The sequence below is a fragment of the Triticum urartu genome, chromosome 1, assembly GCF_003073215.2.
Source record: "Triticum urartu cultivar G1812 chromosome 1, Tu2.1, whole genome shotgun sequence".
NCBI classification, from domain to species: Eukaryota; Viridiplantae; Streptophyta; class Magnoliopsida; order Poales; family Poaceae; genus Triticum; species Triticum urartu.
The window spans coordinates 579,558,699-579,630,787 of NC_053022.1; the positions used below are offsets into that span (position 1 = coordinate 579,558,699).

The 72,089-nt window shown below is 41.7% G+C and overlaps 1 protein-coding gene and 1 long non-coding RNA gene across 2 annotated transcripts; both read right to left on the reverse strand.

Moving 5' to 3' along the window:
* Positions 1-13,644: 13,644 nt before the first annotated feature.
* On the reverse strand, positions 13,645-15,822 carry LOC125533248 (F-box protein At1g55000-like). Its single transcript, XM_048696961.1, has 4 exons — positions 15,813-15,822; positions 15,628-15,710; positions 14,374-14,736; positions 13,645-13,885 (listed from the first exon to the last, which is right to left on the reverse strand). Exons 1-4 carry the CDS (start codon positions 15,820-15,822, stop codon positions 13,841-13,843), a joined length of 501 nt encoding a protein of 166 aa, XP_048552918.1. The 3' UTR covers positions 13,645-13,840.
* Positions 15,823-15,862: 40 nt separating this feature from the next.
* On the reverse strand, positions 15,863-18,914 carry LOC125532311. Its single transcript, XR_007293985.1, has 4 exons — positions 18,156-18,914; positions 17,997-18,089; positions 17,835-17,912; positions 15,863-16,631 (listed from the first exon to the last, which is right to left on the reverse strand). It is a non-coding gene; the product is annotated as an uncharacterized LOC125532311 (long non-coding RNA).
* Positions 18,915-72,089: the final 53,175 nt, after the last annotated feature.

The window sequence follows — 72,089 nt, forward strand, 5'->3', positions numbered from 1 at the left end:
CATTCTCTCCGCCGCCATGTCCGGCCCCTTCTCCGCCGCCATGTCCGGCCTCTTCCCCGCCGCCATTATCGATCATCTCTTCGTCTTGCCCCGTGTCATCATTGCCTGCCCCGTCGGCATCCTCAACATCGTCATCCTCATCTTCAGTTATCCACTGAGTATAGCCATCCATGAAACCAGTCATGAGCAGGTGCGCTTCAACACGACCATCGACATGAGGGTCAAGCCAAACTATTCCTTTGCATTTTCGACACAGACATAAAACCTCTGTCAGGTTATTTTCCTTCATGTCCTACACCGCCGACCGCAACCACCTGTCCACCATCGTTCCACTGACCATCGTCAACTCTGCACGGTAATAATAAACAAATTGATTATAAAAATGCGTGCATTCATCAAAGTCATACAAAAATTTGGCATGACCTTCCTTAAAAATAGGACATATATAGATCTAGAGTTTGCTTGGAATTCGCCGAAACGGAAATAAATCGACATTTCGGCAAAACATAGGCAACTCAAATGCACAATTTGGCGTCAACTCATGCCACACACACAATTTCCATAAAAATATCACACACACATGCATAAACATATTTCCATTTTGCAAAAGCATGAAATATTAATCACACCTCTATCTCGAGATCGAGCACACGGTGGAGATGATGATGTAGGGAGGTTAAAAGTGCACAAAGCTCTTCTTGACAAAGAAAGATCTAGTTAGGGGGCAAATAGGTCACTTAACTAAATGCTACATCTACCTAGCTAGCTAATTTGGGAGGATACAACTTCAACTAGTGGAGGGGGGAGGAAAAAGAGAAAGGAGATGAATTAATGGAGGTGGTGTAGTTATAGCTAGGAGTAATGAAGAGAGAGAAAGGTAGGTAGAAGAGGGAGAGTAATGGGGGGAGAAGTATTGAGGAAGAAGAAGAGTGAGAGAGGGAGGATGTGGGAGGTAGGGAAAAGGGAGGAGAGGAGATGGGGAGGGGGAGGGGGAAAAGGTGGTGGGTGCTGCGTCTTAGCAGTAGCGCGGGAGAGAAAGCGCGCTGCTGCTAAGAGCGTAGCAACAGCGCGCTTTCCTGTCACGCGCTACTACTAAACGGGCCAACCCTGTGCACAATTTCAAAATTAGCAGCAGCGAGGTGACAAAAAAGCGCGCTGCTACTATGGAATTAGCAGCAGCGGGCTCCCTGGCGCCGTGCTACTGGTAAACTTATGTCGTTGTGTACTGTCGGTGGATTTTTGTAGCAGCGCGGTTTAAGCGTCACGCGCTACTGCTAAGTTTGCACCAGTAGCGAGCTTTCCGTGGCCGCGCTGCTACTACTTAGCAGCAGCGCCTGTTTTTATGACGCGATGCTGCTAAGATTATGTGTATAAGGTTTTCCCTAGTAGTGATTAGGGGGTCTCCGGACAGCCGGACTATATCCTTTGGCCGGACTGTTGGACTATGAAGATACAAGATTGAAGACTTCGTCCCGTGTTAGGATGGGACTCTCCTTGGCGTGGAAGGCAAGCTTGGAAATACAGATATGTAGACCGCCTCCCTTGTAACCGACTCTGTGTAACCCTAGCCCCCTCCGGTGTCTATATAAACCGGAGGGTTTAGTCCGTAGGACGACAACAATCATACCATAGGCTAGCTGCTAGGGTTTAGCCTCTACAATCTCGTGGTAGATCAACTCTTGTAATACTCATATCATCAATATCAATCGAGCAGGACGTAGGGTATTACCTCCATCAAGAGGGCCCGAACCTGGGTAAACATCGTGTCCCTCGCCTCCTGTTACCATCCGCCTTAGACGCACAGTTCGGGACCCCCTACCCAAGATCCACCGGTTTTGACACCGACATCAATCCCTTCATGGCCACTTGCAAGAGTGAGATCTGATAGAGATAATAATAATAAGATAAATATTTTTGGTATTTTTATGATATAAATTGAAAGTAAAGATTGCAAAATAAAATAGATTGGAAACTTGTATGAGGGAAAATCGACCCGGGGGCCATATGTTTCACTAGTGGCTTCTCTCAAGATAGCATAAGTATTACGGTGGGTGAACAAATTACTGTCGAGCAATTGATAGAATTGAGCATAGTTATGAGAATATCTAGGTATGATCATGTATATAGGCATCACGTCCGTGACAAGTAGACCGACTCCTGCCTGCATCTACTACTATTACTCCACACATCGACCGCTATCCAGCATGCATCTAGAGTATTAAGTTCATAAGAACGGAGTAACGCTTTAAGCAAGATGACATGATGTAGAGGGATAAACTCATGCAATATGATATAAACCCCATCTTTTTATCCTCGATGGCAACAATACAATACGTGTCGTTTCCCCTACTGTCACTGGGATCGAGCACCGCAAGATTGAACCCAAAGCTAAGCACTTCTTCCATTGCAAGAAAGATCAATCTAGTAGGCCAAACCAAACTAATAATTCGAAGAGACTTGCAAAGATAACCAATCATACATAAAATAATTCAGAGCAGATTCAAATATTGTTCATAGATAATCTTGATCATAAACCCACAATTCACCGGATCTCGACAAACACACCGCAAAAGAAGATTACATCGAATAGATCTCCAAGAGAATCAAGTAGAACTTTGTATTGAGATCCAAAGAGGGAGAAGAAGCCATCTAGCCAATAACTATGGACCCGAAGGTCTGAGGTAAACTACTCACACATCATCGGAGAGGCTATGGTGTTGATGTAGAAGCCCCCCGTGATCAATGCCCCCTCCGGCGGAGCGCCGGAAAAGGCCCCAAGATGGGATCTCATGGGTACAGAAGGTTGCGGCGGTGGAATTAGGTTTTCGTGGTGCTCTCTGATGTTTTCAGGGTACGTAGGTATATATAGGAGGAAGAAGTAGGTCGGTGGAGCCACGAGGGGCCCACGGGGGTGAAGGGCGCGCCCAAGGGGGTTAGGCGCGCCCCCTGCCTCGTGGCTTCCTCGTTGGTTGCTTGACGTCCACTCCAAGTCCTCTGGATCACGTTTGTTCCAAAAATCACGCTCCCGAAGGTTTCATTCCGTTTGGACTCCGTTTGATATTCTTTTTCTGCGAAACACTGAAATAGGCAAAAAAACAACAATTTGGGCTGGGCCTCCGGTTAATAGGTTAGTCCCAAAAATAATATAAAAGTGTATAAATAAGGCCATTAAACATCCAAAACAAAATATATAATAGCATGGAACAATCAAAAATTATAGATACGTTGGAGACGTATCAGCGGCGCTCCGTCCTGAAAGTCCTCTCTTTTTTCTAGGTCAAAATGACCTATAAATTAGAAGATGGGCACCGGAGGTGGGCCGAGTAGGGCACAACCCACTAGGGCATGCCTGGCCCCCAGGCGCGCCCTGGTGTCTTGTGCTCACCAGGGTGGCCCCCTCCGATAGTTATTTGCTCCAGTACTTTTTATATATTCCAAAACAATTCTCCATAAATTTTCAGCTCATTTGGAGATATGCAGAATAGGTAACTCTGCTACTTCTTGAGCTTGCGCTGGTTTTTCCCTTGAAGAGGAAAGGGTGATGCAACAAAGTAGAGATAAGTATTTCCCTTAGTTTGAGAACCTAGGTATCAATCCAGTAGGAGACAACGCACAAGTCACCGAATACCTGCACAAACAAACAACAACTGCACCCTACGCGATAAACGGGTTGTCAATCCCTTCCCACTTACTTGCAAAAGTGAGATCTGATAGAGATACATAACAACAAAGTAAATATTTTTGGTATTTTTGGTTTATAGATCAAAAAGTAAAACATTGCAAAATAGTATGAAATTATATGAAAGAAAATAGAACTTGTATGATGGAAAATAGAAACTTATATGACGGAAAATAGACCCGAGGGCCATTGGTTTCACTAGAGGGTTCTCTCATGATAGCAAATAATATGGTGGGTGAACAAATTACTGCCGAGCAATTGATAGAAAAGCGCAAAGTTATGACGATATCTAAGGCAATTATCATGAATATAGGCATCACGTCTGTGTCAAGTAGACCGAAACGATTCTGCATCTACTACTATTACTCCACACATCGACCGCTATCCAGCATGCATCTAGAGTATTAAGTTCATAAAGAAAGGAGTAGCACATTAAGCAAGATGACATGATGTAGAGGAATTAACTCAAGCAATATGATGAAAACCCCATCTTTTTATCCTCGGTGGCAACAATACAATACGTGCCTTGCTGCCCCTACTGTCACGGGGAAAGGACATCGCAAGATTGAACCCAAAGCTAAGCACTTCTCCCATTGCAAGAAAAACCAATCTAGTTGGCCAAACCAAACCGATAGTTCGAAGAGAATTACAAAGATATCAAATCATGCATATAAGAATTCAGAGGAGATTCAAATAATATTCATAGATAAGCCGATCATAATTCCACAATTCATCGGATCTTGGCAAACACATCGCAAAATAGTATTACATCGAATAGATCTCCAAGAACATCGAGGAGAACATGGTATTGAGAATCAAAGAGAGATAAGAAGCCATCTAGCTACTAGCTATGGACCTGTAGGTCTGAGGTAAACTACTCATGCGTCATCGGAAGGGCAATAGAGTTGATGTAGAAGCCCTCCGTGATCGAATCCCCCTCCGGCAGGACGCCGGTATAGCAGGTTGCGGCGGTGGAAAAGTGTTTTCCTGGCTTCCTCTGGTGGTTTGGGGATATAAGTGTATATATAGCCGAAAGAATTAGGTCAGGAGGTGCACGAGGGGCCCACAAGGGTGGGGGCGCGCCCTACCCCCTAGGCGCCCTCCGTCCTTGTGGCCGTCTCGTGGCTCCTCCGACTTCATCTCCAAGTCTCCTGGTCCAAGAAAAATCATTGCGAAGGTTTTATTCCGTTTGGACTCCATTTGGTATTCCTTTTCTGCAAAACTCGAAAATGGGGGAAAAACAGGAACTCGTACTAGGCTCTAGGTTAATAGGTTAGTCCCAAAACTAATATAAAATAGCATATTAATGCATATAAAACATCCAAAATAGATAATATAATACCATGGAACAATCAAAAATTATAGATACGTTGGAGACGTACCAAGTATCCCCAAGCTTAATTCCCGCTCGTGCTCGAGTAGGTAAATGATAAAAATAGAACTTTTGATGTGGAATGCTACCTAACATATTTATCCATGTAATACTTCTTTATTGTGGAATGAATGTTCAGATCCATATGATTCAAAACAAGAGTTTAATATTGATATAAAAACAATAATACTTCAAGCATACTAACAAGGCAATTATGTTTTCTCAAAATAACATGGCCAAAGAAAGCTTATCCCTACAAAATCATATAGTCTGGCTATGCTCCATCTTCACCACACAAAATATTTAAATCATGCACAACCCTGATGACAAGCCATACAATTGTTTCATACTTTTGATGTTCTCAAACTTTTTCAACTTTCACGCAATACATGAGCGTGGGCCATGGACATAGCACTATAGGTGGAATAGAAGGTGGTTGTGGAGAAGACAAAGAGAAGGAGATAGTCTCACATCAACTAGGCGTATCAACGGGCTATGGAGATGCCCATCAATAGATATCAATGTGAGTGAGTAGGGATTGCCATGCAACGGATGCACTAGAGCTATAAGTTTATGAAAGCTCAACAAGAAACTAAGTGGGTGTGCATCCAACTCGCTTGCTCACGAAGACCTAGGGAAATTTGAGGAAGCCCATCATTGGAATATACAAGCCATGTTCTATAATGAAAAATTCGCACTAGTATATGAAAGTGATAACATAAGAGACTACTTACAACTCAATAGTTACAACTCGATACTTAGAACAAAAAATGAGTCTATATGAATGCCTCCGGCGGTGTACCGGGATGTGTAATGAATCAAGAGTGACATGTATGAAAGAATTATGAACGGTGGCTTTACCACAAATATGATGTCAACTACATGATCATGCAAAGCAGTATGAAAATGATGATGTATGTCATAATAAACGAAACGGTGGAAAGTTGCATGGCAATATATTTCGGAATGGCTATGGAAATGCCATAATAGGTAGGTATGGTGGCTGTTTTTAGGAAGGTATATGGTGGGTTTATGGTACCGGCGAAAGTTGTGCGGCACTAGAGAGGCTAGCAATGGTGGAAGGGTGAGAGTGTGTATAATCCATGGACTCAACATTAGTCATAAGTAACTCACATGCTTTATTGCAAAAATCTATTAGTTATCGAAACGAAGTACTACGCGCATGTGATAACCCACAGGTATAGGGGATCGCAATAGTTTTCGAGGGTAGAGTATTCAACCCAAATTTATTGATTCGACACAAGGGGAGCCAAAGAATATTCTCAAGTATTAGCAGCTGAGTTGTCAATTCAACCACACCTGGAAACTTAATATCTGCAGCAAAGTGTTTAGTAGCAAAGTAATATGATAGTAGTGATAACGGTAGCAAAAGGTAACGGTAGTAAAAGCAATGTTTTTGGTATTTTGTAGTGATGATCACAATAGCAACGGAAAAGTAAATAAGCGAATAATAATATATGGAAAGTGATGACCCACAAGTATAGGGGATCTATCGTAGTCCTTTCGATAAGTAAGAGTGTCGAACCCAACGAGGAGCAGAAGGAAATGATAAGCGGTTTTCAGCAAGGTATTCTCTGCAAGTATTGAAATAAGTGGTAACAGATAGTTTTGTGATAAGATAATTTGTAACGAGCAACAAGTAACAAAAGTAAATAAAGTGCACCAAGGTGGCCCAATCCTTTTTGTAGCAAAGGACAAGCCTGGATAAACTCTTATATAAGGAAAAGCGCTCCCGAGGACACATGGGAATATCGTCAAGCTAGTTTTCATCATGTTCATATGATTCGCGTTCGGTACTTTGATAATTTGACATGTGGGTGGACCGGTGCTTGGGTGTTGTTCTTACTTGAACAAGCATCCCACTTATGATTAACCTCTATTGCAAGCATCCGCAACTACAAAAGTATTAAGGTAAACCTAACCATAGCATGAAACATATGGATCCAAATCAGCCTCTTACGAAGCAACGCATAAACTAGGGTTTAAGCTTCTGTTACTCTAGCAACCCATCATCTACTTATTACTTCCCAATGCCTTCCTCTAGGCCCAAATAATGGTGAAGTGTTATGTAGTCGACGTTCACATAACACCACTAGAGGCTAGACAACATACATCTTATCAAAATATCAAACGAATACCAAATTCACATGACTACTAATAGCAAGACTTCTCCCTTGTCCTCAGGAACAAACGTAACTACTCACAAAGCAGATTCATGTTCATAATCAGAGGGGTAATAATATGCATAAAGGATCTGAACATATGATCTTCCACCAATTAAACCAACTAGCATCAACTACAAGGAGTAATTAACACTACTAGCAACCTACTAGCACCAATCCCGGACTTGGAGACAAGAATTGGATACAAGAGATGAACTAGGGTTTTGAGATGAGATGGTGCTGATGAAGATTTTGATGGAGATTGCCCTCTCCCGATGAGAGGAGCGTTGGTGATGATGATGGCGATAATTTCCCCCTCCGGGAGGGAAGTTTCCCCGGCAGAACAGCTCTGCAGGAGCTCTAGATTGGATCCGCCAAGGTTCCGCCTCGTGGCGGCGGAGTTTCGTCCCGAAAGGTTGCTGCTTATTTTTTTCTCGACGAAAGACTTCATATAGGAGAAGATGGTCATTGGAGAGCCACCAGGGGGCCCACGAGGTAGGGGCGCGCCCTAGGGGGGCGCCGGCGCGCCCCTACCTCGTGAGCAGGGTGTGGGACCCCTGGTCTTCATCTTTGGCGAGGATATTTCATTATTTATTATAAGGTGTTCCGTGGAGTTTCAGGACTTTTGGAGTTGTGCAGAATAGGTCTCTAATATTTGCTCCTTTTCCAACCCAGAATTCTAGCTGCCGGCATTCTCCCTCCTTATGTAAACCTTGTAAAATAAGAGAGAATAGCCATAAGTATTGTGACATAATGTGAAATAATAGCCCATAATGCAATAAATATCGATATAAAAGCATGATGCAAAATGGACGTATCAACTCCCCCAAGCTTAGACCTCGCTTTTCCTCAAGCGAAAGCCGATAACAATAAATATGTCCCCATGTTTAGAGGTAGAGGCATCGATAAAAATAAAATACGGACATGAGGGCATCATGATTATTCTCATAACAGCAACATACATAGATATTGTCATATGATTACTTATATTCAAGTGATGATCTATTCACAATGCAAAAGTATGAATCAGAAACCTTATTGAGAACCAACAAACTGTAACCTCAGTCATTGAAGCAATTGCGATTTATCATAACATCTGAAAGAGTCTTTGTCAGAGCTAAAAAGCAAGTTCACATACTCAACTATCATCTAGTCCTTCATAATTGCTAACATTCGCGCAATACTAGTGGTTACGGAGTTTTAGTCGGACACAGAGAAATATAGGGGCTTATAGTTTCGCCCCACAACCTTTTACCTTAAAGGTAATGTCAACAATAATAACTCATGCCCCCCTACATCCAATTAGATATATCTATCAGGATCTTTCCAGCACACTGTGGTTGCCAAAGGATAAAATGTAAAAAGGAAAGGTGAAGATCACCATGACTCTTGCATAAGGTAGAAGATAATAATAAAAGATAGGCCCTTCGCAGAGGGAAGCAGAGGTTGCCATGCGCTTTTATGGTTGGATGTACAAAATCTTAACGCGAAAGAACGTCACTTTATATTGCCCCTTGTGATATGAACCTTTATTATGCAGTCCGTCGCTTTTATTACTTCCACATCACAAGATCGTATAAAGCTTATTTCTCCCACATTAATCATACATATTTAGAGCAATTTTTATTGCTTGCACCGATGACAAATTACTTGAAGGATCTTACTCAATCCATAGGTAGATATGGTGGACTCTCATGGCAAAACTGGTTTAAGGGTATTTGGAAGCACAAGTAGTATCTCTACTTGGTGTTGAGAATTTGGCTAGCATGAGGTGGAAAGGCAAGCTCAACATGTTGGATGATCCATGACAACATACTTTATCTCAGATATAAGAAAACATAACCCATTACGTTGTCTTCCTTGTCCAACATCAATTCGTTAGCATGTCATATTTTAATGAGTGTTCCCAATCATAAAAGATGTCAATAATAGTATATTTATATGTGAAACCTCTCTTTCCTTATTACTTCCTATTAATTGCAATGATGACCAAAGCTATGTCTGCCAACTCCCAATAACTTTTAATCATCACACTCTTTCTATGTGAAGTCATTACTATCAATAAGATCAATATGAACTTTTGTTTCTTTTTATTCTTTTTCTCTTTTCTTTTATTCACCCAAGATCATAGCAAGAAAATCAAGCCCTTGACTCAACACTAATCTTTATTATATAGCTCACGGACTCGATTACATAGAGAGATCATAAAGCAAAACTTAAAAGTAGATCATGCCATAAACTTTATTCTACTAGATCAAAATACTACTAATAGAATCGAACTAAGGAAAACGGTAAAGATAGGAGTTGTGATTGTGATACAATACGATACTGGGGAACCTCCCCCAAGCTTGGCAGTTGCCAAGTGGAGTGCCCATACCAGATACTCAATTCTTCTTTGTTGGAGGAGACAGTGGTGATTTTGTTGATGGCATAGGCTTCTTCCTTAATTTGCGTTTGAGGACAGAATTTTGGTCCCTTAGGTCCTCGATCTCCTGTTTCAGGCTCAGTATCTTTTTGCATAGTTCCTGCTTGTTTTCCTGCAAGAGTCGAAAAGGGATAAACTCGATCTTAGGCTTCTTTACCCTATCTGGGAGGCTTGACTTTTTGAACTCCACATGCATGTTCCCAGGTTGAGGTAGTGGGACTTCATCTTCATCTGAGATTGTCTCCTCCTTTCCATTGGGTTCATAGTCTTCTTCTTCTTCCGTGGTCCAACCATAATGCTCCAGCTCTCCATAGACCTTAGGGTCTACAAGGTAATCAGCCACATAGCTTTCTCCTTCCGAATCCTGGGATGACATGTTGCTCTGTCTGCAATAGGACGGCTCAAAACAAAGACAAGAGATTTTTGCGTGATACAGGAGTTAAAACCTTCGGGAGAATATATAGTGAATTTTTACCGACCAAATTACGTATCAAGCAAGAAAACGGAGTCCGGAAGGCACACGAGGTGCTCACGAGGTACGGGGCGCGCCCAGGGGGGTAGGGTGCGCCCTCCACCCTCGTGGGGCCCTCCTGTCCTTCCCGGACTGCTACTTAATTTTCTATTTTTCTAAATATTCCAAAACAGAAAAATATTGCCTTAAAAATTGTTTTGGAGTCAGTTTACTTACCGTACCACATACCTATTCCTTTTCGGAGTCTGAAACGTTCTGGAAAGTGTCTCTTATGTATTCCTCTGGTGTTACGGTTTCAATAATATTGGTTTCAATATTTATGGGATTACCTGAGATATAATGTTTAATTCTTTGACAGTTTACCACCTTCGGATTTGTGCCTTCGAAGTTGTTGATTTTTATGGCATCGGAACGATAGACCTCCTCGATAACATAGGGGCCTTCCCATTTAGAGAGAAGTTTTCCTGCAAAAAAAATCTTAAACGAGAGTTGTATAGCAATACATAATCACCTACATTAAACTCGCGCTTTTGTATCCTTTTATCATGCCATCTTTTAACCTTTTCTTTAAACAACTTGGCATTTTCATAAGCTTGGGTTCTCCATTCATCAGTGAGCTAATATCAAATAACCTCTTTTCACCGGCAAGTTTGAAATCATACTTGAGCTCTTTAATAGCCCAATATGCCTTATGTTCTAGTTCGAGAGGTAAGTGACATGCTTTTCCATATACCATTTTATACGGAGACATACCCATAGGATTTTTATATGCAGTTCTATAGGCCCATAATGCATCATCAAGTTTCTTGGACCAATTCTTTCTAGACCTATTGATAGTCTTTTGCAAAATTAATTTGAGTTCTCTATTACTCAATTCTACTTGACCATTAGACTGTGGGTGATATGGAGATGCAATTCTATGATTGACGTCATATTTAGCAAGCATTTTACGGAAAGCACCATGAATAAAATGTGAACCACCATCAGTCATTAAATATCTAGGGACTCCAAACCTCGGAAAAATAACTTCCTTAAGCATTTTAATAGAAGTGTTATGATCAGCACTACTAGTTGGAATAGCTTCTACCCACTTAGTAACGTAATCAACAGCAACTAAAATATGTGTATATCCATTAGAGGCAGGAAAAGGTCTCATATAATCAAAGCCCCAAACATCAAACGGTTCAATAACAAGTGAATAATTCATAGGCATTTCTTGACGTCTACTAATATTACCAATTCTTTGACATTCATCACAAGATAGGACAAACTTACGGGCATCCTTGAAGAGAGTAGGCCAATAAAAACCGGATTGCAATACCTTATGTGCAGTTCTATCTCTCGCGTGGTGTCCTCCATAAGTTTCGGAGTGGCACTTGCGTAGGATCTGTTCCTGTTCACGCTCAGGTACACAACGTCTAATAACACCATCTACTCCTTCTTTATAAAGATGTGGGTCATCCCAAAAGTAATGTCTCAAAACATAGAAGAACTTTTTCTTTTGTTGGTATGTGAAGCTAGGTGGTATAAATTTAGCAACTATGTAATTAGCATAATCAGCATACCAAGGGGTACTACGAGAAGTACTTATGACATTTAATTGTTCATCAGGAAAGCTATCATCAATAGGTAGTGGGTCATCAAGAACATTCTCTAACCTAGATAAGTTGTCTGCAACGGGGTTCTCAGCTCCTTTTCTATCAACAATATGCAAATCAAATTCTTGTAGCAAGAGAACCCATCTAATAAGTCTAGGTTTAGCATCTTTCTTCTCCATAAGATATTTAATAGCGGCATGATCAGTGTGGATAGTTACTTTAGAATCAACAATATAAGGTCTGAACTTATCACAAGCAAATACAACTGCTAAAAGTTCTTTTTCAGTAGTAGCATAATTTCTTTGAGCATTGCCTAGAGTCTTACTAGCATAATGGATAACATTTAATTTCTTATCAACTCGTTGCCCTAGAACAGCACCTACAACATAATCGCTAGCATCACACATAATTTCAAAGGGTAAATTCCAATCAGGTGGCTGAACAATAGGTGTAGAGACTAATGCTTTCTTAAGTATTTCAAATGCTTCTACACAATCATCATCAAAGACAAATGGTATATGTTTTTGTAATAAATTAGTCAGAGGCCGAGAAATTTTCGAGAAGTCCATAATGAACCTCCTATAAAATCTGGCGTGACCACGGAAACTTTTTATACCTTTGATGTCCTTGGGACATGGCATCTTTTCAATAGCATCAACCTTAGCTTTATCAACTTCAATACCTCTTTCAGAAACTTTATGCCCCAAGACAATACCCTCATTAACCATAAAGTGTCACTTTTCCCAATTCAAGACAAGATTAGTTTCTTCACATCTCTGCAAAGCTCGATCCAGATTGCTCAAGCAATCATCAAAAGAAGATCCATAGATGGAAAAGTCGTCCATGAAAACCTCACAAATCTTTGCACAAAAGTCAGAGAATATAGCCATCATGCATCTTTGAAAGGTAGCAGGTGCATTATATAAACCAAAAGGCATACTTCTATAAGCAAAGGTACCAAAAGGGCATGTAAAAGTAGTCTTTGATTGATCTTTAGCCGACACAGGTATTTGAGAGAAACCAGAATAACCATCTAGAAAGCAGTAATGTGTATGTTTGCGTAATCTTTCTAGTATTTGATCGATAAAAGGTAAGGGATAATGATCTTTCTTAGTAGCCTTATTTAATTTGCGGAAATCAATTACCATCCTATAACCTGTAATAATTCTTTGTGGAATCAATTCATCTTTATCATTAGGAACAACAGTAAAACCTCCCTTCTTAGGGACACAATGAACAGGACTTACCCACTGACTATCAGCAACGGGATAAATTATACCTGCCTCCAGAAGTTTTAATATTTCTTTTCTTACCACTTCTTTCATTTTAGGATTCAGACATCGTTCACTACAAGAAATATGTCAACTTGTGAACCTCACTATTGGCCGCTGAAAGGTCATAGTTTTTCATTTGCGACCTTTTTGTGACCAAAAACAGAAGGTCAAAAGCTGTGGGTCATAAACTGAAATTAGCGACCTTCTCTATGAGAAGGTCATAGACGTTTACGACCAAAACATAAGGTCGTTGAACCCATGACCTTTTGTTTTGGTCACTGGGTGTCTGCCCAGGCCACGTCGGATCCGACGTTGCAATCTGACGTGGCAAAATTGTGACCAATTGAAAAGGTCGTTGAGATTCAGCCCGGTCCGATTAGGTGTATATGGGCCGAGCCCATTAATTCAGCCCATTTATTGTTTTTTTTTTGCTTTCAGGTTTGGTCAGCGACATGGGCCAAGCCCAATAAAATTTTATGTTTTGGGCCACAGCCTTTTGTTGTCCACATTTTTTGGGGCCTCGCCTTTTTCCAGCCCACTTGCCAGTTTTTTTGTTTCTTTTCCACTTTAAAGTAGGCCCCACTAGTCAAATGAGAACCAAATTATCAGGTTTGCTGTTTGGGTACCACATGTCAGTTCTATATTTGTGCAAATAGATAATTTGATTCAAAAAGAGCCAATAAGGCACAATATTTCATACAACAGCCAAGCATAGTACAATTCTGGTATTTAGCTATAGAATACAACTAAATATACACATAGCTAGCTTCACAGATAACTATCTCCAGTGAACTAAAATGCATTGTTCGGTGTAGTTTTTCTTCGGGATTCTTCTTCCTAGAGCTCCTGTACACCCAACTTTTGAAGAATGAAAGCCAGCATCTGCAAACAATAAATTATGAAAAGTTAGACGCATAATCAAGTGAATCCGTGAATATAAAATTCTCATAACGATGAAAATTTGCTGCAGAACTTTAGATTTAACATGAAACCATGCATATAACATTCTCATAACAGTGAAAACTGAGATATATTTTGCAAATGATTAAGTACCAGCACAGTGCAAGTTAACACAACAGATGAGCAGTACAACGGGTAAGGGAGCAGCAAGACACAAGCCGCATGCATTACAGGCAGTCAAACAGTTCAGGGAACAGCAAACATGCATGCATGCAATTGAAGTACGTACTAGTAGTACAGCACAATGCCAGGTTGGAGCAAATCATGCTTAAGCAAACAATGGCAGCAGCATGGCATAACCAAATAATAATGTGAGCAAACAACTGGATATGAGTCGGACTTGATCACAACAAAGAATGTGCTACAATACTTGAGCTTCAGACAGGGAGGAAGGATTAGACAGATGATACCTGGACAGAATACTTGAGTGCGATGCCCGAGACAGTGACCCCGCGACAGAGGGCGCGCGAGAGCGCAAATCGGGCGAGGGAGGCAGCGCGCCAGAAGGCCCTGGTGGCCGGGTCGCTGAGGACGTGGCGCACGCCCCAGGGTGCGCGGAAGGTGGCCTCTAGCACGGCGCGGTCGGAGGCGACGGTGCTCAAGAGGCGGCAGGCGCAGGCCGCCCGCGCGACATCCACGGGCGGGAGCCGGTGCAGGGTCGTCACAGATACCAGGTCCTCAACATTCCAACAGCAGCAATCCGGTGCCTTCTTCTCCTGCTCACTCTTTTTCTCCTGGGCTTGCTCCTTCTCCTGGGTGTGCTCATTCTTCTCCTACAACAGCAGCAACAGCATGTTAATGACAACAACTAATGACAACAATAGTTTGAGAACAGCAGCAGGTCAATTAGAACAACATCAACTCCCGAGAATGCTTTAATTTAGTCCATTTCTTTGATCAAGAACTTATCCTAAGGACGACGTGCTATCAAACTTTGGAAAATACAGTATGAATATGACAGCAATAGCAGCAAGTCCTACACTAAACTAAGCAATCATGATTTCTAACAACATCAATCATCATCAGCAAGTCCTAACTTAACAGCAGCAAAGAGAAGATAAGAGAGGAAAATAGAAGAAAAGAGATGAGAAGTTTTTGTTAATGAAAAAGAATTACTCATCTTTTCAAATGAATCAAATGAGTAGCTCTACACTGGAGCTCCACCACATCCTCTCGGGTGTAGGATCTCATAGACAGCATAGTCACCACCAGTAGATAGATGCATAAAGAAAACTGAATAAATATAACAGAATACTTCATGGAGAAGTTGGATAAGATGCATCAAGCAAGCAACTAATTTAGTAAGCAGTGCTCCAAGGTATTCCACATGTCAGGTGCAGCATGCAAGCCAGCATGGAGAAAAATCTGCATCTTCTCATTGTCAGCTACGACAAAGGGTGCAAACAGGAAACACGCTGAAACTTGACTGTTAAGAAAACCATTGATCAAGTCGTCAAATCGATTCTCTAGTTCAACAAGTAGTTATATGAGGCATCAAGATTTCTATATATCAAGAAGACCACTTAATGAACAGAATTTAGCAGAGACCATTTGGCGGATCAGCTAGCAAATATTTCAGAAACAGAGCAAAACAACTTTCTAATTTTGGCATCAAGACAAGTACTATTGTAGCCACGAAGCATGAGGAGGTGGTACTCCAGCACCTCAAATAGCAGCCAAATGGCGGTGGCGCCCGCGAGCACCCCGACAGAGATCTTCTTGTTCCTCCACAGGAAGAGGTCAGCAGCTGCAAAGCATAGCACATAGCACATAAACATTAATGGGATTCGTTTCTGACATTTTTGTTCTATCAAATAAGCAACGTTACTCACTAACTTTTGTTTCGGACAAATAACCATCAGTTGTTGCGCCCTAAAAACAAGAGGGACCACCCTACAAAAACAAGAGGAAACACTGGTGATACAAGTAGCATAAGCATAATACAACACCATATATTTGACGTGTGGGCATGTATATATTATATATATATATGTGTGTGTGTGTGTGTGTGTGTGTAATTAACAAAGTTGGTTCAGTTGGACATATCAAAGTGTGTAATTAACTAATTATACATCAAGGTTTGCAGGTTCAGAAGGAAGATATAAGCAATCAAGCGATGTTACAATCTATGCAGAATGTCAAAATAACTTTAGATATGAAGGACTAGGAGTTCCACGAAAGATCTAAAGTTACATAACAAGCATGTATTGACCATCCTACTAGTAGCAAGAACATAAATATAATCACTTAACAAGCAGCATGAACATGAGTAGATCAAATAACTAAGTACAATTCAGTATCCCAGCTGCCACAACATTTGAAAATATTCAGCACATTAAGACAACCAGGCAATAGTTTGTAATCCAAACCAAACCCAGACCAACCCATACATTTACAAGTCCAGCAATCAAACCCAGATAGTTGTTGATGCATGCACTAAGCACTCCTACTGTTGATGCATGCTCAGTACGAATTGCACAACAATACCATTAAGTATTGCATGCATACAATTAAATTCAGAAGCTACAGACTCTTGTGACCTGGGAATAATTAGCACTACTAATTCAGAGGCGTCAAAATCTGAGCCATGCAAAATTGCTCACTTCTGGATCTTGAAACAATCTCAAGGCAAAAAAATAACACAAAGGAGCAGTATGAACCCTGCAGGCTGCAGACCACAAACAACAACAGCACACAAATCAAATCATAGCACCGCAAGATGGTGACTCGGTCGAGCATGTCCACCTTCCTCACCTGCAACCAAATCAGAGCATAAATCAGTCAACTACACACAAGCATATCCACAAATCAAATCTGCATATCAACTGCGGAGGCAACTGAAAGGTCAAAGCAGCAATAAGGTCTTATATTGTGGGGGCGGACGGAGTACTGGATGAGAACTAATGCTTAAATGTGTACATTTTAGTTTCTGAAGTGCTCCACAAACAACTGAAATACTAGAAGGAAGCGAATACTTAATCTTGAATAAACATCAATGATAGCTATATCTATAGCAGCTTATACAGAAGCACACTGCACTTAAAATTAGGAATGGTTGCAAACTCATTTATTCTCTGGGATTCAATTTCAGGACGACTTTATGCATCCGGGAAGAGTAAATATTAGGCTCTATGCAGTCGCATAACAGAGGTTACATATTCTACAGAAAACTAAACTAGAGCCTCATATCCTACTGCATGACTACAGCCCAATTACACCACCACGCGCAATTGCATGGCCAGTACAGCACTGGAGAAACTCATGAAAAACTCCAACAAATAAGATTGATTATAATATTATCAATGCTGCTTCACTGAAACTGAGAAGCAGAAACTAGAGTACAAAATAGTAACCAAAACAGTTACGTATATCCCTAAGTATTGTTATATGTTAAAAACTGTCAAACAGGACCTGTTAGGCTATTCCATTGTTTTCCAATTGGTTTCAACAAAGTGTTGTGATGTATGTGTCTTAACATAACTCCTAAGAAATGTTCACAACCTGAATTAACTACAATTTTTCTCATTGAAGTGAACACAGCTGCAGTTTAATCAACAACCCCATACTTTACGATAGAATGTTTCTTTTGAATCCATAGCTTAAAGGCGGGGCGGGGCTGAGAATCATCATGCTAAAACTGATACAACCACATTATATCCTTCTAACGTTCCTAGTTCACTCAGAAAACACTTCACCAACAGCATATAATTGCATTCTGAAAACACAATTCATTCAAAAGGACACAAATCAGTATGCACAAGCGTTGGACCTTCAAATAAGCAGACTTATGCACAAGTGTGGCATAAGTGCATAACAGGATATGTATATATATGTAGAGAGAGAGAGAGAGAGAGAGAGAGAGAGAGATCACCTTGGCAACAACAGATGGTGGGCATCCTCGCCGAATCGGAGCAGCTTGTCCCTGGCCTCCCCACGGGATGGTACCAAACTGCACACACACCAAGCAAGAGAGCACGCATCAGATCATATGAGAAAATGAACAAAAAATAGAGAAGAGGAGGAGAGGGGTCACCTTGGCAACAGATAAACAAACTTTGGTCCTTTGGCTCTGTCCTCGCCAGATTGAAGCATCTTGTCCTTTGGCCCTCTCCACACACCAAGCAAACTGCAGAAAAACACACATCAGATGAGGAAAGGAGGAAAAAAAGAGAAGGGGGGGAGGGATTCATACCATTGTCGGGGTCTTGGAGGAGTGAGGCCTGCGCTGCACCTCCGGCGTGTGGCAACTTCGTCCGCCAAGGCCGCCCGCTGGCTAGGGTTTCGGCCGGGCGCGAGGAGGGGTGTATGTGGAGGCTGGACGTGGCAGGGGACTAGGGGGTTGAAGGAGGAGGGCGCGGAGGCGGTGGTGTCGGAGGAGGAGGAGGATTCCTCTGCCGGTGCGTGGCCGCCGCAGCCACGCTCAAGTGGATCTGGATCCTCCCTCGCCAGTCGCCAGGGAGAGGAGGAGAGGTTAGGGGCCGCCGGCGATGGGGTCGAGGGAGGAGGCCGCTGGGGATGGGAAGACCGCGGAAGTCGTCAGTGGGGCTGGCTGGGGAGAGGAGGTTGATGGTGGGAGAGGAGAGGAGGTCGGCGACATTTGGTGGATTAGGGAATCGAGGCCGAGGGGAGGAAGACGTAAGAGGTGCGGGTCGCCCGCCACTCGCGGCCCCCTCGCGACAACGCTGGTGTCGCCGCCACCAGTCGCCCGCCACTTGGACGAGCCCCGCGGGTCGAGGCCCGCGTCATTGGGGAGCAGCGCGAGGGGCGCGGCCCCGTAGGCGGAGAGGGAGCAAGGGACGTCGTGACGTCGTGGCTATGGCAGGGGACGGGGCGGCGGCGGAGGACGGGGCGCTTGGGTTGGATCTGGATCGGGGAGAAGGGGAAAGAGAGAGGCGGCGGAGAGGGGGGAGAGAGGCAGGCGCGGGCTGCTAGGGTTTGGATTGGTTTGCTGACAGGTGGACGGTCAGATCAGCTAGAACGGACGGTTTAGATCGGCTAAGGGGAGTGATCCGTGGGCTGCTAGTATTTTGTGAAGCAGCTATCAAAATATTTTGCAAAACGGCACAACTAAAATTTTCTCTCAAGTTAGACCACATTTTTGGATGATTGCCAATTTGCATGCATTTTTATCTTTCTAGCTATTTTTAATCATTTTTCGAATACCCGAAAAGAGCCTTTTTTGTGAAGGACCTGTCAAATATTTGCTGTAAAATTGTACCAAATCAATTTTTTAAAATACTAGGTCATGTTTAATGCACAATTGACCAAATGGTTGGGTGTCAAAAGCCTTGATCCACCTCTAGTGAAAAAGACAAATTTCTGTCATTTCAGAAGGAAGCGGGTCAAATTTGAACCGTAGCTGCCTCATAGTTTGCTCTTTATTTTTTCCAAAAATCATTTCTAGATACATAACTATCTATTTAATTAGAGAAATATCAAAAGGTTTCCAAGATTTAACAACTAGCTATGAACGATCAAGCCCGCCGTTTTGACCGCATTTTGAAACAGGCATAAAAAATTCAAAAAAAATGGAAAACCTTCGCATTGTGTCATCATATGTGACCAAGTTTTCAGGAAAAATAATAAACTTGTAATACAGCAATTTTTTCAAAAAAGTGTTCTCAGAAATGAGCTATCATGCGTGAAGATTCATGGCTTTCAAGCCAAATGATCAATCTTATGGCCACATTCATGGCATAGTTTGTTTAAATGATCTCATATTGTGCACAAGGGTGCATCTTGGAATTACAAATAATGTTGCCTAAAGGAGTTTTCATTTTCTTTGCACGGAAAATTCATTTTCCATTTTCCGAGTGCCCGAATTGAATTCTTTTTGTGAAGGACCTACCATATATTTGTTCCAAAATTGGACCAAATCATTTTTCTAAAATACTAGGCCATATTTGATTCACAATTGATCAAATGGTTGGGTGTCAAAAGCCTTGATCCACCTCTGGTGAAAAAGACAAATTCCCGCTGATTTAGTAGGAAGCGGGTCAAATTTGAACTGCAGCTGCCTCATAGTTTGCTCTTTATTTTTTCAAAAAATCATTTCTCGGTACATAACTATCTATTTAATCAGAGAAACATCAAAATATTTCCAAGATTCAACCACTAGCTAGGAACGGTCAAGCCTGCCGTTTTGATCGCATTTCAAAACGGGCATAAATTATTCAAAAAAATCAAAATAATGGAAAACCTTCGCATTGTGTCATTATATGTGACCAAGTGTCCAGGAAAAATAATAAACTTGTAATACGGCAATTATTTTTAAAAAGTGTTCTCAGAAATGAGCTATCATGCGTGAAGATTCATGGCTTTCAAGCCAAATGATCAATCTTATGGCCACATTCATGGCATAGTTTGTTTAAATGATCTCATATTGTGCACAAGGGTGCATCTTGGAATTACAAATAATGTTGCCTAAAGGAGTTTTCATTTTCTTTGCACGGAAAATTCATTTTCCATTTTCCGAGTGCCCGAATTGAATTCTTTTTGTGAAGGACCTACCATATATTTGTTCCAAAATTGGACCAAATCATTTTTCTAAAATACTAGGCCATATTTGATTCACAATTGATCAAATGGTTGGGTGTCAAAAGCCTTGATCCACCTCTGGTGAAAAAGACAAATTCCCGCTGATTTAGTAGGAAGCGGGTCAAATTTGAACTGCAGCTGCCTCATAGTTTGCTCTTTATTTTTTCAAAAAATCATTTCTTGGTACATAACTATCTATTTAATCAGAGAAACATCAAAATATTTCCAAGATTCAACCACTAGCTAGGAACGGTCAAGCCTGCCGTTTTGATCGCATTTCAAAACGGGCATAAATTATTCAAAAAAATCAAAATAATGGAAAACCTTCGCATTGTGTCATTATATGTGACCAAGTGTCCAGGAAAAATAATAAACTTGTAATACGGAAATTATTTTTAAAAAGTGTTCTCAGAAATGAGCTATCATGCGTGAAGATTCAGGGCTTTCAAGCCAAATGATCAATCTTATGGCCACATTCATGGCATAGTTTGTTCAAATGATCTCATATTATGCACAAGGGTGCATCTTAGAATTCCAAACAATGTTGCCTAAGGGACTTTTCATTTTCTTTGCACGAAAAATTCATTTTCCATTTTCCGAGTGCCCGAATTAAGTTTTTTTTGTGAAGGACCTATCATATATTTGTTGCAAAATTGGACCAAATCAATTTTCTAAAATATTAGGCCATATTTAATGAACAATTGACCAAATGGTTGGGTGCCAAAAAAATTATCCACCTCTGGAGAAAAAGACAAATTTCCGCCATTTCAGCGGGAAGCGGGTCAAATTTGAACTGCGGCTGCCTCATAGTTTGCTCTATATTTTTTCCAAAAATCATTTCTAGGTACATAAGTATCTATTTAATCAGAGAAACATCAAAATATTTCCAAGATTCAACCACTAGCTAGGAACGGTCAAGCCTGCCGTTTTGATCGCATTTCAAAACGGGCATAAATTATTCAAAAAAATCAAAATAATGGAAAACCTTCGCATTGTGTCATTATATGTGACCAAGTGTCCAGGAAAAATAATAAACTTGTAATACGGAAATTATTTTTAAAAAGTGTTCTCAGAAATGAGCTATCATGCGTGAAGATTCAGGGTTTTCAAGCCAAATGATCAATCTTATGGCCACATTCATGGCATAGTTTGTTCAAATGATCTCATATTATGCACAAGGGTGCATCTTAGAATTCCAAACAATGTTGCCTAAGGGACTTTTCATTTTCTTTGCATGAAAAATTCATTTTCCATTTTCCGAGTGCCCGAATTAAGTTTTTTTTGTGAAGGACCTATCATATATTTGTTGCAAAATTGGACCAAATCAATTTTCTAAAATATTAGGCCATATTTAATGAACAATTGACCAAATGGTTGGGTGCCAAAAAAATTATCCACCTCTGGAGAAAAAGACAAATTTCCGCCATTTCAGCGGGAAGCAGGTCAAATTTGAACTGCGGCTGCCTCATAGTTTGCTCTATATTTTTTCCAAAAATCATTTCTAGGTACATAAGTATCTATTTAATCAAAGAAACATGAAAAGTTTTGCAAGATTCAACCACTAGCTAGGAACGGTCAAGCCCGCCATTTTGACCGCATTTTGAAACGGGCATAAAAAATTCAAAAAAAAATCAAAATATTGGGAAACCTTCGCATTGTGTCATTATATGTGACCAAGTTTCCAGGAAAAATAATAAACTTGTAATACGGCAATTATTTTAAAAAATTGTTCTTAGAAATGAGCTATCACGCGTGAAGATTCATGACTTGCAAGCCAAATGATCAATCTTATGGCCACATTCATGGCATAATTTGTTCAAATGATCTCATATTGTGCACAAGGGTGCATCTTGGAATTACAAACAATTTTGCCTAAGGGAGTTTTCATTTTCTTTGCACGGAAAATCCATTTTCCATTTTTCGAGTGCCCGAAATGAGTTTTTTTTTGTGAAGGACCTACCATATATTTGTTGCAAAATTGGACCAAATCAATTTTCTAAAATACTAGGACATATTTAATGCACAATTGACAAAATGGTTGGGTGTCAAAAGTTTTTATCCACCTATGGTGAAAAAGACAAATTTCCGCCGATTCAGTAGGAAGCGAGTCAAATTTGAACTGCAGCTACCTTATTGTTTGCTCTTTATTTTTTCCAAAAATCATTTCTAGTTACATAAGTATCTATTTAATCATAAATACATGTTTTGGTGGTGATACGTCGAGGTTTGTATGTGGCCCAGGGCCCCAACTACAAAGCGCGTAAACTCGCATGCCCGCTGCGTGGTCACCGTGTGACCTTGGCGTTGACATGCGTTCTGGGGGCCTAGGCATGTCTAGTGGGTTGGACACTCCCCAGGTAGGTGCTAGGAAGAAAATTACAATAGAAAAATCTCACGAGGAGACTAACCTATGCTCAAAGACGAATTAGCAGCCAAGTGTTTGATTAGCGGTACGGGAAATGCACATGGCCAATGGGTGTGAGTTTTGGCTTAGGATGATCATGTACTAAGGAGAATGTCTGCACAAATATTTAGCTCAAAAGGAGGATCCTACGTGGTACTTTCTTTGCAAAGTACCACGCTGGACAAAAATATGAATGTTGAAGCTCAGCTCAAAATAATGAATGGATTGAGCTAAAATTTGGTGGAGGATGGTTATTTGGGCATAGGAAAACATTGTAGAAAATTGATACCATTTGGACATGCCAAAGTAGTATTTCCTTCACAATGCTCTTCTATGGACAGAAACTTGGAAAAACTAGTGAGAGAGATTGAATGAATGAAATGAGCTCAAAATTGGTGTATGTAAGTTACATAGGTATGTTCATGCGCTGGGAAATTTTCAGATCATTTGGGTAAGCCTAGCTAGTACTTACTTCACAAAGCTTCTCTCGAGGTAGAAACTTTGGAAATTTCCTGAGAAAGATTTACTAGGAAAATTGAGCCGAATATTATCATGTGGCAATGATTTGGGTATGAAAGAGTGCCCAAAAAGTTTGAGGGTAACAGGAGGGGTCTAGATAACACTTTCTTTGCAACGTGCCAATCTGGCCATAAAATATAAATTGAACCTGGGCTCACATAGATGATTTGACTGAGCTGCAATTTAGAGGAGGGTGATAATTTGGGCATATGAAGGAACTGTATAAATTTCATGTCATTTGGATATATAAAAAAGGTACTTCCTTCACAAAACTTCTAGGTGGACAAAAACTTTGGAAATTTGCCGAGGAAGATTTGCTAGGCAAATGGAGCTGAATTTTGTCATGCGGTAATGATTTGGATAGGAAAGAGTGCCCAAAAATTCCGAGGGCAATCAAGAATATATAAATAGCACTTCCTTCATAAAGTGCTCTTGTGAACAGAATAGGAAAATGAATATTGTTGAATTAGTTTTGAACTAGGCAAGGAAGGATTTTTACATATTTGACGAAGATATGACCCAAAGAATTTATGAGATTTTTTTGGGAATTTTGGGAATGACAGAAATATAGGCAAAAATTGACACATGGACATGACACATAGGCAAAACTGATGAGGTGGCGCCAAGTCATACCAATCCACCACAATTTACAAGGTTATGACCATCTATATTGGTCATGATCAGCTAGAAATAAGGCAACGGACTAGTGATGTCTGGTTTATGACCATTTCGTGTAAGCAAATTACGACCTTTCTGACCAAAATGGTCGCAATGGTTTAGGGTTTGGAGCCCCCCGAACAGCTTTTGACCAATTGGTCTCAAATGGTCATAGATCTATGACCAATTCTTCCAGGGTCACTGACAGAAGGTCACCAGTTGACATATTTCTTGTAGTGGTTGAGGATCACGAACTGGTTTGGCATCTGCTTGCAAATTTATTTTATGTTGACATAGAGTGGGACTAATGCCTTAAGATCATCAAGAGTATATCCAATAGCAGCACGGTGCTTCTTCAGAGTTTTCAATAATCTTTCTTCTTCATGCTCTGAAAGGTTAGCACTAATAATAACAGTATATATCTTCTTTTCATCAAGATAAGCATATTTAAGATTATCAGGCAATAGTTTAAGCTCAAACACGGGATCACCCTTAGGTGGAGGAGGATCCCCTAGGATTTCAACAGGCAAATTGTGTTTCAGCATAGGTTCCTGTTTAAAGAATACTTCATCTATTTCCCTTCTTTCATTCATAAACATATCATTCTCATGGTCTAGTAAATATTGTTCTAAAGGATCACTAGGAGGTACAACAATAGAAGCAAAACCAATAATTTCATCCTTACTAGGCAATTCTTCTTCACGGTGTTGTTTACTAAATTTAGAGAAATTAAATTCATGAGTCATATCATCTAGGCCAATAGTAACAACATTCTTTTCGCTGTCTATCTTGGCATTAACAGTGTTCAGGAAGGGTCTACCAAATATAATGGGACAAAAGCTATCTTGTGGGGAACTAAGAACAAGAAAATCAGCAGGATATTTAGTTTTCCCGCACAAGACTTCAATATCTCTAACAATTCCCACTGCTGAAATAGTATCTCTATTAGCAAGTTAAATTGTGACATCAATATCTTCTAACTCAGCAGGTGCAATTTCATACTTGATTTCTTTATACAAGTCATAAGGTATAACACTAGCACTAGCACCCATATCACATAAGCCATGATAACAATGTTCTCCAATTTTAACAGAAATAACAGGCACGCCTACCACAGGTCTATGTTTATCTTTAGCACAAGGTTTAGCAATTATAGCAGTTTCGCCGCAGAACTGAATAACATGCCCATCAATATTATCAGACAAGAGCTCTTTAACAATAGCAATATTAGGTTCAACTTTAACTTGCTCGGGAGGTGTATATGTTTTAATATTGCTTTTACGGACCACAGTTGAAGCTTTAGCATGATCCTTTATCCTAACAGGGAAAGGTGGTTTCTCAACATAACAAGTAGGAACAATAGGATCATCGTAAGTGACAGTCTTTTCTTCAACTTTAATAGGTGCACCTACTTTTACTTCTATGGGAGGATGATATTTAAACCACTTCTCCTTAGGGAGATCAACATAAGTAGCAAAAGATTCATAAAAAGAAGCTACTATCTCAGAATCAAGTCCATATTTAGTACTAAACTTACGGAAAATATCGGTATCCATAAAAGATTTAACACAATCAAACTTAGGTGCCATACCTGACTCCTTACCATTGTCGAGGTCCCAATCTTCAGAGTTGCGTTTAATTCTATCCAATAAATCCCATCTAAATCCAATAGTCTTCATCATAAAAGAGCCAACACAAGAAGTATCGAGCATGGTGCGATTATTTTCAGAAAGCCGAGCATAAATTTTTTGAACAATTGTTTCTCTTGGGAGCTCATGATTGGGGCATGAATACAACATTGATTTAAGCCTCCCCCAAGCTTGAGCGATGCTTTCTCCTTCATGAGGCCAAAAATTATATATATAATTGCGGTCACGATGAACAAGATGCATAGGGTAATACTTTTGATGAAATTCCAATTTCAATCTTCTATAATTCCATGATCTCGTATCATCACATAGCCTATACCATGTCAATGCGTCTCCCTTCAAAGATAAAGGGAAGACCTTCTTCTTAGCAACATCATCGGGTATACCTGCAACCTTAAATAATCCACAAACTCCATCCACATATATTAGGTGTTCATCAGGATGCTTTGTTCCATCTCCTGTAAAAGGATTAGCTAGCAGTTTTTCTATCATACTCGAAGGATACTCATAAGGAATTTCATTTTCATATTCATTTTCAATAGGTTCAGTAGGTTGAGGAGCAACTCTTTGCTCTACTGGTCGGGGTGAAGATACCCCGAACAAGCCCCTCAGGGGATTACTTTCCATAGTAACAAGTGACAGTAAATTTCAGCACACTATAAATTTTTCCTTACCAAATTCCACCAACCAAAGGCGCTTCACTCCCCGGCAACGGCGCCAGAAAAGAGTCTTGATGACCCACAAGTATAGGGGATCTATCATAGTACTTTCGATAAGTAAGAGTGTCGAACCCAATGAGGAGCAGAAGGAAATGATAAGCGGTTTTCAGCAAGGTATTCTCTGCAAGTACTGAAATAAGTGGTAACAGATAGTTTTGTGATAAGATAATTTGTAACGAGCAACAAGTAACAAAAGTAAATAAAGTGCAGCAAGGTTGCCCAATCCTTTTTGTAGCAAAGGACAAGCCTGGACAAACTCTTATATAAGGAAAAGCGCTCCCGAGGACACATGGGAATATCGTCAAGCTAGTATTCATCACGTTCATATAATTCGCGTTCGGTACTTTGATAATTTGACATGTGGGTGGACTGGTGCTTGGGTGTTGTTCTTACTTGAACAAGCATCCCACTTATGATTAACCTCTATTGCAAGCATCTGCAACTACAACAAAAGTATTAAGGTAAACCTAACCATAGCATGAAACATATGGATCCAAATCAGCCCCTTACGAAGCAACGCATAAACTAGGGTTCAAGCTTCTGTCACTCTAGCAACCCATCATCTACTTATTACTTCCCAATGCCTTCCTCTAGGCCCAAATAATGGTGAAGTGTTATGTAGTCGACGTTCACATAACACCACTAGAGGCTAGACAACATACATCTTATCAAAATATCAAACGAATACCAAATTCACATGACTACTAATAGCAAGACTTCTCCCTTGTCCTCAGGAACAAACGTAACTACTCACAAAGCAGATTCATGTTCATAATCATAGGGGTAATAATATGCATAAAGGATCTGAACATATGATCTTCCACCAATTAAACCAACTAGCATCAACTACAAGGAGTAATTAACAGTACTAGCAACCTACTAGCACCAATCCCGGACTTGGAGACAAGAGTTGGATACAAGAGATGAACTAGGGTTTTGAGATGAGATGGTGCTAATGAAGATGTTGATGGAGATTGCCCTCTCCCGATGAGAGGAGCGTTGGTGATGACGATGGCGATGATTTCCCCCTCCGGGAGGGAAGTTTCCCCGGCAGAACAGCTCTGCCGGAGCTCTAGATTGGATCCGCCAAGGTTCCGCCTCGTGGCGGTGGAGTTTCGTCCGGAAAGGTAGCTGCTTATTTTTGTCTCGACGAAAGACTTCATATAGGAGAAGATGGTCATCGGAGAGCCACCAGGGGGCCCACGAGGTAGGGGGCACGCCCTAGGGGGCGCGCCCCCCACCCTCATGAGCAGGGTGTGGGCCCCCTAGTTTTCATCTTTGGCGAGGATTTTTCATTATTTATTATAAGGTGTTCCGTGGAGTTTCAGGACTTTTGGAGTTGTGCAGAATAGGTCTCTAATATTTTCTCCTTTTCCAGCCCAGAATTCCAGCTGCCGGCATTCTCCCTCCTTATGTAAACCTTGTAAAATAAGAGAGAATAGCCATAAGTATTGTGACATAATGTGAAATAACAGCCCATAATGCAATAAATATCGATATAAAAGCATGATGCAAAATGGACGTATCAGAAAGCTCATAGGCAATGGATCAGTGATGGAGAATTATGTCGGATGTGGTTCATCATGTAACAGTCATAACCTAGGGTGACACGGAACTAGCTCCAGTTCATTGATATAATGTAGGCATGTATTCCGAATATAGTCATATGTGCTTATAGAAAAGAACTTGCATGACATCTTTTGTCCTACCCTCCCGTGGCAGCGGGGTCCTTACGGAAACTAAGGGATATTAAGGCCTCCTTTTAATAGAGAACTGGAACAAAGCATTAACACATAGTGAATACATGAACTCCTCAAAATACGGTCATCACCGGTAAGTATCCCGATTATTGTCACTTCGGGGTTAACGGATCATAACACATAATAGGTGACTATAGACTTGCAAGATAGGATAGAGAACACTCATATATTGATGAAAACATAATAGGTTCAGATCTGAAATCATGGCACTCGGGCCCTAGTGACAAGCATTAAGCATAGCAAAGTCATAGCAACATCAATCTCAGAACATAGTGGACACTAGGGATCAAACCCTAACAAAACTAACTCGATTACATGATAGATCCCATCCAACCCATCACCGTCTGGCAAGCCTACGATGGAATTACTCACGCACGGCGGTGCACATCATGAAATTGGTGATGGAGGATGGTTGATGATGACGATGGCGATGGATTCCCCTCTCCGGAGCCCCGAACGGACTCCAGATCAGCCCTCCCGAGAGGTTTTAGGGCTTGGCGGCGGCTTCGTATCGTAAAACGCGATGATTTCTTCTTCCTGATTTTTTTCTCATCGAAACTCAATATATGGAGGTGGAGTTGGAGTCGGAGATGCAACAAGGGGCCCACGAGGTAGGGGGCGCGCCCTAGAGGGGCAGGCGTGCCCCCACCCTTGTGGCAAGACGGTGAGCCCCCTGGCCTTCATCTTTGGCAGGTATTTTTCTTATTTTCTGAAAAGCGTCTGCATGAAGTTTCAGGTCATTCCGAGAACGTTTGATCCTGCACATAAATAACACCATGGTAGTTCTGCTGAAAACAGCGTCAGTCCGGGTTAGTTCCATTCAAATCATGCAAGTTAGAGTCCAAAACAAGGGCAAAAGTGTTTGGAAAAGTAGATACGTTGGAGACATATCAACTCCCCCAAGCTTAAACCTTTGCTTGTCCTCAAGCAATTCAGTTGACAAACTGAAAGTGATAAAGAAAAACTTTTACAAACTCTGTTTGCTCTTATTGTTGTAAATATGTAAAGCCAGCATTCAAGTTTTCAGCAAAGATTATAACTAGCCACATTCGCCATAACGCATAGATCTCAAGTTACTCATATTAATAGCATAATCAACTAGCGAGCCATAATAATAAAACTCGGATGACAACACTTTCTCAAAACAATCATAATATGATATAACAGGGTGGTATCTCGCTAGCCCTTTCTGTGACCGCAAAACATAAATGCAGAGCACCTTTAAAGACCAATGAGTGACTAGACATTGTAATTCATGGTAAAAGAGATCCAGTCAAGTCATACTCAATGTAAACTAACAGTAATGAATGCAAATGACACCGGTGCTCTCCAACTGGTGCTTTTTAATAAGAGGATGATGACTCAGCATAAAAGTAAATAGATAGGCCCTTCGGAGAGGGAAGCAGGGATTTGTAGAGGTGCCAGAACTCGGTTTTAAACAGAGGTGAATAATATTTTGAGCGGTATACTTCCATTGTCAACATAACAACCAAGAGATGGCGATATCTTCCATGCTACACACATTATAGGCGGTTCCCAAACAGAATGGTAAAGTTTATACTCCCCCTTCCACCACAAGCATCAATCCATGGCTTGCTCAAAACAACGAGTGCCTCCAACTAACAAGAGTCCCAGGGGGAGTTTTGTTTGCAATTATTTTGATTTAGTTTGCATAAAGCATGGGACTGGGCATCCCGGTGACCAGCCATTTATCTCATGAGTGAGGAGCGGAGTCCACTCCTCTTGAGAAAAACTCGCCTAACATGGAAGATACAGACAGCCCTAGTTGATACATGAGCTATTCAAGCATACAAAACAGGATATTTATTTGAAGGTTTAGAGTTTGGCACATACAAATTTACTTGGAACGGCAGGTAGATACCGTATATAGGTAGGCATAGTGGACTCATGTGGAATAACTTTGGGGTTTAAGGAGTTTGGATGCACAAGCAATATTCCCGCTTAGTACATGTGAAGGCTAGCAAAAGACTGGGAAGCGACCAGCTAGAGAGCGACAACAGTCATGAACATGCATTAAAATTAATCAACACTGAATGCAAGCATGAGTAGGCTATAATCCACCATGAACATAAATATCGTGAAGGCTATGTTGATTTTGTTTCAACTACATGTGTGAACATGTGCCAAGTCAAGTCACTTAAATCATTCAGAGGAGGATACCACCCTATCATACCACATCATAACCATTTTAATAGCATGTTGGCAAGCAAGGTAAACCATTATAACTCATAGCTAATCAAGCATGGCACAAGAAACTATGATCTCTAGTTGTCATTGCAACCATGTTTATTCATAATAGGCTGAATCAGGAACGATGAACTAATCATATTTACAAAAACAAAAGAGGTCGAGTTCATACCAGCTTTTCTTATCTTAGTCACTCCATCATATATCATCATAATTGCCCTTCACTTGCACGACCAAACGATGTGAATAATAATAATAGTGCACGTGCATTGGACTAAGCTGGAATCTACAAGCATTCAACAAACAGGAGAAGACAAGGCAATATGGGCTCTTTTGTCAGATCAACAATAATGCATATAAGAGCCACTTCAACAATTTAATTATGGTCTTCTCCTATCGACCCCCAAAGAAAAGAAAATAAATGAAACTATTTACACAGGAAAGCTCCCAACAAGCAAAAGAAGAACAGGAAATCTTTTTAGGTTTTCTTTTTAATTACTACTACAAGCATGGAAGTAAATTAATTAAAAACTACAACTAGTTTTTTTGGTTTTTTCTTAAGGTTTATTAAACACACAAGAAGAAAGCATAAAAAGGAAAATAACCTAGCATGGATGATACAATGAAAAAGTATGAGCACCGACGTCTAGCAATGAGTGTGTGAACATAAATGTAATGTCGGTGGGAAATACGTACTCCCCCAAGCTTAGGCTTTTGGCCTAAGTTAGTCTATGGCCACGGCTGGCCTGGCGGATATCCATAATAATAGTTGTTGGGGTCGTACTATGATGAGGAAGAGGAAGGCTCAGATTGCAACTGGCTGACAATCATCTCCGGATCCCACTGGTAATTAGACTGTCATGAAGGATCAAATTGTGGTTCCGGCTCTGGCTCCTCGGCTGGTGCAGGGTTCCGGTAGGCGTGGATAGCCGTCAACGGAATAAGGTACGTGCCTACAGTCAAATCAAACAAAGAAGGAGCAGGTAAGGTAATAGTCTCAGGATGATGTTTATTAAAGAACAATTGATATTTAAGCTCTCCTTCCCTATTCTTAACAATAAAATCATGTGCTACCATACTTTTATAATCTAGATAAACACGGGGCAGCACCTTTTCTTCCTTCTCAGCATGCCTAATAGGTATGTTAAAATGTGCAGCTAGGCATGTAGCATAGATGCCTCCAAAGATGGGGCCCTTGGTACGGTTCAGACTTAACCGTTTGGCAATAATGCTGCCCATACTAAAAGAGTTATCACCATATAAACCGTGGTGCAAAATAATAATATCAGGGATGCTCAGTTTCCACAGTTTCCGCGACCAATTATGCAACGACTAGCAAATAATGCAAAGTAGCGTCAAACAGGAAAATGTATGCTAGTGATTCGTGCATCGAAAACCTTCCTTGTTTCCCCTATAGTGATAGTGTCAATAAATCCCTCCACATCATCACGATGTGGTTCTTCTGTCTTGCCCCCAAAAGGGACTAGACAGATCCGACAAAAATCATAAAGTGACACCTCCTTATGCTCATCATATAAATGAAATTCCACCGTAGGTGGTGATTTCGTAGAATGAAAATGAAAGTTTTGCACAAAGGTATTTGTGAGCAAGAGATACTGATCGCATTGGTCGTGGAGGAAAGTGGTAAGGCCTGCAGTCTGAGCAACTCATGAAAATCTTCATAAATCCCGACTGCTCTTAAGAAATCTTCAGAAGGCCATTCACACGCCCGAACCTCCGCGGTGCGAGGCAGATTATACTTAGGCTTCGGTGCCTTCTCCTTCGAGCTTTGGCTCGATGAGCCCCTCAAAAGTCTCCTCATCATTTTCTGAAAAAATCTGAAATTTTTAGTAACTTCAAAATAAAAGTAAACCAAACTCAATAATATTGATAGCAACTACTCCTACAAGTGCCTAGGGCCTATATCATGCATCAAAACTACTTTTGACCATATAAATTTGACATGCAAGCACAAGAACAGGGTCACCTAAGCAGCAAAAATTTGCAATGAATAAAGCACTAGAACAAAAACTAATTGGACCAATGGAGGAGCCACATACCAAGGAACAATCTCCCCAAGCAGTTTTGTGAGAGGTGCTTTGAGCAAGGAGATCGAAAATGGTAGCAAAACGAGCTTGGACTTGGGTTTGAGCTGGTTATTCGTGTTTGTGGGAGGAAGATGAAGTGTGTGGGTGCAGCAATAAGTGGAGGAGGGCCACCATGGGCCCATGAGGCAGGGGGCGCGCCCTCCACCCTCGTGGCAAGGTGGTTGTCCCCCCTGGTGTGTTCTTTGTTCCATAAATCCTCAAATATTCTAGAAAAAAATCATATTTAATTTTCAGGGCATTTGGAGAAATTTTATTTTCGAGGTATTTTTATATTGCATGGATAATCAGATAACAGACAAAAAAATATTTATTTTTATTTTATTTAATATAAATAACAGAAAGTAGAAGTGGGGTGCAGAAGGTTGTGCCTTCTAGTTTCATCCATCTCATGATCATTGAAAGGAATCCACTAACAAGGTTGATCAAGTCTTGTTAACGAACTCATTCCGAATAACATGGAACCGGAGAAATTTCGAATAACACTATGTTACCTCAACGGGGATATGCACATCCCCAATAATAAGAATATCATATTTCTTCTTAACAGTAGGAAGAGGAAATTCAAAACCTCCAAATATAATCGATGGAATTTTTCCAATAGAGTTGATACTACGAACTTGAGGTTGTTTCCTCGGAAAGTGTACTGTATGCTCATTACCATTAACATGAAAAGTGACATTGCCTTTAGTGCAATCAATAACAGCCCCCTGCAGTATTCAAAAAGGGTCTCCCAAGAATAATAGACATACTATCGTCCTCAGGAATATCAAGAATAACAAAGTCCGTTAAAATAGTAACATTTGCAACTACAACAGGCACATCCTCACAAATACCGACAGGTATAGCGGTTGATTTATCAGCCATTTGCAAAGATATTTCAGTAGGTGTCAACTTATTCAATTCAAGTCGACGATATAAAGAGAGAGGCATAACACTAACACCGGCTCCAAGATCACATAAAGCAGTTTTAACATAGTTTCTTTTAATAGAGCATGGTATAGTGGGTACTCCTGGATCTCCAAGTTTCTTTGGTATTCCACCCTTAAAACTATAATTAGCAAGCATGGTGGAAATTTCAGCTTCCAGTATCTTTCTTTTATTTGTAATAATATCTTTCATGTACTTAGCATAAGGATTTGTTTTGAGCATATCAGTTAATCGCATACGCAAAAAGATAGGTCTAATCATTTCAGCAAAGCGCTCAAAATCCTCATCATCCTTTTTCTTGGATGGTTTGGGGGGAAAAGGCATGGGTTTCTGAACCCAAGGCTCTCTTTCGTTAGCATGTTTCCTAGCAACAATGTCTTTCTTATCATAACGTTGATTCTTTGATTGTGGGTTATCAAGATCAATAGCAGGTTCAATTTCTATATCATTATCATTACTAGGTTGGGCATCATTATGAACATTATCATTAACATTACCACTAGTTTCAGGTTCATTACCAGATTGAGTTTCAGCATCAGAAATAGAAATATCATTCGGATTCTCAGGTGTTTCAACAATAGGACCACTAGGAGCATGCAAAGTCCTATCATTTTTCTTTTTCTTCTTTTTAGAAGAGCTGGGTGCATCTATATTATTTCTCTGAGAATCTTGCTCAATTCTCTTAGGGTAGCCTTCAGGATACAAAGGTTCCTGAGTCATTCTACCAGTTCTAGTAGCCACTCTAACAACATTATCATTATTTTTACTATTCAATTCATTGAGCAAATCATTTTGAGCCTTAAGTACTTGTTCTACTTGAGTGGTAACCATAGAAGCATGTTTACTAATAAGTTTAAGTTCACTTTTAACATTAGCCATGTAATCACCCAAGTGTCCAAGCATATTTGAATTGTATTTCAGTTGTCTGCCAACATAAGCATTAAAATCTTCTTGCTTCGCCATAAATTTATCAAACTCATCTAAGCATGGGCTAGCAAATTTAATAAATGGGATTACAGCTTTATCATATCTATAGAGAGAATTTACCTTTACTACCTGTGTCGGGTTATCAAGACCATGAGTTTCTTCGATAGGTAAAGGATTAAGATTATATGTTTCTTCAACAGGCGGTAAATTAAGACCATGTATTTCTTCAATAGGAGGTAAATTCTTAACATCTTCAGCTTTAATACCTTTTTATTTCATAGATTTCTTTACCTCTTGCATATCTTCAGGACTGAGAAATAGAATACCCCTCTTCTTCGGAGTTGGTTTAGGAATAGGCTCAGGAATTGGCTTCGGAGGTGTCCAATTATTTTCGTTTGTCAACATATTATTCAATAGAATTTCAGCTTCATCCAGTGTTCTTTCCCTGAAAACAGAACCAGCACAATTATCCAGGTAACCTCTGGAGGCATCGATTAGTCCATTATAAAAGATATCAAGTATTTCATTTTTCTTAAGAGGATGATCAGGCAAAGCATTAAGTAATTGGAGAAGCCTCCCCCAAGCTTGTGGGAGACTCTCTTCTTCAATTTGCATAAAATTATATATATCCCTTAAAGCAGCTTGTTTCTTATGAGCAGGGAAATATTTGGAAATCATATCCTGGGGACTACGCACACAACCAGGATCAAGAGAATTAAACCATATCTTAGCATCACCCTTTAATGAGAACAGAAATATTTTAAGGATATAAAAGTGATGAGTTCTCTCATCTTTAGTGAACAGGGTAGCTATATCATTCAGTTTAGTAAGATGTGCCACAACAGTTTCAGATTCATAACCATGAAAAGGATCAGATTCAACCAAAGTAATTATATCAGGATCAACAGAGAATTCATAATCCTTATCAGTAACAAAGATAGGTGAAGTAGCCAAAGTAGGGTCAGGTTTCATTCTATCATTTAGGGATTGCTTACTCCATTTAGCTAATAATTTTTTAAGTTCAGTTCTATTTCTGCAAGCTAAAATAGCTAAAGAAGCATCTTGATCAAATACATAACCCTTAGGAATAGCAAGTGGTTCTTCATCATCACTTTCATCAGTGTCATCAGATTCAATATTTTCAATTTCTCTAGCCCTAGCAAGTTGTTCATCAAGAAAAGCACTAAGTGGCACAGTAGTATCAGGCATAGAGGTAGTTTCATCATAAGTATCATGCATAGCAGAAGTGGCATCATCAATAACATGCGACATATCAGAACGAATAGCAGAAGCAGGTGTAGTGTCACAAGCTTACTCAAAACAGAAGGTGAATCAAGTGCAGAGCTAGATGGAAGTTCCTTACCTCCCCTCGTAGTTGAGGGATAGATCTTGGTTTTTGGATCTCTCAAATTCATCATAATGATAAGCAGATATATATCCCAAGTGACTCAAAGAATAGAGCTATGCTCCCCGGCAACGGCGCCAGAAAATAGTCTTGATAACCAACAAGTATAGGGGATCGCAACAGTTTTCGAGGGTAGAGTATTCAACCCAAATTTATTGATTCGACACAAGGGGAGCCAAAGAATATTCTCAAGTATTAGCAGCTGAGTTTTCAATTCAACCACACCTGGAAACTTAATATCTGCAACAAAGTGTTTAGTAGCAAAGTAATATGATAGTAGTGATAACGGTAGCAAAAGGTAACAGTAGTAAAAGCAATGTTTTTGGTATTTTATAGTGATGATAGCAATAGCAACGAAAAAGTAAATAAGCGAAGAACAATATATGGAAAGCTCGTAGGCAATGGATAAGTGATGGAGAATTATGCCGGATGCGGTTCATCATGTAACAGTCATAACCTAGGGTGACACAGAACTAGCTCTAGTTCATTGATATAATGTAGGCATGTATTTCCGAATATAGTCATACGTGCTTATGGAAAAGAACTTGCATGGCATCTTTTGTCCTACCCTCCCCGGCAACGGCGCCAGAAAATAGTCTTGATAACCCACAAGTATAGGGGATCACAACAGTTTTCGAGGGTAGAGTATTCAAACCAAATTTATTGATTCGACACAAGGGGAGCAAAAGAATATTCTCAAGTATTAGCAGCTGAGTTGTCAATTCAACCACACCTGGAAACTTAATATCTGCAGCAAAGTGTTTAGTAGCAAAGTAATATGATAGTAGTGATAACGGTAGCAAAAGGTAACAGTAGTAAAAGCAATGTTTTTGGTATTTTGTAGTGATGATAGCAATAGCAACGGAAAAGTAAATTAGCGAAGAACAATATATGGAAAGCTCGTAGGCAATGGATCAGTGATGGAGAATTATGCCGGATGTGGTTCATCATGTAACAGTCATAACCTAGGGTGACACAGAACTAGCTCCAGTTCATTGATATAATGTAGGCATGTATTCCGAATATAGTCTTACGTGCTTATGGAAAAGAACTTGCATGACATCTTTTGTCCTACCCTCCCGTGGCAGCGGGGTCCTTACGGAAACTAAGGGATATTAAGGCCTCCTTTTAATAGAGAACCGGAACAAACTATTAACACATAGTGAATACATGAACTCCTCAAACTACGGTCATCACCGGTAAGTATCCCGATTATTGTCACTTCGGGGTTAACGGATCATTACACATAATAGGTGACTATAGACTTGCAAGATAGGATCAAGAACACTCATATATTGATGAAAACCTAATAGGTTCAGATCTGAAATCATGGCACTCGGGCCCTAGTGACAAGCATTAAGCATAGCAAAGTCATAGCAACATCAATCTCAGAACATAGTGGACACTAGGGATCAAACCCTAACAAAACTAACTCGAGTACATGATAGATCCCATCCAACCCATCACCGTCCAGCAAGCCTACGATGGAATTACTCACGCACGGCGGTGAGCATCATGAAATTGGTGATGGAGGATGGTTGATGATGACGATGGCGACGGATTCTCCTCTCCGGAGCCCCGAACGGACTCTAGATCATCCCTCCTGAGAGGTTTTAGGGCTTGGCGGCGGCTCCGTATCGTAAAACGTGATGATTTCTTCTCCCTGATTTTTTTCTCATCGAAACTCAATATATGGAGGTGGATTTGGAGTCGGAGACGCAACAAGGGGCCCACGAGGTAGGGGGGCGCGCCCTAGGGGGGCAGGTGCGCCCCCCACCCTCGTGGCAAGACGGTGGGCCCCCTGGCCTTCATCTTTGGTAGGTATTTTTCTTATTTTCTTAAAAGTGTCGCCGTGAAGTTTCAGGTCATTCCAAGAACGTTTGATCCTGCACATAAATAACACCATGGTAGTTCTGCTGAAAACAGCGTCAGTCCGTGTTAGTTCCATTCAAATCATGCAAGTTAGAGTCCGAAACATGGGCAAAAGTGTTTGGAAAAGTAGATACGTTGGAGACGTATCAACATGCTCCTAGGGGGTAGATTGGTAGGAAAATACCATCGCTCGTCCCCGACCGCCACTCATAAGGAAGACAATCAATAAATAAATCATGCTCCGACTTCATCACATAACGGTTCACCATACGTGCATGCTACGGGAATCACAAACTTTAACACAAGTATTTCTCAAATTCACAATTACTTACTAGCATGACTCTAATATCACCATCTTCATATCTCAAACAATCATAATCAAACTTCTCATAGTATTTAATGCACTTTATATAAAAGTTTTTATTATATCCATCTTGGATGCCTATCATATTAGGACTAAATTTATAACCAAAGCAAATTACCGTGATGTTTAAAGACTCTCAAAATAATATAAGTTAAGCATGAGAATTCATCAATTTCTATAAAATAAAACCACTGCCATGCGCTAAAAAGATATAAGTGAAGCACTGGAGTAAAATTACCTACCTCAAAAGATATAATTGAAGCACATAGAATATTCCAATAAATCACGATTCATGTGTGTCTCTCCAAAAAGGTGTGTACAACAAGGATGATTGTGGCAAACTAAAAAGCAAAGACTCAAATCATACAAGACGCTCCAAGCAAAACACATATCATGTGGTGAATAAAAATATAGCCTCAAGTAAAGTTACCGACAGACAAAGACAAAAGAGGGGATGCCTTCTGGGGCATCCCCAAGATTAGGCTCTTAGTTGTCCTTGAATATTACCTTGGGGTGCCTTGGGCATCCCCAAGCTTAGGCTCTTGCAACTCCTTATTCCATAGTCCATCAAATCCATACCCAAAACATGAAAACTTCACAACACAAAACTCAAAAGCTCCGTTAGTATAAGAAAATAAATCACCATTTTTGGTATTGTTGAGAAATCATTCTTTATTTATATTGGTGTAATATCTACTGTATTCCAAATTATCCATGGTTCATACCCCCCGATACTAGCCATAGAATCATCAAAATAAGCAAACAACACAAAGAAAATGGAATATGTCAAAAATAGAACAGTCTGTAGCAATCTGTAACTCTCGAATACTTCTATAACTCCAAAAATTCTGAAAACTAAGGACAACCTAAGCAATTTGTTTATTAATCTTCTGCAAAAAGAATCAGTATTTTATCATGCTTCTGTTACAAATGAAAATTAATCTCCTAGGCGCTAAAGTTTTTGTTTTTCGGCAAGATCAAATAAACTATCACCGTAAGCTATTCCAAAGGTCTTAGTTTGCACAAACGCTAATTAAAACAAAAACCACATCTAACCAGAGGCTAGATAAATTATCTAAAGCAAAACAGGACCTAAAAAACAAGAGCAAAAATAAAATTAGGTTGCCTCCCAATAAGCGCAATTGTTTAACGCCCTTAGCTAGGCGTAAAAACACGAATATATATAGGTATAATCGTAATAATGATATGGCATATATCGAAAAATCATCTCATACTCTTGTCGTTCAGCATTAAGTTTTCTTTGTGGTAAGCAAAAGTAATCAAAAGGGCTAAATTTAATTGGATAAGAATCCCCAAGACCGATCTCGGGAGGAATTGGTTCCTCCTTCGGCCCTTCATATCGTATGACCAACTCATCATTATAAGCATTATTTTGGCAAAAAGTCATGAGCTTGTGTCCAAGAGAGAAACCCAATCCATTGTTTTTATAGCAAAATTATCATTAAGCTCAGAAATCTTATCAACTAAAACATCGGTAGGGACCCTCTTTTTTAAATTTTCATTATAAGCAACATGATCTAGAGATCGTAAACGCATTATGTCCTCTTGATTAAAAATAATTCCCTCTATGGGAGGAAGACCACCATCTACTTTATAATGCGCAAAAATTTCACTAGCTTCTTTCATAATAAATCTAAACTCATGAGCTAGAAATATAGTGGCAGCACGCTTAACGGAAGAATGATCAATATTAGAAAAATCTAGAAAGATCCTTCGTATGGAAGGATGCATATGAACAAATTGTCTTTCAAGTTCAACTGCGAGCAAAGATATAGCATCCGCAAGGCTACTAGTTTTATGGAGAATAGATAGATCCACCCAAAGTGTGAAGCGCACCGGCACAAGTAAAGGAATCTTGAATAACCCCTTTTCCAATAATATTGCCACTACCTATGCGAGCCTTTTATGTGTAGAATAGTAGATTCTTCATGGGGATTAGTATTGGAAAAAGCATCAAAGTTTCCCTCATCATTACTACTATCTTTTTCAGCGATAACCTCACCAATTTCAGACATGGTGGCAGCAAAAAAAATCTAGCAAATGAGCAACCAAAAGGCACGAAGAAGACGAACGAAAGAGGGGCAAAGAAAAGGAAAATCTTTTCGAAAATCATTTTAGAAGCGGGGGACAGGAAAATGAGAGGCGAATGGCGAATAATGTAATGCAAGGGATGAGAGTTTATGATGGGTACTTGGTATGGCTTGACTTGACATAGATCTCCCCGGCAACGGCGCTAGAAATTCTTCCTGCTACTTCTTGAGCTTGCATTGGTTTTTCCCTTGGAGAGGAAAGGGTGATGCAGCAAAGTAGAGATAAGTATTTCCCTCAGTTTGAGAACCAAGGTATCAATCCAATAGGAGACAACGCACAAGTCACTGAATACTTGCACAACCAAACAACAACTTGCACCCAACGCGATAAAGGGGTTGTCAATCCCTTCACGGTTACTTGCAAAAGTGAGATCTGGTAGAGATAGATAAACAACAAAGTAAATATTCTTGGTATTTTTGGTTTATAGATCGGAAGTAAAAGATTGCAAAATAGTAGATTGGAAACTAATATGAAAGAAAATAGAACTTGTATGATGGAAAATAGAAACTTATATGATGGAAAATAGACCCGGGGGGCATAGTTTTCACTAGAGGCTTCTCTCATGATAGCAAATAATACGGTGGATGAACAAATTACTGCCAAGCAATTGATAGAAAAGCGCAAAGTTATGACGATATCTAAGGCAATGATCATGAATATAGGCATCACGTCTGTGTCAACTAGACCAAAATGATTCTGCATCTACTACTATTACTCCACACATCGATCGCTATCCAGCATGCATCTAGAGTATTAAGTTCATAAAGAACGAAGTAATGCATTAAGCAAGATGACATGATGTAGAGGAATTAACTCAAGCAATATGATGAAAACCCCATATTTTTATCCTCGATGGCAACACTACAATACGTGCATTGCTGCCCCTACAATCACTGGGAAAGGACACCGCAAGATTGAACCCAAGGCTGAGCACTTCTCTCATTGCAAGAAAAACCAATCTAGTTGGCCAAACCAAACCGATAGTTCGAAGAAAATTACAAAGATATCAAATCATGCATATAAGAATTCAGAGGAGATTCAAATAATATTCATAGAAAAGCTAATCATAAATCCACATTTCGTTGGATCTCTGCAAACACACCACAAAAGAGTATTACATCGAATAGATCTCCAAGAACATCGAGGAGAACATGGTATTGAGAATCAAAGAGAGAGAAGAAGCCATCTAGCTACTAGCTATGGACCCGTAGGTCCGAGGTAAACTACTCACACTTCATCAGAAGGGCAATATAGTTGATGTAGAAGCCCTCCGTGATCGCATCCCCTTCCGGCAAGACACCGGTAAAGGCCCCTAGATGGGATCTCACGGGTAGAGAAGGTTGCAGCGGTGGAGAAGTGTTTTCGTGGCTTCCTCTGGTGGTTTGGGGATATAAGAGTATATATAGGCAAAAGAATTAGGTCAGGAGGCGCATGAGGGGCCCACAAGGGTGGGGGCACCCCCTACCCCCTGGGCGCGCCCTCCGTCCTTGTGGTCGCCTTGTGGCTCCTCCGACTCCATCACCAAGTCTCCTGGTTGTCTTTTGGTCCAAGAAAAATCATCGCGAAGGTTTTATTTTGTTTGGACTCAGTTTGGTATTCCTTTTCTGCAAAACTCAAAAATAGGGAAAAAACAGGAACTGGCTCTAGGCTCTAGGTTAATAGGTTAGTCCCAAGAATAATATAAAATAGCATATTAATGCATATAAAACATCCAAAACAGATAATATAATAGCACGGAACAATAAAAAATTATAGATACGTTGGAGACGTATCAAACTCTGACATAGCTTTTTCAGGTCTAGAATTCTAGCTGCCGGCATTCTCCCTCTTTGTGTAAAACTTGCATATTACTCCCTCCATCACATAATATAAGAGTGTTTTGACAATAGTGTAGTGTAAAAAACGCTCTTATATTTTGGGACGGAGGGAGTATGAGAGAAAATGCATTATAATTACTCCATAAATAATTATTATGCATAAAAACATTATAAATAATAGTAGGAAAACATGATGCAAAATGGATGTACCAGCTTGCATGTTGAATTCTTACAGTTCTAAGTAGTTGAATGCTTGTTATGGCCTTTAGGCATCCATATGAGTAGTTGCTATCAATCTTGTGAAGTTTTGTTGACAAAATTTTGTGTCCCAAAAATTTTCAGAAAATTGTTCGCAAAAAAATTGCAATTCTTTAGTAGTTCTTCGAGGAGGAGGTCTTAAGAGGCATCATAGAGTAGTGGCTCGATACGACGGTCCTATGTTGAACCAAGTGCAAGCTCAATACAGGATGCTGCTACCAAATCCTGCCTATGGCCGTGCAACGATTTCATGGTGAGTGCACGTATTAAGGAAAATTTTGAGCAGTATGTTCATAATGCTGAGCTTGGCCCTTACATTCAAGATAAGTGCAACCAGCATCTCAATCTCACGGAAACATTCACTAAGAAATTTAAACATCTCACGGAAACGGTTTCTTGGCGAGTCCAGTGTTTCATTCAATCTTTATGATCATCCATTTACCATGCCTCTAGATGTTTTTTGTGTTGCCTATAAAATTCCATATAGGGGTTCACTGGATGAACCACCCAGATTTGAGTATGAGTTATTTTTGACTAGTCTGTGTTACGGAGAGGATAGAGGAGTGACACAAGGTAGAATAAAAAGAATCCATTTTCCATCAATTCACTGCTTTGCACTCTTTAATGGCAAATGCTTCGTGGGCAAGCAAGATGGTAGAACACTATGTGCTCCTGACTTGAGCCTCATACAGATAGCTTTGACTAGAATTAAAAGTTATAATCTTGGAGCAATAGTTTCACATAGGTTGCAACGTAATGCTGATAGTGGTCATTTTTACGGTGGGATTTATGCTTCTCGTTTAGCTAAAGAGGTTGGTGTGACACCTCTGCCTAATTATCCCATCCTATCTACTCAATAGTTAGACTTTGAGGCCATGAAGCGCCATAAGTTCCTTACGGGCACAATCACTAACTATACTTATAATTTGAGGTTTAATAAAGAACCCGTTGTGCCTGTTGTCTTGCCTGCACCTGCTCTCTTTCATTTTCACGGCAAAAGAAGATATTATGTTCTTGAGAGCGAGCCCACGCGTATAATGGGGAGATCAAGGCCGCTAGGCAGGCTGAGGTGGTGGCACCAAGGGCCTCCGTGAGCTATCACTCTGATTATTATCCAGGCCACGAGTGGTGATTACCAAGTTAGGCCAAAAGCCTAAGCCTGGGGGAGTATGTATTTCCACCAACATTATATTCATGTTCACACATTTCATTCCAATTGTCGGTGTTCACACATTTTCATTGTATTATCCATGCTAGATTTATTCTCTCGCTTTCTTCTTGTGTGTTTAAAAACCTTGAGAAAATCAAAAAATAGTTCTTGCTTCTTTTAGGTTTTTTTCTAGTTTAATTATTTATAGTATTAAAAGAAAACCCAAAAAGATTTCCCGATTCTTCTTTTGCTTGTTGAGAGCTTTCCTGTGTAAATAGTTTTTCTAGTTTTTGTTTTCTCCTTATTTAATTTGCTCTCTTCAAGAAAAAACTAAAAACTCCAAAAATATTTTAGTGTGTTTCTCTGAATTTCTTTTGTTTGAGTCGTACCAAGGAGAAGACCATGATTAAAATGTTGAGTGGATCTCATAGGCTTTACTTTTGATTTAACAAAGACCCATATTACCTTGTCTTCTCCTTTTGAATAAAATGTTTGCAAATTCTAGCTAAGTCCACGACACTCTTGCACTATTATTATTTTCATATCATCCGGTCATGCAAGTGAAAGGAAATAATGACGATATTTGATGAAGTGACTGTGGCAGAGAGAAGCGGGTATGAACTCAACTTGTTTTGTTTCTGTAAATATTTTTAACCTAGTATCCATGATTCAACATATTATGATCAAACATGTTTGCAATGACAATTAGAGATTATAGTTGCTCATGCCATGCTTAAGTAGCTGGGAGTGGATAATGATTTATCTTGGATGTCAACATGCATTAAAATGATTGTGATGTAGTATGATGATATGGTATCCTCCTCTGAATGTTTCAAGTTGCTTGACTTGGCACATGTTCATTGATACGTCTCCAACGTATCTATAATTTATTATTGTTCCATGCAATTATATTATCTGTTTTGGATGTTTATATGCATTAATATGCTATTTTATATTATTTTTGGGACTAACATATTAACCTAGAGCCCAGTGCCAGTTTCTGCTTTTTCCTCGTTTTTGAGTTTTACAAAAAAGGAATACCAAACGGAATAAAACTTTCGTGATGATTTTTCTTGGACCAGAAGACACCCGTAGGACTTGGAGAGGGGGCCAAAAAGTTCCTGAGGAAGCCAGAAGCCTACCAGGTGCACCCTAGGGGGGCACCCTGAGGGCTTGTGGCCCCCTCGGAGGTCTCCCAACCCTAATCTTTGCACTATAAATTCCCAAATATTCCCAAACCATCATAGGCATCCACCAAAATACTTTTCTGCCGCCGCAAGCCTTTGTTCCCATGAGATCCCATCTTGGGGCCTTTTCCGGCACCCTGACGGAGGGGGATTTGATCACGGAGGGCATCTACATCAACCTTGCTGCCCTTCCGATAAAGCGTGAGTAGTTTACCATAGACCTACGGGTCCATAGCTAGTAGCTAGATGGCATCTTCTCTCTCTATGATCTTCAATACAATGTTCTACTCGATGTTCTTGGACTTCTATCTGATGTAATATTCTTTTGCAGTGTGTTTGTCGAGATCTGATGAATTTTGGATTTATGATCAAATTATCTATGAATATTATTTGAGTCTTTTCTGAACTCTTTTATGCATGATCAAATATCTTTGTATTTCTCTTCGAATTATCTATGATTGTTTTTTCTTGCAATGGAGAGGTGCTTAGTTTTGGGTTCAATCTTGTGGTGTCCTCACCCAGTGACAGAAGGGGTAGCAAGGCACGTATTGTATTGTTGCCATCAAGGATAAAAGGATGGGGTTTATATCATATTTCATGAGTTTATCCCTCTACATCATGTCATCTTACTTAAGGTGTTACTCTGTTCTTATGAACTTAATACTCTAGATGCAGGCAAGAGTCGGTCGATGTGTGGAGTAATAGTAGTACATGCAGAATCGTTTCGGTCTACTTGACACGGACGTGACGCCTATATTCATGATCATTGCCTTAGATATCGTCATAACTTTACGCTTTTCTTTCAATTGCTTGACAGTAATTTGTTTACCCATTGTATGCTTTCTTTCAAGAGAGAAGCCTCTAATGAATCCTATGACCCTCGAGTCTATTTTCCATCATATATTTTCAGATCTATAAACCAAAAACCCAAAAATACATTGCTGCAATTTATTTATATTTACTTTAGTTTGCTCTTTTATTTATGTTTTATACCTATCTCTATTAGATCTCACTCTTGTTCATGACCATGAAGGGATTGACAACCCCGTTTTCGCATTGTGTGCAAGTGTTTGTTAGTTTGTGCAGGTGCATAGATTGGAGAGTTGATGCCTCCTACTGGATTGATACCTTGGTTCTTAACTGAGGGAAATGCTTATCTCTACTTTGCTGCATCACCCTTTCCTCTTCAAGGGAAAAAACAATGCAAGCTCAAGAAGTAGCATTCATGCATGTAGTTGAATCAAAACCAACATAGCCTCTATGATATTTATGTCCATGGTGTTCATATCCTACTCATGATAGTGTTCAATGTTGATTACGCATAACACATCTTCATGACCATTTTCGCTCTCTAGCTGGCTGCTTCTCAACCTATTTGCTAGCCTTCGCATGTACTACGCGAAAATACTGCTTATGCATCAAAATATTTAAACCAAAGTTATTCTAGATGAGTCCACCATACCTACCTATATGCGGTATTACCCTGCCGTCCTAAGTGAATTTGCATGTGCCACCTCTAAACTTTCAAATGAACACCTGTTTTGTGTGCCTAGAGCGCTCATGGAGCGGCAGGAGGCGGTCAATATCTTCCATGCTAAGCGGGTTATTCTCATGATGAGTGTTTATTCACTCATCCTTGCTCAAGAGGGGCGCTAATAGGAATGCCATATATGTCTCCAATGTATCAATAATTTTTGATTGTTCCATGCTATTATCTTTCCCTAATAATAAAGCACGGATTGATTCCATGGGTTCACCGTGACAATACGCTTTCTTCTCATGTCATAATACGCTTTTACGATTTGTATAGGCAAAATTGTAATATAAACGAGGTGGTAATTGACGAAGCTATGTACCTAGGATAGGGTCATGGATCTGTCCAAGATACCCTCCCCAAGGACATCTCTAAAAGAACCAGAAGCAGTCAAAGAGAAATCATCATCCACTCAACCATGAAGCTATGTTCCACTCGACAGCCTTGAAGACACTCGACCATGCGAACAACCATTCGACCATCAGAAGATGTGAAGCCACTCACTCCGCAACGGTCGGGATTTAAGTCATAGCTTTAATAATCATTTATAGCACTTTACTCCAGACGTTACCAGTAACGCTCCTCCTTTATGAACATTGAACCCTGTGTAACGGAGGGGAGCTGGGGTCCTGGCGCACTCTATATAAGCCACCCCTCTCCTCTGGGACAAGGGTTCGCACCTTTTGTAATTCACATGCATATATCCAGTCGACCGCCTCCGGGCTCCGAGACGTAGGGCTGTTACTTCCTCCGAGAAGGGCCTGAACTCGTAAAACTCGCGTGTACAACTCCTCCATAGCTAGGATTTTGCCTCTACATTTCTACCCCCCTATTCTACTCTCAGGCTTAGAACCACGACAGTTGGCGCCCACTGTGGGGCAGGTGTCTTAGCGACTTGTTGGAGAAGTTGCAATTTTTCTGATCCCCTTCATCATGGTTCCAGGCGAAGGTTTGGCTGAGGGCCGCGAGATCCGTCTCGGCGCGCTCGTGTTTGTCGCCGACGACTCCGCTTGGCTTCAGGAGGCTCCACTCGATGTCGACGCACTCCTTGAAGGAAATATGCCCTAGAGGCAATAATAAAGTTATTATTTATTTCCTTATATCATGATAAATGTTTATTATTCATGCTAGAATTGTATTAACCGGAAACATAATACATGTGAGAATACATAGACAAACAGAGTGTCACTAGTATGCCTCTACTTGACTAGCTCGTTAATCAAAGATGGTTATGTTTCCTAACCATGAACAAAGAGTTGTTATTTGATTAACGAGGTCACATCATTAGTTGAATGATCTGATTGACATGACCCATTCCATTAGCTTAGCACCCGATCGTTTAGTATGTTGCTATTGCTTTCTTCATGACTTATACATGTTCCTATGACTATGAGATTATGCAACTCCCGTTCGCCGGAGGAACACTTTGTGTGCTACCAAACGTCACAACGTAAATGGGTGATTATAAAGGAGCTCTACAGGTGTCTCCAATGGTAGATGTTGGGTTGGCGTATTTCGAGAGTAGGATTTGTCACTCCGATTGTCGGAGAGGTATCTCTGGGCCCTCTCGGTAATGCACATCACATAAGCCTTGCAAGCATTGCAACTAATGAGTTAGTTGCGGGATGATGTATTACAAAACGAGTAAAGAGACTTGCCGGTAACGAGATTGAACTAGGTATTGGATACCGACGATCGAATCTCGGGCAAGTAACATACCGATGACAAAGGGAACAACGTATGTTGTTATGCGGTCTGACCGATAAAGATCTTCGTAGAATATGTAGGAGCCAATATGGGCATCCAGGTCCCGCTATTGGTTATTGACCGGAGACGTGTCTCGGTCATGTCTACATTGTTCTCGAACCGTAGGGTCCGCACGCTTAATGTTACGATGACAGTTATTATGAGTTTATGCATTTTGATGTACCGAAGTTAGTTCGGAGTCCCGGATGTGATCACGGACATGACGAGGAGTCTCGAAATGGTCGAGACATAAAGATTGATATATTGGAAGCCTATGTTTGGATATCGAAAGTGTTCCGGGTGAAATCGGGATTTTACCGGAGTACCGGGAGGTTACCGGAACCCCCCGGGAGCTATATGGGCCTTAGTGGGCTTTAGTGGAAAGGTGAAAGGGGCAGCCCAAGGTGGGCTGCGCGCCTCCCCCCTCCCCTAGTCCTATTAGGACAAGGAGAGGTGGCCGGCCCCCTCTCTCTCTCTCCCCCATCGGGGAATCCTATTCCAACTAGGATTGGGGGGGGGGAGTCCTACTCCCGGTAGGAGTAGGACTCCTCCTGCGCCCTCCTCCTGGCCGGCTGCACCCTCCCCCTTGGCTCCTTTATATACGGAGGCAGGGGCACCTCTAGACACACAATTTGATCCTTGAGATCGTTCCTTAGCCGTGTGCGGTGCCCCCTGCCACCATATTCCACCTCGATCATATTGTAGCGGTGCTTAGGCGAAGCCCTGCGACGGTAGAACATCAAGATCGTCACCACGCCGTCGTGCTGACGGAACTCTTCCCCGACGCTTTGCTAGATCGGAGCCCGGTGATCGTCATCGAGCTGTACGTGTGCTAAGAACTCGGAGGTGCCGGAGTAACGGTGCTTGGATCGGTCGGATCGGGAAGACGTACGACTACTTCCTCTACGTTGTGTCAACGCTTCCGCAGTCGGTCTACGTGGGTACGTAGACAACACTCTCCCCTCTCGTTGCTGTGCATCACCATGATCTTGCGTGTACGTAGGAAAATTTTGAAATTACTACGTTCCCCAACAGTGGCATCCGAGCCTAGGTTTTATGGTTTGATGTTATATGCACGAGTAGAACACAAGTGAGTTGTGGGCGATATAAGTCATACTGCCTACCAGCATGTCATACCTTGGTTCGATGGTATTGTTGGACGAGACGACCCGGACCAACATTACGCGTACGCTTACGCGAGACCGGTTCCCCCGACGTGCTTTGCACATAGGTGGCTTGCGGGCGACTGTCTCTCCAACTTTAGTTTAACTGAGTGTGGCTACGCCCGGTCCTTGCGAAGGTTAAAACGGAGTCTATTTGACAAAGTATCGTTGTGGTTTTGATGCGTAGGTGAGATTGGTTCTTACTTAAGCCCATAGCAGCCACGTAAAACTTGCAACAACAAAGTAGAGGACGTCTAACTTGTTTTTGCAGGGCATGTTGTGATGTGATATGGTCAAGGCATGATGCTGAACTTTATTGTATGAGATGATCATGTTTTGTAACCGAGTTACTGGCAACTGGCAGGAGCCATATGGTTGTCGCTTTATTGTATGCAATGCAATCGCGATGTAATGCTTTACTTTATCACTAAGCGGTAGCGATAGTCGTGGAAGCATAAGATTGGCGAGACGACAACGATGCTACGATGGAGATCAAGGTGTCGCGCCGGTGACGATGGTGATCATGACGGTGCTTCGGAGATGGAGATCACAAGCACAAGATGATGATGGCCATATCATATCACTTATATTGATTGCATGTGATGTTTATCTTTTTACGCATCTTATCTTGCTTTGATTGACGGTAGCATTATAAGATGATCTCTCACTAAATTATCAAGAAGTGTTCTCCCTGAGTATGCACCGTTGCCAAAGTTCGTCGTGCCCAGACACCACGTGATGATCGGGTGTGATAAGCTCTACGTCCATCTACAACGGGTGCAAGCCAGTTTTGCACACGCAGAATACTCAGGTTAAACTTGACGAGCCTAGCATATGCAGATATGGCCTCGGAACACGGAGACCGAAAGGTCGAGCATGAATCATATAGTAGATATGATCAACATAACGATGTTCACCATTGAAAACTACTCCATCTCACGTGATGATCGGTTATGGTTTAGTTGATTTGGATCACGTGATCACTTAGAGGATTAGAGGGATGTCTATCTAAGTGGGAGTTCTTTAGTAATATGATTAACTGAACTTAAATTTATCATGAACTTAGTCCCTGATAGTATCTTGCTTGTTTATGTTGATTGTAGATAGATGGCTCGTGCTGTTGTTCCGTTGAATTTTAATGCGTTCCTTGAGAAAGCAAAGTTGAAAGATGATGGTAGCAATTACACGGACTGGGTCCGTAACTTGAGGATTATCCTCATTGCTGCTCAGAAGAATTACGTCCTGGAAGCACCGCTGGGTGCCAGGCCTGCTGCTGGAGCAACACCAGATGTTATGAACGCCTGGCAGAGCAAAGCTGATGACTACTCGATAGTTCAGTGTGCCATGCTTTACGGCTTAGAATCGGGACTTCAACGACGTTTTGAACGTCATGGAGCATATGAGATGTTCCAGGAGTTGAAGTTAATATTTCAAGCAAATGCCCGGATTGAGAGATATGAAGTCTCCAATAAGTTCTATAGCTGCAAGATGGAGGAGAACAGTTCTGTCAGTGAGCATATACTCAAAATGTCTGGGGTATAATAATCACTTGATTCAGATGGGAGTTAATCTTCCAGATGATTGCGTCATTGACAGAATTCTCCAATCACTGCCACCAAGCTACAAGAGCTTCGTGATGAATTATAATATGCTAGGGATGAACAAGACTATTCCCGAGCTCTTCGCAATGCTGAAAGCTGCGGAGGTAGAAATCAAGAAGGAGCATCAAGTGTTGATGGTTAACAAGACCACTAGTTTCAAGAAAAAGGGCAAAGGGAAGAAGAAGGGGAACTTCAAGAAGAACGGCAAGCAAGTTGCTGCTCAGGAGAAGAAACCCAAGTCTGGACCTAAGCCTGAAACTGAGTGCTTCTACTGCAAGCAGACTGGTCACTGGAAGCGGAACTGCCCCAAGTATTTGGCGGATAAGAAGGATGGCAAGGTGAACAAAGGTATATGTGATATACATGTTATTGATGTGTACCTTACTAGAGCTCGCAGTAGCACCTGGGTATTTGATACTGGTTCTGTTGCTAATATTTGCAACTCGAAACAGGGACTACGGATTAAGCGAACACTGGCGAAGGACGAGGTGACGATGCGCGTGGGAAACGGTTCCAAAGTCGATGTGATCGCGGTCGGCACGCTACCTCTACATCTACCTTCAGGATTAATATTAGACATAAATAATTGTTATTTGGTGCAGCGTTGAGCATGAACATTATATCTGGATCTTGTTTGATGCGAGACGGTTATTCATCTAAATCAGAGAATAATGGTTGTTCTATTTATATGAGTAATATCTTTTATGGTCATGCACCTTTGAAGAATGGTCTATTTTTGATGAATCTCGATAGTAGTGATACACATATTCATAATGTTGAAGCCAAAAGATGCAGAGTTGATAATGAAAGTGCAACTTATTTGTGGCACTGTCGTTTAGGTCATATCGGTGTAAAGCGCATGAAGAAACTCCATATCGATGGACTTTTGGAACCACTTGATTATGAATCACTTGGTACTTGCGAACCGTGCCTCATGGGCAAGATGACTAAAACACCGTTCTCCGGTACTATGGAGAGAGCAACAGATTTGTTGGAAATCATACATACCGATGTATGTGGTCCGATGAATATTGAGGCTCGTGGTGGATATCGTTATTTTCTCACCTTCACAGATGACTTAAGCAGATATGGGTATATCTACTTGATGAAACATAAGTCTGAAACATTTGAAAAGTTCAAAGAATTTCAGAGTGAAGTTGAAAATCATCATAACAAGAAAATAAAGTTTCTACGATCTGATCGTGGAGGAGAATATTTGAGTTACGAGTTTGGCGTACATTTGAAAAATTGTGGAATAGTTTCGCAACTCACGCCACCCGGAACACCACAGTGTAATGGTGTGTCCGAACGTCGTAATCGTACTTTATTAGATATGGTGCGATCTATGATGTCTCTTACTGATTTACCGCTATCGTTTTGGGTTATGCTTTAGAGACGGCCGCATTCACGTTAAATAGGGCACCATCAAAATCCATTAAGACGATGCCTTATGAACTGTGGTTTGGCAAGAAACCGAAGTTGTCGTTTCTTAAAGTTTGGGGCTGCGATGCTTATGTGAAAAAGCTTCAACCTGATAAGCTCGAACCCAAATCGGAGAAATGTGTCTTCATAGGATACCCAAAGGAGACTGTTGGGTACACCTTCTATCACAGATCCGAAGGCAAGATATTTGTTGCTAAGAATGGATCCTTTCTAGAGAAGGAGTTTCTCTCGAAAGAAGTGAGTGGGAGGAAAGTAGAACTTGACGAGGTAACAGTACCTGCTCCCTTATTGGAAAATAGTACATCACAAAAAACTGTTTCTGCGACATCTATACCAATTAGTGAGGAAGCTAATGATGATGATCATGAAACTTCAGGACAAGATACTACTGAACCTCGTAGATCAACCAGAGCGAGATCCGCACCAGAGTGGTACGGTAATCCTGTTCTGGAAATCATGCTGCTAGATCATGATGAACCTACGAACTATGAAGAAGCGACGGTGAGCCCAGATTCCGCAAAATGGCTTGAAGCCATGAAATCTGAGATGGGATCCATGTATGAGAACAAAGTATGGACTTTGGTTGACTTACCCGATGATCGGCAAGCAATTGAAAATAAATGGATCTTCAAGAAGAAGACTGACGCTGATGGTAATGTTACTGTCTACAAAGCTCGACTTGTCGCAAAAGGTTTTCGACAAGTTCAAGGGGTTGACTACGATGAGACCTTCTCACCCGTAGCGATGCTTAAGTCTGTCAGAATCATGTTAGCAATTGCCGCATTTTATGATTATGAAATTTGGCAGATGGATGTCAAAACTGCATTCCTGAATGGATTTCTGGAAGAAGAGTTGTATATGATGCAACCGGAAGGTTTTGTCGATCCAAAGGGAGCTAACAAAGTGTGCAAGCTCCAGCGATCCATTTATGGACTGGTGCAAGCCTCTCGGAGTTGGAATAAATGCTTTGATAGTGTGATCAAAGCATTTGGTTTTATACAGACCTTTGGAGAAGCCTGTATTTACAAGAAAGTGAGTGGGAGCTCTGTAGCATTTCTGATATTATATGTGGATGACATATTACTGATTGGAAATGATATAGAATTTCTGGATAGCATAAAGGGATACTTGAATAAGAGTTTTTCAATGAAAGACCTCGGTGAAGCTGCTTACATATTAGGCATAAAGATCTATAGAGATAGATCAAGACGCTTAATTGGACTTTCACGAAGCACATACCTTGACAAGATTTTGAAGAAGTTCAAAATGGATCAAGCAAAGAAAGGGTTCTTGCCTGTGTTACAAGGTGTGAAGTTGAGTCAGACTCAATGCCCGACCACTGCAGAAGATAGAGAGAAAATGAAAGATGTTCCCTATGCTTCAGCCATAGGCTCTATCATGTATGCAATGCTGTGTACCAGACCTGATGTGTGCCTTGCTATAAGTTTAGCAGGGAGGTACCAAAGTAATCCAGGAGTGGATCACTGGACAACGGTCAAGAACATCCTGAAATACCTGAAAAGGACTAAGGATATGTTTCTCGTATATGGAGGTGACAAAGAGCTCACCGTAAAAGGTTACGTTGATGCAAGCTTTGACACTGATCCGGACGATTCTAAATCGCAAACCGGATACGTGTTTACATTAAACGGTGGAGCTGTCAGTTGGTGCAGTTCTAAACAAAGCGTCGTAGCGGGATCTACATGTGAAGCGGAGTACATAGCTGCTTCGGAAGCAGCAAACGAAGGAGTCTGGATGAAGGAGTTCATATCCAATCTAGGTGTCATACCTAGTGCATCGGGTCCAATGAAAATCTTTTGTGACAATACTGGTGCAATTGCCTTGGCAAAGGAATCCAGATTTCACGAAAGGACCAAGCACATCAAGAGACGCTTCAATTCCATCCGGGATCTAGTCCAGGTGGGAGACATAGAGATTTGCAAGATACATACGGATCTGAATGTTGCAGACCCGTTGACTAAGCCTCTTCCACGAGCAAAACATGATCAGCACCAAGACTCCATGGGTGTTAGAATCATTACAGTGTAATCTAGATTATTGACTCTAGTGCAAGTGGGAGACTGAAGGAAATATGCCCTAGAGGCAATAATAAAGTTATTATTTATTTCCTTATATCATGATAAATGTTTATTATTCATGCTAGAATTGTATTAACCGGAAACATAATACATGTGTGAATACATAGACAAACAGAGTGTCACTAGTATGCCTCTACTTGACTAGCTCGTTAATCAAAGATGGTTATGTTTCCTAACCATGAACAAAGAGTTGTTATTTGATTAACGAGGTTAGATCATTAGTTGAATGATCTGATTGACATGACCCATTCCATTAGCTTAGCACCCGATCGTTTAGTATGTTGCTATTGCTTTCTTCATGACTTATACATGTTCCTATGACTATGAGATTATGCAACTCCTGTTCGCCGGAGGAACACTTTGTGTGCTACCAAACGTCACAACATAAATGGGTGATTATAAAGGAGCTCTACAGGTGTCTCCAATGGTAGATGTTGGGTTGGCGTATTTCGAGAGTAGGATTTGTCACTCCGATTGTCGGAGAGGTATCTCTGGGCCCTCTCGGTAATGCACATCACATAAGCCTTGCAAGCATTGCAACTAATGAGTTAGTTGCGGGATGATGTATTACAGAACGAGTAAAGAGACTTGCCGGTAACGAGATTGAACTAGGTATTGGATACCGACGATCGAATCTCGGGCAAGTAACATACCGATGACAAAGGGAGCAACGTATGTTGTTATGCGGTCTGACCGATAAAGATCTTCGTAGAATATGTAGGAGCCAATATGGGCATCCAGGTCCCGCTATTGGTTATTGACCGGAGACGTGTCTCGGTCATGTCTACATTGTTCTCGAACCGTAGGGTCCGCACGCTTAACGTTACGATGACAGTTATTATGAGTTTATGCATTTTGATGTACCGAAGTTAGTTCGGAGTCCCGGATGTGATCACGGACATGATGAGGAGTCTCGAAATGGTCGAGACATAAAGATTGATATATTGGAAGCCTATGTTTGGATATCGGAAGTGTTCCGGGTGAAATCGGGATTTTACCGGAGTACCGGGAGGTTACCGGAACCCCCCGGGAGCTATATGGGCCTTAGTGGGCTTTAGTGGAAAGGTGAAAGGGGCAGCCCAAGGTGGGCTGCGCGCCTCGCCCCTCCCCTAGTCCTATTAGGACAAGGAGAGGTGGCCGGCCCCCTCTCTCTCTCTCCCCCCTCGGGGAATCCTATTCCAACTAGGATTGGGGGGGGGGGAGTCCTACTCCCGGTAGGAGTAGGACTCCTCCTGCGCCCTCCTCCTGGCCAGCCGCACCCTCCCCCTTGGCTCCTTTATATACGGAGGCAGGGGGCACCTCTAGACACACAAGTTGATCCTTGAGATCGTTCCTTAGCCGTGTGCGGTGCCCCCTGCCACCATATTCCACCTCGATCATATTGTAGCGGTGCTTAGGCGAAGCCCTGCGACGGTAGAACATCAAGATCGTCACCACGCCGTCGTGCTGACGGAACTCTTCCCCGACGCTTTGCTGGATCGGAGCCCGGGGATCGTCATCGAGCTGTACGTGTGCTAAGAACTCGGAGGTGCCAGAGTAACGGTGCTTGGATCGGTCGGATCGGGAAGACGTACGACTACTTCCTCTACATTGTGTCAACGCTTCCGCAGTCGGTCTGCATGGGTACGTAGACAACACTCTCCCCTCTCGTTGCTGTGCATCACCATGATCTTGCGTGTACGTAGGAAAATTTTTAAATTACTACGTTCCCCAACACTCCCCACCCGCGGGGCGATGCACTTTCGCGCGTGCATCCGCGGCGTCCTCCTGCGGCAGCCGTCGATCCAGTATCAGTCGGCTCCAACAGCTTTCCCCCTCCCTGTGGCCCGCTGGAGCAAATGTTCTGGTCGATCGAGGCTTCAGCGGTGGCTGAGGCATGCGGTGGCCCGCCAGTCGGCCACCCTCAAGTCGCGGCAATCGAGCCCGACGGAACTCTCTACGGCTTGTTTGATCTGTCAACTGGCTCCGTAGAGACTGCATCCGAGTGCGACAGCAGCAACCCAGCGGCAGAAGTTTTGATGGTCAATGGACCACGCGGTCCTCCTGGCTTCACCCGTGAAGACGGAGGTGATGGGGACGGCGAGCCCCTCTCTTCGCAGCAGAGGGAGAAACTTCGCCGCCGGAACATGGATGCACTGCATACTCCTATAGTTGGAGAAACCCCTGAGGCCCAGGCCTTGGAGCAGGTGCGCTTGGCCAACTTGGCTGAGCGCACTCGACTGGAGAACCTCCAGCGCGAACTCGACGATCGCGCTCGGCAGCGTGCTCCCGAATCCAGTCGACGCCAACTTTTTCCACTTCCGACTCAGGTATACCGAACCCCGATCCAAAATCTAGCAGCTGCTGCCTGGATAGCGGAGTCGATCCAACCTTCCCAGTCAGAAGCTGGCCGAGGTCTGGTGCAGATCCGAGCTTTGCTCCGGGCGGCGGGAGAACAGAATACAGCCGTATCTCAATCGTGGAATAGGATCCATAGCAGATCCATGGTTGCAGACACAGTTCAGTCGGCCCACAGCCCAAGATCGCCCCCGAGGTGTGAAGGACGTGGAGATCGACGAGATCAGTATAGAAACCGTGAGCAGTATGATCACCGAGTCGATCGCGATGATCGTCGTCGAGTGCCCACGCCTCCCCCAAGGAGTGGGTCGTACGTGCCTCGGCAACATGAAGGCAGATGCCCTCACAGTGTTGGGCGAGGGATTCCAGTCGACCCCAGGGAGCCAAGCTTTGATGCGAGGTCTATTCTCATTCAGGGCTTGGTCGACAGAAACAGAGCTCACCGAGAGGGCCATGACAGGGATCCGCAAACCAGTAGCAGGGTGCATGTCTCAGGTCCAGAGTGCTTCAGCAGAGCCATCAGGGCTGTAGTGATTCCCCCCAACTTCAGGTTGGCGACTGGAGTCATTAAGTTCACTGGTGAGTCCAAGCCTGACACTTGGCTTGAAGACTACCGAGTGGCTGTCTAGATTGGTGGCGGCAATGATGAAGTGCCCATGAAACACCTTCCTTTGATGTTGGAGGGCTCAGCTAGAGCATGGCTGAATCAGTTGGCACCTAGCAGTATTTATACTTGGGAAGATCTCTCCTGAGTGTTTGTCAGAACATTCGAGGGCACTTGCAAACGGCCGGCAGGTTTGACGGAATTACAGTGTTGTGTTCAAAAACCGAATGAAACTTTGAGGGCTTATATCCAGAGATGGATCACCCTGCACCACACGGTGGAGGATGTGTCTGATCATCAGGCAATTTGTGCCTTTAAGGAAGGTGTCAGGTATCGGGAGTTGAATCTAAAATTCGGTCGGACAGGAAATATGACTCTGACTCGGATGATGGAGATTGCCACCAAATATGCCAATGGTAAATAGAAGAACGACTCCGGAGTGGCAAGCACAAAGCGGTCGCCCATGAAGCCGGAGGAGGAAACTCCGGTCGGAAACAGAAGCGCAAGGCCGAGCCAGCTGCTCCTGGTGAAGCCTTAGCTGTGGTTCAAGGAAAGTTCAAGGGGAAGCCCAAAGGGCCGTGGAACCCCAAGAAAGTAAAAGATCAAGATGGAAATGATGTGTTGGATCTGCCGTGCCACATCCACACCAAAAAAGATGAAGAGGGTAACTTCATTTATCCGAAGCACACCACTCGGAAGTGTCGACTCCTAATCCAGCAATTCCGAGAGAAACATCCCAAGGAAAAGGAGAAGGAAGCAGACAAGGCTGAGGATGAGGAAGAATATGATGATGGTTATCCCCACGTGAATTTCACTCTGATGATTTTTGCTGACGTTGAGAGCAAAAGCCGATTGAAAGTCATCAACAGAGAACTGAACATGGTCTCTCCGGTGACACCCAGTTATTTGAAGTGGTCACAGACTGCCATTACATTCGATCAGTCTGATCATCCAGCGCACATAGCCACCCCTGGGAGGCAAGCATTGGTGGTCGACCCGGTGGTCGAAGGCACCCGACTGACAAAGGTCCTGATGGATGGTGGCAGTGGCCTGAACATACTGTATGCAGAGACGTTGAAGGGGATGGGCATTCCGATGTCCAGGCTTAGTGAAAGCAATATGAGTTTCCATTGGGTCATTCCAGGCAAGAAGGTTGCATCACTCGGCCAGATTGCTCTCGACGTGGTTTTCGGTGATTCCAAGAATTACCGCAAAGAAAAGTTGACATTTGAAGTTGTGGATTTCCAGAGTGCCTATCATGCCATTCTGGGCAGGCCAGCTTATGCACGTTTTATGGCTCGACCATGTTACGTGTACCTCAAATTGAAGATGCCTGGTCCCAAACGGGTGATCACTATCACTGGTAATCGGAAGAAGGCAGAAGAGTGCTTCCAGAAGGGTTCAAAGATCGCCGATGCACAGATGGCCGTGGCAGAATTGCAAGAATACCAGAAAAATGCAGATCTGAGTGATTTGTTGCGAGCCAAGAAGCCAGCCACAGATTCAGCATTCCAGTCGTCTGGTGAAACGAAGTCGATTCACATTTACCCGACAGACCCCAATGCTGCTCCGACTCACATTTCAACCACACTCGACTCCAAATAGGAAGAAGCGCTCATCCAGTTCCTCCATGAGAACTGGGACATCTTCGCATGGAAACCTTCAGACATGCCGGGTGTTCCCAGGGGACTGGCTGAGCATCGTTTGCGAGTCGACCCAAAAGTGAAACCAGTCAAAGAACATCTTCGACGGTCTGCCATACAGAAGAGAAAGGCAATCGGTGAAGAGGTGGCTTGGCTTTTGGCAGCTGAGTTTATCCGAGAGATTTACCACTCTGAGTGGTTAGCCGATGTTGTCATGGTCCCAAAGAAGGACGACTCACTTTGCATGTGCATTGACTTCAAGCATATCACTCGGGTCTGCCCGAAAGATCACTTTACTCTCCCCCGCATCGACCAGATAGTCGATTCGACTGCGGGGTGCGAGCGTTTGTCCTTTTTGGACGCCTACTCCAGGTACCACCAGATCCATCTGTACGGACCCGACGAGATAAAGACAGCTTTCATCACCCTGTTTGGATGCTTCTGTTATGTCACAGTGCCATTCGGTTTGAAGAACGCTGGAGCCACATTCATGCGGATGATTCAGAAGTGCCTGCTCACTCAGATCAGTCGGAATGTGGAAGCATACATGGATGACATTGTGGTCAAGTCACGTAAAGGTTTCGACCTACTGACTGACCTTGCTGAAACCTTTGCCAACCTCAGAAGGTATGATATCAAGCATAATCCATCAAAGTGCACGTTTGGAGTTCCGGGCGGAAAATTACTCGGTTTTCTCGTTTCCGAACGAGGGATCGTGTAACATCCCAAAATTCTATATTTTGGAATGTTAAATTAAATAAATAAATAAATAAATAGGATTGCTTGTTTGATTGTTGTGTCATGGATTGTGTGAAATTATTTTATTTTTTCACGAGAATTAAAACCTTCTGAGTTCTTGTTTAAAACCTTTTCTAATCATGTTATAAAAGTTGGGTAACATTTTGTCCAATAAAGAAAAATATGGTTGGGGAAGTTTATTCAAGAAAATCAAAGGGCTTTAATTTTTTTGTTTGACTCTTTTTGAAATATTGGAAACCACAATCACAATTTTGGAGTGAGAATAAGATGACTTTCTCAAATGTGGTGGATGAATATTTCATATGGAGTTTGTTTGGATTTTGGAGTTCCAATTGAAATATGATATTATTTCGAGTTTTACTGTTGTTTAAATATTTCCAAATTATTCAAATAAAATTTAACGAGAGGAGATAATGTGACTTCTCCAAAAATATATTTGAAAATATTAATATGGCACAATTATAATTTTGTGAATTTGTAGAACTCTAAATAATATTGAGAATAATGTAAACATTTTATTTTTCTGTTGTAAGTAAACTTTTGTACACGTACTGGACCAAGTCCTTCTTCCTCTTGTTCATTTGTAAAAAAAAATTGAAACCCACAGGTTATTTGCTCCCTCCAAACCAAATTGGGCTTGGCCCACTTATTCCCTCTCTTGCCCAGCCCACCTCATCTTCTTGTTCCCCATGCGCATCTACAGAACCTAGAACATACAGAGAACAACCATGGATGCCTCCACCTCTTCCTCCCCTCCTCTTCCTCTCCCTCGCCCAAAACCCCTCTGAACGGATCCCCCACTCCGCCCTAACTCCTTCCCTTTCGTTACCCACACTAAACCGCGCCCTAATGGCCACCTAGAGCGCAGTAACGTTCGCCATTAACGCCATAATGTGGACGAACGCCCCTGCTCGAATTCTAACCTCCCCTGCTCCTATAAAAGGTACCCAGACGAGAGCCTCGAAGCCACTCACTAGCCCATCTGAACACCCCTCTCTGAACCTCCTCCTCTGCGAGCAACTGCTCGTCGGAGTTCGGCAACTCCGACGGCCGCTCCATGCCGCCACGGGACAAGTCCGAGCCTGTGATCTTATCCAAAGGACTCCCCTTGTCAACCTCTTCACCGTTCTGCTACTATTTGACGTTGGGGGCCTTCTTCCTCAACTCCGGCGACCTTTTTCCCCAACTCCGGCGAGTAACCCCGGCGAGCACTGTGTAACTCCCGTAATTGTTTTTCAGAGAAATACTCAAACTTCAGAAATTCATATCTCCTAGACCGTAAGTTTGAATTCGACAAATTTTATATCCACGGATTCGTTGAAACACGAAGTTTATCATGAGACAAAAATATTTCACTTTTGGTAAATTAAATTTGACAAAAATTTAAAATTTGTATTTGAGTATTTTTGCTATGTCTATTAATCTGTAATTCTTTTGAAAATGTTTCCTTCAGCAAAATTGATCCTTCGGTCCATATCTTGTTGTTAGATTTTTTTTTCTAATTGTTCACCTATGTCTAGCCACTGTTTCAACCTTAACTCTTCATATAGTTTTTCTTTTATCGTAATTCAATTTCATCATTAGTTTAATTTGATTCTTGATTCAACTTTCTTGAGAAGATCATTAGGAACCTCTCTGGTCATATGCTATCATTATAGAAATTTAGACTTCACGAGATGTTACATACATTATGTAACATAAATCTTTGTGCCACAAACTCCATCTACCATTTTTATTATAGACTTTGTCGTAGAACCCTGCCTCACAACTCTTCAATCTGTGATCTTCACTTTGACCCAACCCTAGAACAAAACCTATATCATATTTTCATTCTTGATCTTATCTCAACCCGTAACCAAGTCCTAACAGCTTATGTAGGGATGTTTTTCTTATTTTGTATTGTAATTTGAATATTTTATTTGGATCTTTATTTGGATGTTGTTGTGTGTTAAAGTACTTTCTTATATCATTAGATATATCGTAACGAGAACGAGAGACGACTCAATAGAATATTTCATCTTCATCAACAGTACAAGGCAAGTTACATCTTGATCATGCCCTTTTATACCTATGTTTTATATATGCATTTAGTCCTTTGATGTAGGGTTTGCATGAATATATTAGTTGGCTATATTATAAACCCAGTAGTGCAATGAGGTAGGTCTGAGCCTTTACTTCTTTGTCGCCAACATTGTAAGGATTTTGCTATGCCATTGTAGATGGGGATTTGTATGTGAGATCATGAAAGTTGCGAGTGATATAATAATTAAGGGTAACCTTAAGGTGGCAACATTAACACACATCTGGGTGGATTGGTAAGGGGCACCCTGGAGAAACCAGTGGACTTGCCCGGGCACCATGGAGAAACTAGTGGAGTTGCCCAGGGGATCCCGGAGTACCCATGTGATCACCCTATGGACTGCCACCCAGGCTCAAAGGGATTCATCAATTTTTCATGACTAGAAGCTTACCTGCACAGCCACAAGCTATTTTGGGCTCTGGCTTAGTTGAGTAAGTTGTGTGACCTCTTACCGTGGTAGACTAGCAGATGTAGTTATATATGTAGGTGTACCGGTCTACCCAGGGTTAAGAGGGAACACTTTAGAAAGACTATGTCTCGATCTTCCGATTCTCAAACACCAGGCAGTGCGAGGACTACAAAGGAGGTGATCGAGTCTTGTGGGGAAAAGTGTGCAAAACCCTGCAGAGTGTAAAACTAATCGATTAGTCGTGTCCCCGGTTATGGACAATTTGAGCATCTGGAAAGTGGGAATTGAGCGATCTCATCACTCTTAATTAATTTAATGGGTTTTAATGAATTTGGGTATAGATTGAATGGAGCAACCATCTCAATCATATTATGATGAATTATGTAGTAACAATATGATATTCTTTTGATGATAGGGAAAATCAGCTTTATGCAAATTAAATTTAGAACCATCCACCAGCCATATTGCATGTATAAATAGGACATTTATTCATCTCTTGTGGTGTGACTTGCCAGTACATTCAACGTACTGACCTACACGGCTGCAACATATTATGTTGCCGGTATTATCCGATGTGTAAGTGATACGATAGGGTTACGGTCCGCACTCAACTTGACGATGGCGTTGATGGGACTCCACACCCGTTTGCCTGTTTCCGCTGAGATTCTTAAGGTATATATTAGTTTTTCATTACTTATACATGTGATTGCACTTTGATATATACATTGATGTACTGTGTGTGCTAGCATACCGATCCAGGGATAGCACAGATACACAGAGACTTGACCGTCTGAGGTCGGGTCGCTACAGAAATGGTATGAGAGCACATGTTGACTGTAGGACGTGACCCTAGGAAATGGCTTAGTACCAGCAAGACCCCGAGAGAACAATTTTTGCCTTGGAATTTTCCCTCATCTTTTGAACCCTTGACCAAAACTCTTCTTATTTCCAAATTTTAGATGGAGAATTTCACCCTGAACACCAGAGAGCACTACAAGACGTTCTTTCTGGTCCAACCCGCATGGTACTGGTCAGACTGCTGAAGTTGCCGATACCGGAGAACAAGGTGAACAAGAGAAGAACCAGAACATGGGGCATTAAGACTCGAGTTTTTGGACGTCAAGGAGACCCGAAGAAAGGAGACATCACATATGAGATGATAGCCTGCAACAAGGATATGGGCATCAACACTGCCATTCATGATGCAATTGCACGCCTGTGCTATCGTCATCATAATGAGCTAAGCAAGAACAATTTCGGAAAGCTTGGATGGCAGAAAGCTGGTGGAGCACATATCTTACTGACGAAGGAGCAAAAGCTGAAGTTTTCACCACTGACAGTGTATAACCAAAACTTGGAGCATTACATCAAGAACCTCCAGATGGACCTTCTCGAAGTCTTATTCGATAAGGAAGCACTGCATGAAGAACTCAAGGCCCAGAAGCTGGAGGTAACCAAGCATGCGGAGGAAGACCTTGAAGTTCGGAAACTTCGTCAAGAACTGGAGAACAGCAGGACCATAGCTCATGCCAAAAATGTTGATATCCAGAAGCTCAAGAATCAACTCCAAGACATACTGGGACGCCACATGAAACTCCGTCTAGACAGAGATTATCTGGCTGAAGAACTGGAGAATTTCCAAAACAAGTAGAAGAAGCCCCGTGGAGACCAGAACCAAGATCTGGAGAAGTTAGTTTAGTAGTAGACCACCATGAGAAAATAAGTCTGAACGTTTACAATTTGAGTATCTGACCATAACAACTTATGTGGGTGGCAGTACTATATTAATGTTTGATTGAATGAATGTGTGAATCATGATTGACTTATGCGATGTGTGTATCTCTCTATTCCTCCAACTCTATCTCATCTCAAAACCCTTGGACCCAATAGATTATGAATGAAGATGGACTCAAATTCTCAGGACCCAAGACTCAGTTGGAGACTGAGCAATGGATTCGTAACATGGAGAATCACCTGAGGATCAACCTTGTTGAAAGAAAGGATGAAGTACCATACGCTCTTCAGTACTTTGAAGGAAGTGCCGCAACATGGTGGAAAATGCATCAAGCCATACAAGGATGGAATGGAGCAAAGATTTGGGAAGAATTCAAGACGACTTTGCTAAGGTCTCATCTTACCCGGAAGCCCTACGATAGTAAGATGATGAAGAAACCTTATGCATGTAAGATTTGTGGAGAAATTGGACACACCCATAAAGAACACAAGGACGGATGCCCACATTGTGAAGAAAATCACCCAGCCGGAGAATGCCCAACCTGGCAGGTTACATGTTTCTTATGTGAAGGAACGGATCACTACCCTACTCAGTGTCACATTTATCCCGTGGTACAACAAACTACCCGGAAGCAGAAGGAATGAATGAATGAAGCCCTCCAAGAAGGTATGAAAGAACCCGTGACGAAGGACGATGTTGAAGACCCTGATGGAGAAGGCCTAACCAGATTTTATTCCAAAGCCTGTTATTCATGTGGAGAAAAAGGACATTTTTCACAGTATTGCACCAAGGAAAGAAAAGAGAATCCAGAATACTTCCCGATAGAAGAAGTGGAATTTGATCCACATGAAATAGAAGCCCTGATCGGTACGAAGAAGTCCCCGAAGAGGAAACGAATACCTCCCCAGAGTAATCCAATTTCTGCAGAGAAGGACCTAAGTCATATCACATGTTTCAGGTGCAAGAACTCATGGCACTACTACCATGAATGTTCAGACAAGAAGCCAACAACCCAAGGAGTCTAGAAAATCACAAGGAAGCCTCGAGACAAGTTGCAAGCCATTTGTTTTCGTTGTAAGGAAGTGGAACATTATGCTAGCGAATGTTCGGATCAAAAGAAAGCTAAAACTGAGTAGTCGAGATTATGATATCAGTAATAAGTAGTAGGAAGCAATTTTATTTTCATGAGTAGGTTGATTTGACCTATGTAATGGAAGTCTTGGAGAATGTAATATTTCATGGATCAATAAAGTTGAATCATTAGTGCCATGTTGAATTGTAAGAGTTGCCACTCTCTTAGATTTTGACCATTTTCGAGGATATGAGAAATATGGTCTATGGATGAATTAGTACAATTCATTTTAAGTGTGGTAGTATTTCGTAAAACCACAGGGTCAAATGAGAAAGAAACGTGTTGTTCATGCCAATCCGTAGAAAGGAGTTGGACAAAAATAAGTTGCATTTTGATTTCGTTATGTTGGTTACCACAAGGAGATGAAGGAAATGAAGTAGTATGAGAATTACCGGAGAATATGGATCAGTTGTAACTCCAAGGATGAGTAAAAGATATACACATGTTGAAGTGGGCCATAACCCACAGGCCTAGGATTTACCGAGGAACGAGCACAATCTTGTTGAAGGAAGAATTATGAAGGAGCCATGAAACATCTACCGATGAAGTTATAGCTATTCCATAGGAGGATACGTAAAACCAGAGGGTTTTGTTGAAACGATAGTTGTTTTTGTTTGGCTTGCAGAATCGATGGATTTATTCGAACCTAGTTCGTGGACAAGAGAAATCTGCAATGCCTGTGAGGATGCCCGAGTGCTAGAATGCGAGATTCACTAAACCTTATATAGGGTAATGATTTGGGTGCGACATGGCTTGGCCACCATGACGACTTACTCTTATCATCCGCTCTTGTTATTTGGAATGGTAAATCTAAGTGACTTACCCACAGTAAAGTGACGACTCCCGTTGAAGCCTTGCTTAAGCCATAGAATGGTATGATGAGGAACCCATGTACATGGCAGCTGCTGCCAATCGTAGGTTACACGGTAAGAATGAAGCCAAGACCCATTTCTTGCAGGGAACCAGTAATGGCAGACCTCCATGAGATTTTTCGATAATTGTTTAGCATTGGCACTAAACCTGTCAGATGAGGAGATCCAATCTCATAAGAATTTCATTTTGATGCAAAGACCTAGGATATTGAAGGAAATGTTATGCCTCTAACAGGAGAGCATCAATGAAGGAGTTATTACAAGAAATTTGAGGAGAAATGTGTTGTCAACACTATAGAGGTGGTGCATGGGTTTATTTTAAGTGTGGTAGCACTCGTGACCTTCATGATGATCAATGGAATTGCAAGGAGACCCCAACCCGAACCTTTCTTTCTAGCCTTTCTGAATCTCGAGGACGAGATTCATTTTAAGTGTGGTAGGTTTGTAACATCCCAAAATTCTATATTTTGGAATGTTAAATTAAATAAATAAATAGGATTGTTTGTTTGATTGTTGTGTCATGGATTGTGTGAAATTATTTTATTTTTTCACGAGAATTAAAACCTTCTGAGTTCTTGTTTAAAACTTTTTCTAATCATGTTATAAAAGTTGGGCAACATTTTGTCCAATAAAGAAAACTATGGTTGGGGAAGTTTATTCAAGAAAATCAAAGGGCTTTAATTTTTTTGTTTGACTCTTTTTGAAATATTGGAAACCACAGTCACAATTTTGGAGTGAGAATAAGATGACTTTCTCAAATGTGGTGGGTGAATATTTCATATGGAGTTTGTTTGGATTTTGGAGTTCCAATTGAAATATGATATTATTTGGAGTTTTACTGTCATTTAAATATTTCCAAATTATTCAAATAAAATTTAACGAGAGGAGATAATGTGACTTCTCCAAAAATATATTTGAAAATATTTTATATGGCACAATTATAATTTTGTGAATTTTCATAACTCTAAATAATATTGAGAATAATGTAAACATTTTATTTTTCTGTTGTAAGTAAACTTTTGTACACGTACTGGAGCAAGTCCATCTTCCTCTTGTTCATTTGTAATTTTTTTTAAACCCACAGGTTATTTGCTCCCTCCAAACCAAATTGGGCTTGGCCCACTTATTCCCTCTCTTGCCCAGCCCACCTCATCTTCTTGTTTCCCCAGGCGCATCTACAAAACCTAGAACGTATAGAGAACAACCATGGATGCCTCCACCTCTTCCTCCCCTCCTCTTCCTCTCCCTCGCCCCAAACCCCTCTGAATGGACCCCCCACTCCGCCCTAACTCCTTCCCTTCCGTTACCCACACTAAACCGCGCCCTAATGGCCACCTAGAGTGCAGTAACGTTTGCCATTAATGCCATAATGTGGACGAACGCCCCTGCTCGAATTCTAACCTCCCCTGCTCCTATAAAAGGTATCTAGACAAGAGCCTCGAAGCCACTCACTAGCCCATCCGAACACCCCTCTCTAAACCTCCTCCTCTGTGAGCAATTACTCGTCGGAGTTCGGCAACTCCGACGGCCGCTCCACGCCGCCACGGGACAAGTCCGAGCCTGTGATCTTATCCAAAGGACTCCCCTTGTCGGCCTCTTCGCCGTTCTGCTACTATTTGACGTTGGGGGCCTTCTTCCTCAACTCCGGCGACCTTTTTCCCCAACTACGGTGAGTAACTCCGGCGAGCACTGTGTAAATCCCGTAATTGTTTTTCAAAGAAATACTCAAACTTCAGAAATTCATATCTCCTAGACTGTAAGTTTGCATTCGACAAATTTTATATCCACGGATTCGTTGAAACACGAAGTTTATCATGAGACCAAAATATCTCACTTTTGGTAAATTAAATTTGACAAAAATTTAAAATTTGTATTTGAGTATTTTTGCTATATCTATTAATCTGTAATTCTTTTGAAAATGTTTCCTTTAGCAAAATTGATCCTTCGGTCCATATCTTGTTGTTAGATTTTTTCTAATTGTTCACCTATGTCTAGCCACTGTTTCAACCTTAACTCTTCATATAGTTTTTCTTTTATCGTAATTCAACTTCATCATTAGTTTAATTTGATTCTTGATTCAACTTTCTTGAGAAGATCATTAGGAACCTCTCTGGTCATATGCTATCATTATAGAAATTTAGACTTCACGAGATGTTACATACATTATGTAACATAAATCTTTGTGTCACAAACTCCATCTACCATTTTTATTATAGACTTTGTCGTAGAACCCTGCCTCACAACTCTTCAATCCGTGATCTTCACTTTGACCCAACCCTAGAACAAAACCTATATCATATTTTCATTCTTGATCTTATCTCAACCCGTAACCAAGTCCTAACAACTTATGTAGGAATGTTTTTCTTATTTTGTATTGTAATTTGAATATTTTATTTGGATCTTTATTTGGATGTTGTTGTGTGTTAAAGTACTTTCTTATATCATTAGATATATCGTAATGAGAAGGAGAGACGACTCAATAGAATATTTCATCTTCATCAACAGTACAAGGCAAGTTACATCTTGATCATGCCCTTTTATACCTATGTTTTATATATGCATTTAGTCCTTTGATGTAGGGTTTGCATGAATATATTAGTTGGCTATATTATAAACCCAGTAGTGCAATGAGGTAGGTCTGAGCCTTTACTTCTTTGTCGCCAACGTTGTAAGGATTTTGTTATGACATTGTAGATGGGGATTGGTATGTGAGATCATGAAAGTTGCGAGTGATATAATAATTAAGGGTAACCTTAAGGTGGCAACATTAACACACATCTGGGTGGATTGGTAAGGGGCACCCTGGAGAAACCAGTGGACTTGCCCAGGGGATCCCGGAGTACCCGTGTGATCACCCTATGGACTGCCACCCAGGCTCAAAGGGATTCAACAATTTTTCATGACTAGAAGCTTACCTGCACAACCACAAGCTATTATGGGCTCTGGCTTAGTTGAGTAAGTTGTGTGACCTCTTACCGTGGTAGACTAGCAGATGTAGTTATATATGTAGGTGTACCGGTCTACCCAGGGTTAATAGGGCACAATTTAGAAAGACTATGTCTCGATCTTCCGATTCTCAAACACCAGGCAGTGCGAGGACTACAAAGGAGGTGATTGAGTCTTGTGGGGAAAAGTGTGCAAAACTCTGCAGAGTGTAAAACTAATCGATTAGTTGTGTCCCCGGTTATGGACAATTTGAGCATCTGGAAAGTGGGAATTGAGCGATCTCATCACTCTTAATTAATTTAATGGGTTTTAATGAATTTGGGTATAGATTGAATGGAGCAACCATCTCAATCATATTATGATGAATTATGTTGTAACAATATGATATTCTTTTGATGATAGGGAAAAATCAGCTTTATGCAAATTAAATTTAGAACCATCCACCAGCCATATTGCATGTATAAATAGGACATTTATTCATCTCTTGTGGTGTGACTTGCCAGTACATTCAATGTACTGACCTACACAGCTGCAACATATTAGGTTGCAGGTATTATCCGACGAGTAAGTGATACGATAGGGTTACGGTCCGCACTCAACTTGACGATGGCGTTGATGGGACTCCACACCCGTTTGCCTGTTTCCGCTGAGATTCTTAAGGTATATATATCAGTTTTTCTTTACTTATACATGTGATTGCACTTTGATATATACATTGATGTACTGTATGTGCTAGCATACCGATCCAGGGATAGCACAGGTACACAGAGACTTGACCGTCTGAGGTTGGGTCGCTACAGATCGATGCTAACCCAGAGAAAGTGGGTGCTATACTCCGAATGAAATGCCCTGTGCGTGTGCATGATGTCCAGAAGCTTACTGGTTGCTTGGCCGCCCTAAGTCGATTCATTTCTCGCCTCGGTGAAAAGGCACTGCCTCTTTACCGACTGATGAAGAAATCAGATAAGTTCGAGTGGACTCCTGAAGCTGATGCAGCATTTGCAGAGCTAAAAGCCCTGCTTTCCACCCAGCCGGTGCTTGCTGCCCCAATCAGCAAAGAGCCTTTACTACTTTATATAGCAGCCACTGGACAAGTCGTCAGTACAATACTTACGGTCGAGCGGGAAGAAGAGGGAAAAGCCTACAAAGTTTAGCGCCCAGTTTATTATATTTCTGAAGTTCTGACTCCGTCAAAGCAGAGATATCTGCACTATCAGAAGCTCGTTTATGGAATTTACATGACCACGAAGAAGGTTGCACACTATTTCTCTGATCACTCTGTTACAGTCGTCAGCGACGCTCCATTGTCAGAGATTCTGCACAACAGAGATGCAACTGGACGAGTGGCAAAATGGGCGATTGAACTCCTTCCCTTGGATGTCAAGTTTGAGGCAAAGAAAGCTATCAAGTCCCAAGCAATAGCAGATTTCCTCGCCGAGTGGATCGAACAGCAACTGCCGACTCAAGTTCACTCGGAGCACTGGACCATGTTCTTTGACGGATCCAAAATGCTGAATGGTTCTGGTGCTGGAGTAGTACTGGTATCCCCCCGAGGAGACAAGCTCAGATATGTCCTCTAGATTCACTTTGATTCCTCCAACAATGAAGCAGAATATGAAGCACTCCTGTATGGGTTGCGCATGGCCATCTCACTCGGCGTCCGTCGCCTCATGGTCTACGGCGACTCAGATTTGGTAGTCAATCAAGTGCTGAAGGAGTGGGACGTCAGAAGCCCAACCATGACTGGTTACTGCAATGCGGTGAGGAAGTTGGAAAATAAGTTTGAGGGGTTAGAGCTTCATCACATACCCCGACTGAAAAATCAAGCAGCCGATGACCTGCAAAGATAGGATCCAAGAGGGAGGCCATTCCCAGCAATGTGTTTTTGGAACATATTCACACGCCGACAGTTCAGGAAGATCCTTTTACTGAAGAGCCCGCGCAGCCTAAGAGCACCACAAATCCGACTGAAGTCGAGGTCCCGGTCGTGGTCGACCAAATCATGGAGGTTCTGGTCATTACTCCCGACTGTACAGTGCCGTACATTGCGTACATCCTTAGGAAGGAACTCCCAAAGGACAAAGAAGAGGCTCGACAGATCGTCCGTCGATCCAAGGCCTTCACTGTGATCAGAGGGCAATTGTTCAGGGAAAGCGTGACTGGAGTCGGTCAGAAATGCATAACGCCAGAAGAAGGTCGAATGATCCTCAATGACATCCACTCGGGGACCTGTGGTCACCATGCGTCCTCTCGGGCCATCGTGGATAAAGCATACCGAGCCGGATTCTATTGGCCACGAGCAAATGAAATGGCGAAAGATATAGTCGACAGATGTGAAGGCTGCCATTTTTACTCCGACATGTCTCACAAGCCAGCGTCAGCCCTGAAGACCATTCCCCTCGTCTGGCCCTTTGCTATTTGGGGACTGGATATGGTTGGACCACTGAGAGCTGGTAGGAGCGGCTTCACTCATGTGCTCGTTGCAGTCGACAAGTTTACCAAATGGATCGAAGCTAAACCTATCAAGAATCTTGAAGCCAGCGCCGCTGTCGGTTTTATCATAGATATGGAGTCCCTCACAACATCATCACGGACAACGGATCGAATTTCGATTCTAATGAGTTTAGAGCTTTCTGCGCTTCTCAAGGCACACGAGTCGACTATGCTTCAGTCGCTCACCCGCAGTCGAATGGGCAAGCAGAAAGAGCCAATGGCCTAATTCTCAAAGGATTGAAACCCCGACTGATGCGTGATCTCAAACACGCAGTAGGCGCTTGGATCGATGAACTTTCGTCAGTTCTGTGGGGTTTGAGGACAACTCCCAATCGGTCGACTGGACGAACTCCTTTCTTTTTGGTCTATGGAGCCGAAGCTGTTCTACCGAGTGACCTGCTCCACAACGCACCCCGAGTCGAGCTTTTCTCCGAAGAAGAAGCAGAGCAGGCCCGGCAAGATTCAGTCGATCTCCTAGAGGAGGAAAGAGAGATGGCCTTGATCCGGTCGACCATCTATCAGCAATACTTGCGTCGATTCCACGCCAGAAACGTGAGAAGTCGAGCCTTCCAAGAAGGAGACCTGGTTCTTCGAGTGGATCAACAGAAACCACACAAGCTCACCCCGGCTTGGGAAGGCCCCTTCATCGTCACCAAAGTTCTCCACAATGGAGCATACCATCTTTACAGTGTTGAGCATCAGAAGGACGAGCCACGAGCCTGGAACACGGAGCTACTCCGCCCCTTTTATACTTAAGCACTCGTTCGAATAAAATGTAATAAGAAGTACCTTTGTAATTTGTTCGTCAAAGACAAGAGCTTTTTAGTCTTCTCGCTTGATTGTTGTTGCTTTTATTTACCTCTAAAATCCCCCAGTGGGTGGGCTTAGCCGCGAATTCGTTTCGCCTAAGTTCGAAAGAAAATTCTACCGAGTGGTGAGCAATCCTCCCA

Bases quoted from the DNA above. Each gene is read 5' to 3' on its own strand.
- LOC125533248 (XM_048696961.1), bottom strand. The intron at 14,737-15,627 runs GTGCTGGAGTAC...CTGCTGTTGTAG, and splicing joins CCATTTGGCTGCTATTTGAG to GAGAAGAATGAGCACACCCA. The intron at 13,886-14,373 runs GTATCATCTGTC...TATTGTTTGCAG, and splicing joins CACTCAAGTATTCTGTCCAG to ATGCTGGCTTTCATTCTTCA.